General features: G+C 39.7%; 1 protein-coding gene across 1 annotated transcript; it reads right to left on the reverse strand.

The window, feature by feature from the left end:
* Window positions 1-33,220: 33,220 nt before the first annotated feature.
* LOC133779502 (transcription factor bHLH120-like) lies at window positions 33,221-34,617 on the reverse strand. The gene is made up of 3 exons (XM_062219456.1): window positions 34,094-34,617; window positions 33,422-33,826; window positions 33,221-33,319 (listed from the first exon to the last, which is right to left on the reverse strand). Exons 1-3 carry the CDS (start codon window positions 34,442-34,444, stop codon window positions 33,221-33,223), a joined length of 855 nt encoding a protein of 284 aa, XP_062075440.1. The 5' UTR covers window positions 34,445-34,617.
* Window positions 34,618-72,089: the final 37,472 nt, after the last annotated feature.

Here is a 72,089-nt window from a genome sequence, read left to right on the forward strand (position 1 = left end):
TGGCCGATTTTGTAGCAGAGTGCACAGGATTCCAGGAGGATCCTGCAGAAGACTCACCTCAGGTCACCGCGGCCCAGGCATCGTGGAGGATCTTCGTGGATGGTTCGTCCAACGAGAACAGCTCCGGAGCTGGAATCATTTTGATATCCCCTGAGGGACATAGATTCCACTCGGCAGTGAGATTCGGATTCAAAGCCTCCAACAATGAGGCCAAATACGAAGCCTTGATGGCTGGGCTGAGGATATCCCAGGAGCTAAAGGCGAGCTCCGTTCAGTGTTTCAGCAACTCCCAGCTCGTGGTAAACCAGGTTCTGGGCGAGTATCAGGCACGAGGACCCAAGATGGCTGCCTACCTAGCAAAGGTAAAAATGGAACTGTCCGCAGTTGGGCGAGGCTCGATCGAGCAGATACCTCGGAAGCAGAACGCTAACGCAGATGCTCTTGCCAAGCTCGCCACCCCCGGGGAGACGGAGACCTTGGGGTTAGTGCCGATAGAATTCTTGGAGAAACCAAGTATAGAAGAAGCCAGGACGGAGGTCGAGATGATCGATGCTAGGCCGACCTGGATGACCCCCATCCTTGAGTATCTCGTCGAGGGAAAGCTACCTGAAGGGTGTAATGATGCGCGGCGAGTTCTGTATCAAGCTCCTACGTACACGATGGTGGACGGGGTGCTATGCCGACGCTGGCACTCCCTACCTCTCCTGCGATGTGTTCTTCCAAGCGAAGCAAAGGCCATCCTGCAGGAAGTGCATGAGGGTTTTTGTGGGGATCATGCTGGGGGGCAAAGCTTGGCCCTAAAGGTCCTGAGGCAAGGATATTACTGGCCCACTCTGTCCAAGGATTCGATCTCTTATGTCAAAAAATGCGACAAGTGTCAGCGGTTCGCCTCAGTTGCCCGAGCTCCCCCAGTCGATCTGAAGATGATCTCTTCCCCATGGTCGTTTGCAGTTTGGGGAATCGACTTAGTTGGGGCCCTCCCTCCTGGAAAAGACGGGGTCCGCTACGCCGTGGTGGCCATCGACTACTTTACGAAGTGGGCTGAGGTAGAACCTTTGGCAAAGATAACCTCCAAAAAAGTCCTCGACTTCGTGGTTAAGAGCATTATCTACCGATTCGGGCTGTCCAAGAAAATCGTTTCCGACATTGGGACTCAGTTCGACAGCGACCTCTTCGCTGAATTTTGCGAAAGGTACGGAATTGTGAAAAGTTTCTCCTCCGTGGCCTATCCTCAGGCGAATGGTCAGGTCGAAGCTGTCAACAAGACGTTAAAGGTGAGCCTCAAGAAGAGACTAGATGAGGCCAAGGGGGTCTGGCCAGAACAGCTCCCCCAGGTTCTCTAGGCTTACCGGACCTCGCATCGGACTCCTATGGGTCATACTCCTTTCTCACTGACCTTTGGGAGTGAGGCAGTCCTCCCCGTGGAGATTAAGGTACTTTTGCATAGGGTCCAGGCATATGACCAGGACCGCAACCACGAGCTACTTCGCACTTCCCTTGACTTGGTTGATGAAAGACGAGAAGATTCGCAACTCCAGCTCGCCCATTATCAGCAGAAAATCACTCACTATTTCAACTCAAAAGTCAAAAAGCGCGCCTTTAGCATTGGCGACCTGGTCCTCAGGAGGGTTTTCTTAGCTGGTAAGGATCCCAAAGATGGAGTATTGGGACCAAACTGGGAAGGACCATATCAAGTCATCGAGGTCATTAAAGAGGGAACTTATAAATTAGCTCGGCTTGATGGAGGGGCAGTCCCCTGGACATGGAACGCCATCCATTTGAAGAGATATTATCAATAATTCCCTTGTAAGGCCTAAAAGGCCACTTTTTATGTATTACCCAATGAGAATTAACTTTTTCGTTTATGATTGTACATATTTACAAGTGTAATCCTAAGTAACCATGAAAGACCCTTTCCCAGTTACTTGAGGGGCATATGGTACCTGGATATAACCAGGTCGCCTTAAAAGGCTTAGAAGTTAATTCAAATCGATTGATCGTTGTTCTTCTTAAAGAGCACGAGATATTGACAAAAATTAACGCGAACTAAGCTGTACCCTGGAAATAACCAGGTCATAAAACTTAGAAGTTAACTTAAATCGATTGATTGTTGCTTTTCTTAAAGAGCACGAGATATTGATAAAAGTTAACACGAACTAAGTTTTCAAATTAAGTTCCTGGATATAACGAGCTCATAAAACTTAGAAGTTAATTTAAATCGATTGATCGTTGTTCTTCCTAAAGAGCACGAGATATTGATAAAAGTTAACACGAACTAAGTTTTCAAATTAAGTTCCTGGATATAACCAGGTCATAAAACTTACAAGTTAATTTAAATCGATTGATCATTGTTCTTTCTAAGCACGAGATATTGATAAAAGTTAACATGAACTAAGTTTTCAAATTAAGTTCCTGGATATAACCAGGTCATAAAACTTAGAAGTTAACTTAAATCGATTGATTGTTGCTTTTCTTAAAGAGCACGAGATATTGATAAAAGTTAACACGAACTAAGTTTTCAAATTAATTTTTCGGATATAACCAGGTCATAAAACCTGGAAGTTAATTTAAATTGATTGATTGTTGTTCTTCCTAAAGAGCACGAGATATTGACAAAAATTAACGCAAACTAAGTTTTTTTCAAAATAGTAACTAAAGTGCGCAAAGACAAGGAAATAAGTCAATTAAAAATAAAATTGATAATTGAATTGTCTCGAGGTGGAAACACCTCGTGCAAAAGTTACAAAAAAAAAAAAAAAGAATTAAAGAGTGGGAGAAAAAAGGAAGGCCCTAAGCTCCGCCAGGCTGCCCCGTGGAGGTCGCCGTCTCGCCCTCCTGCTCAGCTGCATCGGAGGCTTCCCCGGCCTCGGAAGGTGCTTCTTTCTCGAGGCGAGCTTTAAACCCTTCCAGCAAGGGCTCCCAGACGTCCGCTGCCAAGAAGGAGAAGTCGCCGTCCGGGTTGTAGGCCCAGCATGTCCTCCAGGGTGGTGCCGGAGGCTGCCTACTTGGCTTCCAGGGCAGTCTTGGCCCTAGCCTTCGTAATATCTAGCTCCGCCCGCATAGCGGCGAGGGCGGCCTTGGCCTCCTCAGCCCCAGCCTTCGCAGTGTTTAGCTCCGCCCGTGCGGCGGCGAGGGCGGCTTTGGTTGCCTTGACCTCTTGAAGCTTGGGACAAGCTTCTTCTAGCTCGGCCCGCGTGGCTGCTAGGGCGTCCTTAACCACCTAATGCTCACCCCGCATATCTTCGAGCTGGGCCTTGGTCCTGGCTATGCTCCGATGAAGGGCGGTGGCACTCTGCGAAAACGGAGAGGCAACTGCCTTAGAAAAAAGAGAAGGGAGAAAGGAAAAACAGGGTAAGGCATGAAAATTAAAAAAAAAAAAACCATAAAGGTTGAGGTCAGCTTACCATTAAGGCCATGCCCAGTGAAGATTCCAGCACGCCCACCGGGATCCTTATTTCGATGGCCCTGAGCTCCTTCTTGTTGAATTTGTAGATGTGGCTGACGGCGTAGTTCGCCGTCTCATACACCGTCCCCTGGAAGGCCTCTGGAATCTTCTCCAGGTCCTGGGGGTCAACCGGGATGCGCACCTCGGAAGGTACAACTGCCGAGGTCCCGGTCTCTGTCCCTGTGTCCCGGATGAAGGCCGGAGCTCGCGGAGGGGGTGGGGGCATGCTGCTCCCCCCTGCAGCAGGAGGAACAGTTCCCACGACCTGGGCGGCTGGGGGCTGCTCTTTCTCCTTTGTAGGAGACTTAGTTGGGGTCCCGTCGACTTTCTTCAGCGTTCGAAACTTCTTCATTTTAGGCCCAGAGGCCCCAGCTGGGGAGTTCCCCCAATGAGCGCAGCCCGCAGACTTTTTCCCGAGGACTGAGACATCTCTTCTGTCAAAATAAAGATATGGTTAGCACACAAGTCAGCATTCATGCAAAAACAAAAGCAAAGGAAAGAAAAGAAAAAATGCAAAATTCAAGTACATATATGTACTAAAGGGGAATCCTACCCCCCGAACTAGAGGAAGAGTCTACGGTTACGACCATCGGCCCCAGAGCTTCTTCGGGGGAATCTAAGACAATCACTTCTTGAGCTGGCATGGGTTCTGGATCTGAGGCCGGCTCAGGACTAGACTCTTCTACATATTGCCTAAGTCCTGGAGCTACGGTACCCTCCCGAAGTGATGGCCATGACCAAAGTTTAGTCCCATACTCCTCGAATAGGACCGACCTAAAAGCTAGGGTGTTATCTACAACTATGGTCCCTCTAGGGCGGCTACTTTCGTAATCCAGCACGAGCTGGTCGACGCAGTGGAGCAGGGTTTCATCTAAGTCTGGGTCACTTCGGTGGCGTTTTACGATTTGGTTGGGATTGTACCTAGCTAGCCGGGGGTCGGCAGTGGCCCTATCCAAGCTCCTAAACATGTATGGGTTACCTTGGCCAGAAGGACCCGCGGCTGCTCCGGACCGGATCCTCTCCTCGTCCGTTCTTTGGGCGACCTCCAACGCCCGCTTCTTCATCCTCACGAGAGGCACCTCATCCTCCTCGTCCTCCTCATCGTCATCCCCCGTGACCTCCTCCATGATGATAGGTCTGGTATCATGAGCTGGGGGAAGCGCCCGGAGCCTCCTCAGGTTCAGAGTCTGACCTGGGAAGATCAGCTTACAGGCCACCATCGTCTCGTCTGTCATGAGCTGATGATAGTCCTTTTCACTGGGGGGCAAGCCCGCCAGTGTCTTGTACTGGTTCCTGAGGACCACAGACTTCTCTGTCCTCGCGAAGATAGCTGCAGAATTAATCTAAGTCAGAAAGGGATACAGGAGGAGCTAATTGGTACTTAACTTACGAGCTAAGATTGAAAGGAACTTACGAGGACGGTTGAAGTAGTGCAGCTCGCAGTTTCGGAACCCCATCGACATAAAGAATTGATCTTTAAGTTCATTGGGGTGGCTGGGCAGCTCGATGACCGTGGACGTGTTGGGGAACCGGGTAAAGTAATAAAACCCGTCACCTCGCCCCCGCTGCTCCGGGCTGGCCTTGAGGCAGAAGAAATAAAGAATGTCCGCAGGAGTGGGGACCTCCCACTCCTGTCTCAAGAACAAGTATCTTAACCCCGCCAACAAACAATAAGAGTTGGGGGGGAGCTGGAATGGGGCCAACCTCACGTAATTGAGGAAATCAGCGAAGTACTGATCCAACAGGAGGAAGGCCCCCGCCTTGAAATGTTCGTCGCTCCAGGTCGAGAACGCCTCATCAAGCGGCGCGTAGCTCCACTCTCCTTCTGTAGGAGGTCGGGCAATCACGGATCCTCTCCCCAGCTCGATGTTGTTGGAGAGGAATATTCTGTTTACCCTCGCCTGGTCAGTAATCTTTGAGACGATCCTCTTCGCCTCAAAGAACGCGTCGGGAGCCACCTCGAGCTCCTGTTCCACTGCTGGCCCGAAGTTGGGGATAGGGGATTCGGCCATCACCTCCTTTCCTTTGTCTTGGTGGGAGGACGAGCTTCCTACAAGCTTCTTGGGAGCATTCTTCTTGGGTCCCATTTGGTCGCCTAGCGAACAAAAAGAAGAAATTTTAGAAGAAGGCGACCTAAAAATGGAGAAAAATCTATATTTCCTTGACACGAGCTGAGGTAAGCCCAGCCCGTGGAGAGTGAGACCACGCGGTTCTATGAACACGCGCCTGTGCTCCCAACAGAACCCCGATTACTCGGAATTCGTGTGTCAGGAGGGTTAGGATAGAATTTTTCCTTGGATGGAAAGTTCCAATAGGCAAGAGAGGCAAAACCGCCTGTGAAGCGTGTCCCCTAAGCTACTCGGTTTTGCACCCAAAATACTGTGTATTTTGAACTCACTTCCCAAAAATCCTACCCAGAAATTTTCCCTAGAAAATGCATCCTATAAACCATGCTCCTAAATGGTTTTCTACTACAAACAATACCCTAACCTAAAAGGCTTTCACCCTTCATGCCCACAAAAAAAACCAGCAAACCCTTTCATGTGGCTACAGTATAATATTTACCTAAGCTGCAGTGAAAAATAATTTCAAAACATGCACAATATGTGTTGGTTGTGAAGAGGATGAAGGGGTCACCTGGGTTGGGGCTTCGTCGGGTAGTTGATTCCAAAGCTTCGAAGGAGCCCTTGCACCTGAGTTTCTGGAACACTGAAGATGGTAACCAGAAAGAGAAAAAGGGGGGGATTTTTTAGAGCAAGAAGAATAGGAAAATTTCTGGAAAACTTCAAATGAACGGGTGGCCCATGCGTAAGGTGGCCACCCCTTTTATATAAATGAAGGGCCACGTGGGGAGGACCGTTGGATTTCCCTGATGTGGGATCCAAGGCCCTCCACTCGAAAGACGAAACGACGGCTGGGCATGGGCTAGGCCATTAAATGCGGTTCTCGGAAGACGTACCGTCACCAACCACGATGTTCCACATATTCGGCGCCTGCGTAGAATGTGGAGTATGAAGAGTTCATGGGGAAGCCTAAAAGCCCCTACTGTGGCCCTACACGACGTCGTGTACCATGAGCAGAGGCTTGGGGGGCAGATGTACGCCCTGATTTTCCCACGGGCTGATTAACGAGCTGAGATACGGCCTAATCAGGACTACCACGTGGACATCCCCAAGACCGGGGCTGCCATCATAAGATCCTACCTCTTTAGCTCGAGGTAGCCCAAGGGTTCGCCAAGATTGCTTAAGGACTGAGTCTAGACTCTGAAGGCCGCAAGTCGAGGTAAGCATCCAGCTCGTGGTACGAGCTAGAGTTGGAGCTGTGACCTTTTGTAAAGTCAACCACGCAAGGTAAACGTGCATATATCAGACATCACGTGTCTGATATATCCCTGACTTCTCAGACACGCAGCATGAACGTGCGTATTCAAACACCCACGACTGGGTTGGGCCGTGCGGCCCATTATCCCCTTACCTATTGATTTGACCACACTTATGTGTCAGGTTTAGGAATTAATCATGAATGTCACAGAGTTGACAGGATAGGTAAGAAGGTCACGGGATGACCTTCTTACCAACTCCCAGGTGCCTTCTCCTATAAATATGGAGACCCTGGGAGTTACAAGGGGTTGGATCCTATTATGTAAAAAACACCCTGTAAAAGAATACCCAGTATATAGCAATAATATTGACTGGTGGAGTAGAAGGATTTTAACCTTTGAACCACCTAAAAAACGTATTTTGTGTCACCATTTCATTTCCAAGATCATTCATCTATTTCGGTTCAACATAAGCACTAATCCCTTCCTCTTTCTTTTCTTAATTACCTGTTGGCGAAGAACCGCGTCAACAGTGTGATTATCTTGATCATCATTTGATATTATATACATGTAGTAATGAGTTTTCTTGTTGAGCCTTGGCTCACGAGTGCTATGTGGTGCATGTAAAGGGAAAGAAAAGCTCACCCATCCTTGAGTGGAGAGCTTAGGTGGCGATGTGTACATATGTGGTTGCTTGACCACCACGGCCAAGGTGTTTCTTAGAGGAACTAGGGGTTAACCCTATTTTTGCTGCTTAGGTCGGCAGGTTGTAATTTTTACACTGTAATGACCATTTTGTATTGTAAATAACTTGTAAATGTTTTTATGGGCCCATGTACAGTTTTATGTTTTAAATAAAATATATCATTTCCTTTTGATCGAGTTTTTCACCTTAGCAAATTAATAACACCTAGATGCACGTTTATAACCAAATAACTCGATTAGCTAGTTAAACACAGTTCAAAACTCACAGTAACAGACTTGGATTAACCAGGGCGTTATTGTATTGTTTCGAATTTTTAATATTTTTTGTTTTCTTTTGTGATTATTAGTGTATTGATAAACAATGATAGTTAATTTGTATACATAAATAGTTTTTAAATTAAATTTTTATGTTTGTTAATTTTATAGTTAATTTGATATTAAGTTATGAAAAATTGTTAGGTTAGATTAATTTTTTGTTTTCAATTGTGTATATGTTAGGTTAAATAAAATTTGTGTTTTGAATTATATGTATGTTACGTTAGAAAAATAATATATTGATTTGAGAATATATTTATAATATGTTTTGTTGTTTATTTGTGAATTCAAATGATTGTATTAAATTTTATGTATGTTCTCGGCCTAGTTTATATGTTTTTATGCAGATTTTTAATTTTGAGATAAACTAATTTACAGTCGTTATGCTCCTGAAGTTTTTGTAGATTTAGAAAACTAAACATTACAAAATCGTTTTAAAGTTAGTGTGTTTAAAATTTTTAATTAATAAATTTTAAAGCAATTAATAAAAATTAATTAAAAAAATTATAAATTGGAATAATAATTTTACAAGTATAAAACTTTATTAATATTTTTTATAAAATAAGTAGAAATTAAAATAATAATCTTTAATGATAATTTAATAAATTTATAATTAAATATTTTTTATTTAATTAATTTTATAATATATTCATAAAATTTGATAAAATATGTAATTAAGTTAACTTTAATCTTAAAAGTAAGTTAAAATTAAAATAATAAAACTTTATTGTTGTTTTTTTAAATAAAAAGTGAAAATTATATTAAGAATTTGATAATTATAAAATAACATAATAATAATTATAATTAAATATTTGATTAGATAACAAAACTTTATAATACATTCATAACTAACAATAATATATATTCATTAAATGTAATAATTTATTCATAAGATTTCACAATTTACTTGAAAAAATTAGTGTTTTAGTGATAAAAAAATTATTAGCAAATAAAAGTAATTTTTTATGATTATCACATTGTGATAATTTATTTTCCATTTGAATCAGTTATGACGATTGACAAGAGTTCGATAACTTAGAGACGACGTAACTCTGATGAAATTTGGAATGATCTTCAAGCATTTATACAAATGGCCAACAATCATGTGAATGCAAATGGTTTCGATGAAATTGGTTCAACACCGATTTAAGCATGCGTTGAAATGTGACTGAGAATAACATAACTAGTATCATAATTAATTCTAAATGGTACAAGAACAAGCAGTTTATTCTCGCCACTCAAGCAAAACAAGTTTTCTACTTGGAAGATCCTTCAAGAAAAAAAAATTGGAAGGTAGTAGAAGAAGTCAATTATCGAAAGATCTGGGATCCTCCAAGTATCGATGATGATAATGAGGTTGATGTCGTGCATGATAGCACTTCGTCAAATTTTGTACTCATTGTGGGATTAGGAGAGTTGAAGATTATGCATTTTGGATTGACCTGGTCACACCAGCATAATTGGGGAAACATCTCTATCTGTTCCGAATGTGGATGATGATGATAAAAAAATTAGTGAAGATGATTTAGAAAGTATAAATGATGATTAAGGAATACACATTGATGAGGAATAATATTTTCTTATGCATATTCATATTTGTATGTTTAATGTGTGTGTTTTAATTTCAAGACTTTTCAATCAATATATTACTTTTCTCAACATTGTTTGTTTTTCAATAGTTTCAAATGCATTACCGAAATTATTTAAGTTATGTAATTAAACTCCAACTATAACTGATTTTAAGTTAATAATTATTTAAACTGCGACGATGGAGAGGGTGATCCTCCTTCAAATTCCACGCGAGTTCCTACTTCCTGTGAGACAGGTAATATACTACAATTAATTAGTCTATCTTTTATCAATAAATGGCAAATTCTTATTATTTTATTCAATTTAATTTTATTGTTAAATTAACATATGCAATGGATGCCGCAAAAAAAAGAGGTCGGTCTCGATCTAAAAATTTCCAGTAGCTCGTCAATGACAATAAAGGTCTGTTTGCTCTACAATTTGATCTGAAGGACGAAACCTACAAATCAGTTGGTGATTTTGGAACATTGTTCACGGGACTTATTGGCAACCTTATTGGTCAACATGTCTCATTATATTATGAATCGTGGCAGAGTGTTCCGAATGAGCACAAGATAGGGTTGATGCAAAAGCCTTAGGTAAATTTATTAATTTATTCACATGTAATGTTTTTTTTATAATTTAAAAAATCTAACCATTTTTTTAAGGAATTTTTCATTCTTCCCTAAGCTCTCCCGAGTGGCGACTAATAGAGACTAGGATTGAGCGAGAGTTTAGGGATTGCTACAAGGATAGAAAAGGTAGCAAGAAAAGACACTTCGATGAACATGGAGGATATGGTGATATCGAGACAGCCAGAAAGAATCTACCGGAGGACATCGACAACCAGAGTTGGCAGAAGTTTGTTGACCTTTTCACCACTACACAGTTCATGGCACGCTCAATATTTCACTAAGATTTTGTTAAATTTTGTTTTCTAAAGATGAATCTTCGGACTAAGGAACTTCCCAACATTATCGATACGTTCTATGACATACATAATCATCTGACATGTGGATGGGTGAACACGAATGCTAAGGATGCATATGTAAGTAAATTTCTAAGTTTTGGATTTATGTATATTATTAAATTATTTTATGTATTAATTGTCTTGTTTCTAAACTGCAGGATGCCTTGCAGCAAGAAGTCCAGACACAATGCTAATCCTAATCCCAATCCCGATTTCAATTTGATTCTTCAGCAGGAAGAACCACTGTCAATGAGACACAAGTCGTCTCAAAGGTACTTGGTCAACATCGTGGCCACAACTGAGGTATTGGACGCAAGTTGAAGGGCACTAGTACCTTTGCCTCAAGCACTACTGGACTGGATCCTCTTCACAATCAAAGGAATCACCATTTCTGTCCACCACAGTCGGCCCTCCAATGGTACCACTTGAGGCTTTCCAGCCCATGATTCAACACTTAAGTGAAGCCTTTACGACCCAGAACAACAACTTCCAGCAAATGCAACAATTTTTGAAAGTAACAAATCCGAACATCCAAGCTCCACAATTTCAACCTCTCAACTTGGACAAGAATATGATACAGTCCATGATAGAAAACTTTCAACCACAACAACCACTGCAACTACAATAACCACAGCCACCACATCCAGCATCACAACCACCACAAGAACGCGACGATAATGACTTTTGAATTGATTTTGATGATATTTAGTTTTATTATATTATAATTTTGAATTTATTAATATTTTGTGTTGTTTTTATTTTATTTTGGAGACAATACTACTTATGTTTTATTTTTTATATTTTCGAGACTATGGATATTGTTAAATTGGTTTTATTATTTAATTAAATAAATTGGTTTTATTATTTAATTAATATTTTAGTAAATAAATTTTAATCAATATAATTAATTGATTTTTTAAAAAAAAATATATACCTACAACGACAACACACTACAAGAAAAAATGCTTTTAATAACACCAAAAATGTGTTATCAAAACATACTGTTGACCGCGTTTTTGGCCAACGACGTGAGAACGTAAAAAACGATAAAACCTTCAAGAGAAATTAAACGACACAGACAATCTTATAAAGAAAGTAAATAACACACGTAATTTTTATAGTGGTTCAGCCCTAATATGTTGGTAATAGCCTAATCCACTTAGAGTTGTGATTATAGATCTGTACTCAAGATCAGATGAACTAAGCCAACTGAGTTTCTTCAGTACAGATTACAAGAATACAAGAATTCTTTCAGATACAAGCACTTTCTCTCTCTAGGAAATTCAGACCCAAAATTTCCAAAAGTCTAAAAAGAAGCCCCTTTTCTAATCCCATAAGCCATATATTTATAGGCTTAGGATCATACATCTGCTATCCCCTAGAATCGGGATATTTTATTATATTTATTACATTTAAATTACAAAAATATTCAAAATGTAACAGAACACCAAATCTGTGGGAAGAATAAGAGATTCCCGCATATGCCAAGACCGATTCTTATTGAAGCCGTTTATGGGAATCTTGACGTAGTCATGCTCTATCTAGTTGATCCATATCACCTTCAATCTGGTCGAACACACCTTCACTGGGAAGATTGCCTGTGTTGAAGTGCACGCCAGTATACCTTATGTGCACGCCAGTATACTCTATGTGCACGTCAGTATACTGTTGAAGTGCACGCCAGTATACCTTATGTGCACGCCAATATACTCTATGACTGGGCAGTCACGCATTTAGCTGGTCTAACATGACACATCTCTGGTCTAACATGGCACATCTCTGGTCTAGCATGACATTTTTCTAGTCTAACATGGCACATCTCTGGTCTAACATGGCACCTCTCTGGTCTGGTCTAGCATGACACATCTTAGGTCTGGTCTAGCATGACATTTCTCTAGCTAGTCAAAATTCTTCAATGGCTTATTGAGCTACTCCTAAGCCAGATCACTTTATCACAACTCTGAGGAGCCAATATATTTATTGACTTATTAATGTGTCTTTTACGGACCATGTACTGCCACTTGTCACCTCTATTGCCACGTCATCGATCTCCAATTTTTGGGGATAACATTTCACCAAATACACCACTCTTTCGACAAGCTGAGCGGAGATCTATTTGGCCAGTCATCAAGAGGTCCTTTACCGGAAACGCCCACCTATCAAGAAGGAGATGAGTAAGAGAGATATGAACAAGTTCTGTCGCTTCCATGGAGACTATGGTCACGACACGAACGAGTGTAATCATCTCAAAGATGAGATAGAGTTTCTCCTCCGGTCGGGGAAGCTAAAAAAGTATCGAGCAGAGAAAACCCAAGGAGAGGGGAGTAACAACAATCCTGGATTCAAGCGGCAACGATCCCCACCTTTGCAACCTGAACCTGTGGACATCACACTGGATACCATATGTGGAGGACCATATCTTGCTGGAGATAGCAATAAGGTGGGGGAGAGGTATGCTCGCACCCTTCGTCATGAGTTGGATGCAGCATCCACCTCTGAAATTATGACGGTGGAGGAGCGACCATCAAAGAACCCAAGATAGGAAAGTGAGTCCCTCACTTTCACTGAAGAAGATGCTCGACACATGAGGTATCCTCATAATGACGCTCTTGTTCTGATAGTCCAAATTGCCAATATGAAAGTGAAGAGATGTCTGGTCGATACAGGAAGCTCTGTGAACATTATTTATAAGTCATCCTTCGAGAGGATGATGCTATCTGTCAATGACTTGAAGCCGTGCTCTCAAGTCATTTATGGGTTACTGGAGAAGGATTGTCACCAGCTGGAACAATCAGGTTGCCAATCACGACGGGGAGGCTCCCAAACATGAAACAGTAATGACCGAGTTTTTGATTGTTGACTGCCCGTCCGCCTACAATGTGGTTATTGGTCGACCACTGCTCACAAACTTACATGCGGTAGTTTCAATCTGGCACCTTTCCATGAAATTCCCGACCAGTGCTAGCATAGGCTGTGTCCAAGGAGACCAGAGGGAGGCTAGGGAGTGCTATAATGCCTCGGTAGCTAAGGCAAGGAAGGGGGCCAAGGGGAGCAACATGATTGTATGTGTTGAGAGAGAAGAGGTGGGCGAGATGGATGTCGACTGAAGTTTTGCAGTTGTAACCGATCAGGAAGAAATGTTAGAGGAGTTTGGCCAAGAGAGCACTCTTGGTTTAAAAGAGCAGAAAACCCCATCCGGTGATGAAGTCACCAAATAGGGCATTTCCCAAAGCGAGGGAAGGGACTTTGATCCTCGCTTTGGGGATTATGAAAGTGATGTGGGACCGTCCAAGGAGTTAGAGGAGGTCCTGATAGATGAGAATGACCCGACCAGAGGGGTCAAAATTGGAAAAAAATTGAAAGCAGAGGTGAGAGCACAACTAATAGAATTCTTGCGAAGGAATCAAGATGTCTTCGCCTGGTCTCACAAGGATATGGTGGGTATCTCACCAACTGTGATCAGCCACGTGCTCAATGTGGATGAAAGCTATCCAGCAGTGCAGCAGAAGAGGAGATTGCTTGACAAAGATCGAGCAAAAGCTCTTAAGGAGGAGGTAGAGCGGCTAAAGGAGAATGGGTTTATAAGGGAAGCATATTACCCTGCCTGGGTTTCAAACCCAGTGTTGGTGCCCAAACCTAATGGAAAATGGAGGACTTGTGTAGATTTTACTAATCTAAACAAAGCATGCCCAAAGGATTGCTTTCCTTTACTGAGAATAGACCAGTTGGTAGATGCAACCTCTGGTCATGAAACATTGTCCTTCATGGATGCATATTCGGGGTACAACCAGATCAGCATGCATCCTCCTGATGAAGAGCATACCAGCTTCCGAACAGATATAGGGCTATACTGCTATAGGGTCATGCCCTTCGAACTGAAGAATGCGGGAGCTACCTATCAGCGTTTGGTGAATGGTATATTCCGCGACTTAATCGGCAAGAGCATGGAGGTGTACGTAGACGATATGCTGGTGAAATCAAAGGAAGCTGAAGGGCACGTGCGAGACTTAGAGGAGTGCTTTGCAATACTAAGAAAGTACAGCATGAAGTTAAACCCCCTCAAGTGCTCATTTGGTGTGGGTTCTGGAAAATTTCTTGGGTTTATTGTGAACTCCCGAGGAATAGAGGCAAACCCAGAAAAGATAAAGGCCCTCATAGAAATGAAGTCTCCAGCCAGAATAAAGGATGTACAAAGCTTGACTGGGCGGGTTGCAGCTCTAAGCAGGTTCGTCTCTAAATCAACGGACAAGTGTGTCCCGTTTTTTAACCTGCTTAGAGGGAGCAAGAAGTTTGAGTGGACGGCCGAATGTGAGCAAGCTTTCCAGGCCATAAAGGAGCATTTGGCCCAACCTCCTGTTCTTTCTAAGCCAGTTGACGGAGAAGACCTCTTTTTGTACCTAGCAGTCACGGAGCATGCTGTTAGTGCTGCCTTAGTATGAGAAGAGGATAGAGTGCAGCACCCGGTGTACTATGTTAGCAAGCGATTGATATGAGCAGAGTCCCGGTATCTCGTGATCGAGAAGTTGGCTTATTGCTTGGTACTTGCATCACGAAAATTGCGGCCATACTTCCAGGCACACCCCATTAAAGTCCTTACTGACCAGCCTCTACGCCAAGTCCTACAGAAGCCAGAGTCGTCTGGTCGGCTACTTAAATGGGCAGTTGAGTTGGGCCAATTCGAAATCAAGTACCAGCCGAGGTCTACTATTAAGGGTCAAGCTTTGGCAGATTTCATCGCTGAATGTACCGGGATCGCTGATGTTCCCGACCAGAAAAAGCATGTCACTGGGCAGAAGGATGAACTTCCTACTTGGAAACTTTTCGTTGATGGGTCATCAAATGAGCATCATTCAGGAGCTGGAATTATATTGGTCACACTAGAGAAGCACCGAATTCATTGTGCACTAAGGTTCGGATTCAATGCTTCTAATAATGAGGCGGAGTATGAAGCCCTCCTAGCAGGCTTGAGACTGGCTAGAGATGTGCATGCCCGGTCGGTGGAAGTAAACAGCGATTCCCAATTGGTGGTCTACCAAGTCTTGGGGGAATATCAAGCAAGGGGCCTACGCATGATGGCATACTTAAAGAAGACCAAGGATCTGGTAGCACAATTCGAGGAGTATACCATTAAATTAGTACCACGAGAGCAGAACTCTAATGCAGATGCTCTAGCAAAGCTAGCTAGTGCAAAAGATGCCGAAACTCTAAATATAGTACCGGTGGAATACTTGGCAGAACCAAGCATTGATGAACAAGAAGCCTTGCCTATCACGATAGCTAACACTTGGATGACTCCCATCATTGCTTACCTTGAGCAAGGAACCCTCCCAGACGATTGTAATGAAGCAAGGAGGATTATGAGGCAAGCTCCTAGGTACATCATGATGGATGGAGTGTTATATAGAAGAGGGTACTCCCTACCTTTACTCAGGTGCATAACACTCTACCAGCCAAAAACTTTACTGGCTGAAGTGCACGTAGGGTTCTGTGGAGATCATGCTGGGGGGCAGAGTCTATCTAAAAGGATTCTGCGGCAAGGATTTTTCTGGCCTAAAATGAACGAGGATTCTATGGTGTATGTGAAGAAGTGTGACAAATGCCAGAGATTTTCAAAAGTGCCCAGGGCGCCTCCAAATGTCTTGAAGCAAATGCAGAGTCCATGGCCTTTTGCAGTATGGGGCATTGATCTGATCGGGAAAATGTCCAAAGGGAAAGGAGGAGTGCAGTTTCCAGTGGTCGTAGTAGATTATTTCACTAAGTGGACTGAGGCCGAACCACTAGCCACGATCACATCGAAGAAAGTGTTGGACTTTGTAGTTAAGAACGTAATATGTCGCTATGGTCTGCCTAAGAAGATAGTGTCTGACAACGGCACCCAATTTGACAGCGACATATTTACCGATTTTTGCACTCGGCATGGCATCACAAAAAGTTTCTCCTCGGTAGCCCATCCACAAGCCAATGGGCAGGTTGAAGCCGTAAACAAAACACTGAAGGACACTCTGAAAAAGCGCCTGGAGAGAGCTAAGGGTGCTTGGGCAGAAGAATTACCAGAAGTCCTTTGGTCATATAGGACTACTGCCCGGATAGCAACTGGACATACCCCATTTTCCTTGGCATATGGGTATGAAGCCATGTTACCCGTGGAAATAGACCCACCATCTCATAGAAGGACCGTGTACAACCAGGAGGAGAATCATCAATTGCTAGCAGAATCTTTGGACTTCCTCGAGGAGAGAAGAGAGGAGGCAAACTTGAGAGTTGCTGCTCACCAGCAAAAAGTGGCGCGCTACTTGAATTCCAAAGTCCGAGATCGAAAGTTCCAGGTCAGAGATCTGGTCCTCAGAAAGGTGTTTGTTAGAGACCCAGCAGCTGGCGTACTAAGACCAAACTGGGAAGGACTATATCAAATTGAGCAAGTCTTGCCACCCGGCACCTATAAGCTTGCTCGGTTAAATGGAGAGTTGATCAGGAACTACTAGAATGGCGAGCACTTGAGAAAATATTATCAATGAATACTGCTTACAGAGTAGCAGCTTTGTATCAAGTGCTTAACTTGTTATTTATGTTTTTTGTTTGTGAACTGGCTATTTGCTAACCAGTCATGTTATTTTGTTTGAAACTCATTGTTAGACACGTTTTGTCATTTATTATTATGATTAATAAAAGAGATCACGCGGAGCGTGGTCGAATCTTGCTACAAATTTTGCATATGTGTTGATTATTCTTGCTTGGCAGTGTTCAACTGTCATTACGATTTAAACAAAATAGGTCTTCTAAAAATAAATATACATATATACCGGACAGTGTTCAACTGGTCGGTATCCATGAGATGAATGACCAACGTTTAAATAGTTGCATGTTTTTGTAATGGTTAACTGCTGAAATATGTTTGTATACTCTATGTGTTTCACGAGTAGTCACTGCTCGGACAAATTCGGTCAAGTAGCAAGTGATCAAGGATTTTTCAACCCTCAATCACTTGGGGGGCACATAGAGTATACTGGCGTGCACATAAGGCATACTGGCGTGCACATAAGGCATACTGGCGTGCACTCCAACAGTATACTGGCGTGCACATAGAGTATATTGACGTGCACATAAGGAATACTGGCGTGCACTTCAACATAGGGAATAAGAGCACGAGCAAAGATATCTGTTTTTAGGCTGACTTGTAAATTTGGAAGTCTAAAAATGCCATTAAGCTAACTTGTTTGACAAAGCTTAAGTAACTTGGAATTTAAAAAAAAAAATTCAAGTTAGAAGCTGATATTCGTGTGATAATAAACGTTATGCTCATAAAATGTTAGAGCAATAAGAGCGTGAGGAAGTATATTTAGTATGGACTTATGAAATGTTTAGAATTTATAAGTTAGAAAACTAAATACTCATGTGAAAGTTGAGGGCATATAGAGACTTTACTATTCACAATAAACTTGTAATGTCTTAAGTGTAAAAAGACTTAAATGTTTCAAGCTAGTTAAAAAAGAAAAGTAAAGTGCAAGTGCCAAATAGCTCAATCATACGAGCGAAAGTATAAAAAACAAAACAAACTATGATGAAAGACTAGTAGGACTACAACTGGTCGTGCAGAAGCTTCTCTGGTAGGATGAGGGATCACTGGTCGACTGCTCTAGTAGGCTGATCAACCCCCTCCTCGACATCAACTGCTCCTCTCGCTCAAAATGATAGTGTAGAGGAGGCAGGTGTAGTGCCGGTAGGATTAGCAGCTTCCTCAGCAGCCCTGGCCTCACATCTGGCGAGCTCCTCTACCTTAATCTCATCGGTGAGAAAGTCAAGCTTGAGGGGTTTATTTAGCTTCCACACCTGATAAAAGTAGTTGAAGCAAGTCTCCTCGTAGCGGGTTAAATCAGCTTCTTTCTCCTGCTTCAGCTCTTCATTCTCGCTAATTAGTCCCTCGTTCTCGCGAGCTAATCCCTCATTCTCACGAGTCAGTTTTTCTAGCCGACCAGTCAATGACTTGTTGGCTTGAGTTAGCTGATCATTCCCATCAGCCAACCCCTTGAGAGACTCGTTTTGCTCAGTTACAGTCTTCTCCGCCCGTTCCAGCTTGGATTGAAGAGCGTCCATTTTCATTTGAGCCTCCACGAGTTGATCATTTAGGACCTTGATCAGCTCCTTGTAGTCAACTGATCGCTGCTGGGCATGACAGATGGTCATGAGCGTCTGCATGAAAAACAAAAAGTTACTACAAAGAATGAACGTAAGTAACAATCTATCTTGTGGTAGAGCACTTACATTTGTCAACTGGGCAATCCCTCTCTCTAAGACAACATCAACACTGAGTCGAGGGAAAGATTCAAAGCCTTGAATCGTTGAAGCATCGTGGAGGGTCTGATCAACTGGCCCCCTAAGTTTGGTGCTAGCAGTACGGAGTGCCTCGCTCGGGCCGGACGGACAAGAGGGAGTTAGGCTCGCTGATGGAGGAAGTGAGGAAGTGGTCAACTGCGGGATCGTAACTGACCCCTCGGGTTGTCTCCCTTGGTTCGGTGGCACTGCCCTCGGGACCTTCCTCAGGGGAGTGAGACCACTTCCTCGCCAGACTTCCTCTTTGGAGCAGGAGGAACGATGCAGTGCCTGAACATCTGTGGATCTACAAAAGAGGAAAACATAAGATTCGTTAGAAAAAAAAATATAATAAAATGTAGATAAGTATATTACTACTACAATTTTATTAGTCTCAAATCACCAAGTTATTAAACATATTCCTATGACTACTAGACCTGAGTTGAGAATCTGATCGATGAAGTCATCCTCGTCGTCCGAAGATGAGCTGATGTCTCTCTCAGTCTGGATGGCCTTTCCTTTCCCGGACTGAGCGGGAATAGCAGATTTGTGCTGAGGCTCAGGCTGAGGCTCCCTAATGATAAGATTGCCAAGTCTATGGGAAAGCGGAGATGGCCCAGGAGAAAACTGGTCAGTCACCACCTCGGTGCCCGTACTGGACTGATCAGTCGTGTTGTTCTCCTCAGTGGTACTCTCCACCGTGATATTTTAGTTACACGGTATCAGGCCCACCATCTGAAGATTATCTACAGTGACCAAACTTTTCACGTCTTTCTTCTCGATACTCATGTTAGCCAGCACCTTTGCTCGCTTGAAAATCCCTTTGTAGTATTTCCTGGGGATCGACTTGTGTGCGATACCACTAAGGTATTTAATCCCCTTTTGCCTGTGAAAGAGGTAAAAAAAAGTTGTGTTCTTGTAGCTGGGGTTAGTCCTGAAGTCGAACAAATAATGTACCTCATGAGGAGTGGGATTGTCCCAACCTTGCAGAAAGTAAAGAATATACAGCGCGGACAATGCCTGGACCCCATTCGGTGCAATCTGGAAAGGGGAGACGTTGAAATAATCCACTATAGACCGGAAATAGGGGTGTAGTGGGAGTGTCGCTCCTGCGTGGATATGGTGCCTGGACCAGGCACAGTATGCTCCGCCCGGCTTGTTGGCTCTCTGATGAGGCCCGGACATGTCACGTTCGCCCCACTCAAACCCAAAGCTTGGATGTGTTTGTAGAACATCCCGGGATTGAGTTTTGTAGGCTGGGCAGTGAACCAGGAAGGTGCTTCTTCTCTTCCCTTCTGTGGTTTTTGGATGGCCAAGTGATGGACCTCGGTGGCAAACTCCTGAAGGGGTGATCTCGAAGAAGTCTCAGTGTGGGCCTCACTGCGTTCCACCACCTTTTGCACCGCTCTGCAGGCAACTTGTAGATCTTGGTCCTGGGGAGTCTATTGGATTTCTTCACCCTCATGGGTGATTGTGCAGCTTGTTGAAGAAACTGTTCCTTGTGAAGGAAATACAAGGCTGAACGGGGAAGGATCTGCTTGAAGCGGCGGAGGCGATCCTCAGGAGTACGACTGGTGGAAGATTTTGATGAGGAATCGCTGCTTTGAGGGGTCTCGATTGATTGCGGGATAGATGTATCGAAGTCCGTATGGTTGTCACCTCCCCTATAGTCAAAGAGATTCATCTACAAAAATAAATAAAAAATGGGGAGCTGAGTAACCATATAGATAAAATTCAACAAGAACAAAATTTGTTTTTCTACTTAGAAAAATTTATCTAAGCAGTAAAAATATAGCATGCATGGGAAAAAATAATTTTAGTGCTCGAAAGTGCCTAAAAATGTTTAAAAATACCTAAAAGTGTTCAAAGTGCATATAGCATGGAGTATACCATGTTTGATCTGAAAAGTGTGTCTAGTGCCAAGGAGGGCTTGTGCATCCGATCGGATGCCTAGGCATCCAAGGAGAGCATCTGAGGAGCCAATGTTTAGTCGGTATATGTTCGATCGCACATCTAGTGTCCAAGTACTCCGCATTCGAAGAGGAGCTAATGGGCGTGTCCGGTCGGACACTCTATGCCTGAGGAGATTTGTGGCCAGCCATGCGCATCCAAGCAAGCCCATCCAAGGAGCCAATTCACATGTCCGGTCGGACAATCTACGATCGAGAAGAGGCATCCGAGGAGGTGCGTTCCTTGCGTCCAAGAGGTGCATGGGTTTGGTCCGAGTGAACCATGCTTGGCATGGTGCCAAGCCGAGCATGTCCGTAGTGGCCTGATTCACTTGTCCAGTCGGACACCCTATGTCCGAGGAGGAGGATCGAGAGGGTGCGTGCTTCGTGTCCGAGGAGAGGCGTGCCTTGCGTCCGAGGAGCCCTAAAGCGTGTGTCCGGTCAGACACCCTTGTCCGAGAAGAGGCAGCGTGTCCGAGGAGATTAGCCTAATGCCAAGGGGTTCAAATGATCTAGTCCGAGCCACAGCCCATGGTCCGATCGGACCACATGTATACAAAGAAAAAAAAAATAGTGGCCAATCGGCCATGTCTTTAACCATACCCCATTTTTCATACCCAAATTCCACTATTTTCCTTGAGCCAAAAACAAGACCCAATTTGAAAAAGCAAAGTCCTAAATTCCCTAACACAAACATGTTTCCTTATCCAAAGCACACAATCACAAGATCAAAATAGAGAAATTGAAAAGTTTGTTGTTCTTGAAACCACCTATGCCCTCAAAAACCCAAAAACCCATAATCATGATTTAGGGTAAATTGACCTATTTTTCTTGAAATTCTCATGAAATTGAAGCTAATGTTGGGTTACCCATAGTACAAACATCATCAAAACAGCCACCAAACACATTATATTACCAAGAATCATAGACAAAATTCAAGAAAAAAATGCCCATGGGGTTTCGGCCACAACATGTTTTTTTTTATGAAATTTTTGAAAAAATAACAACAATATGAGAGCATGGAGGAGAAGACTTACCCAACTTTGGAGAACCCTTGATTTGCTTAGAGATTGCTTGAAGGAATGAAGAGCTTCACCTTGGAGTCCCTTGATGTTTTGGCCAAGAGATAGGAAAGGCCAAGAGGTTTCGGCCAAGAGAGAAAAAGAGAAGAGGAAGGGTTTTTGAAATTTGATTTTCTTGTGTAAATGGGAATTTGTAAGTGTAGGGACTATTTAAAGAAAAAAAAAGTGGGAGATACCACTTATTTTTGGACCCTTGGAATTCCTGGGCTATTTTTTCTCCCCACGACCATGAGCAGTTATTTGCAGTGATCGTGGTCTGTGAGCTGTGGTCTGCTGCATGGCGGGAAGATGAACAGTTATTTTTTTTATATAATGCCGTCAACTGTGGAGAAATTTTTTTATTATGTGAGGTATCATATAATAAACTTGGGGGGCAAATGTTATCCCCAAAATTTGAAAATGATGATGTGGCAATAGAAATGACAAGTGGCAAGGAATGGTTGGGTGACCTGGCTTAGGAGTAGCCCAGTGCATCAATGAAGAGTTTTGACTGCTTGAGAGATGTCATGACTGACTGGTTAAGTTGATGCATCCGACCAAGAATGACTTTGCTGCCCAGCAATGACTTTGCTGCCCAGCAATGACTTTGCTGCCCAGTAATGATTTTGCTGCTCAGTAATGACTTTGCTGCCCAGGAATGACTTTGCTGCCCAGCAATGACTTTGCTGCCCAATAATGACTTTGTTGCCCAGTAATGACTTTGCTGCCCAGGAATGACTTTGCTGCCCAGGAATGACTTTGCTACCCAACAATGACTTTGCTGCCTAGTAATGACTTTGCTGCCCAGTAATGACTTTGCTGCCCAGTAATGACTTTGATGCCCAGTAATGACTTTGATGCCCAGTAATGGACTTGGCCGATCGGCCATGCACATGTGCAACCAGATAGATGCATGTCCTACCAGCCAAGTGCATGTCCTACCAGCCAAGTGCATGACTGCCCAGTAGAGGTATGGCCGACCAGAAAGTGATATTCATCAACCAGGTAGATCAGACTACGTCAAGGTTCCCAGAAACGACTTCAACAAGAATCGGTCTTAGCATACGCGGGAATCTCTCATTCTTCCCACAAATTGGGTGTTCTATTACATTTTGAATATTTTTGTAATTCAAATATAATAAATATAATGAAATATCCCGATTCTAGGGGATAGCAGATGTATGATCCTAAGCCTATAAATATATGGCTTATGGGATTAGAAAATGACTTTTGGAAATTTGGAGTTTTGATCTGAATTTTCTAGAGAGAGAGTGCTTTTTCTTGAGAGAACTCTTTTGTATTATGAGAATTTACACTAAAGAAACTCAGTTGACACAAGTTCATCTGATCTTGAGTGTAGATAAATAATCATATCTCTAAGTGGATTAGGCTATTACCAACATATTGGGGCTGAACCACTATAAAAATTGCGTGTGTTATTTACTTTCTGTTCAAAATTGTCTGTGTCGTTTAATTTCTCTTGAAGGCTTTATCGTTTTTGACGTTCTCACGTCGTTGGCCAAAAACGCGGTCAACACATACCATAACACTTTTTGATGTGTTAAGACCGACTATGTTATCGTAGGTCAGAGTACTTTACATAACACTTTGTCATTGTTATACAGATGTGTTATTATACTGTCAACGATAACACACTTTCTGTGTTATTTTAATAAATAGATAAGTGCTTAATTATATTATTTATAGTCGATTATATAACACATTTCAATACTTATAAATTTGTGTTATACTACACTTTAATATAACACATTTTTTGTGTTATATAATGAAGTTTGCATAACAAAATTCTTTACTTATAAAAAGTGTTATTGTAATAGATATTATAACACATTTTTCGTATTATTTTAATATTTAGATAAGTTTAAATTCTCATTATATATTCATTTATATAACACTAATTTATTCTATTATATTTTTATTTTTTATTTATATAATTAAAATTAACTTTCTAATATATACTAGTATCATCAAATGAACTTGATTTTCAAATAACAAAAAGTAAAAACATTCAACATTGTATTAACAATCCACAAATTAGTTTAAAACATTCAACACTGTCATCAACAACAAAATGTTCTTTAAGTATTCAAGTAGTCTTAAATATTCATCATATTGAAAAGTTACTACTTTCAGCACAAAATATTCTACAGCTGCCCAACACAAAGCCTTCAAAATTAAGTATCATTTTCTATTTCACTTGTCACATCTGCAAAATACACAAAGAAATATTTTAGCATCACAAATTACTTCAAGAAAAATGCTATGGAAATTATTTCCAAGAGAGGACACCACATACAAAATAATGAATTCACAACTACACCAAAGCAAACAAAGAAACCAAACACTATACTTTTTTTTTTTGACAAAGGTCACATGGCCTTTTATTATACTGTAAGTATGACAAAAATATGAATTGTCACTACCCCAAACCTATTTTTTTTTGTCAACAATAAAATAAGGGGCCAAAACATGATTATAATGGTAAAATGAGGCACTTGAAAGTTAAAAGGGCCAAAGTTAGAATGGTAGTGCATAAAAAAAAGCAAAAAAGCCACAGCCAACAGCAGATCATAAAAAGATCTGTAATGCACTTTTTTAATGCAAAATGAATGTCTATATTATACACTTTCAAAGTCTAGGTATGCATTATGCACCTTACAAATGAATTATTTGTTAATCCATGAACAATTTTAAAAAGCTTAATGGAAGTTTGCCTAAGAACTAATGAGACAAGATAAGGGGAAAAAAACTAAATAAATAAATTCAATACCTTCCAAAAGCCTCCCCACCAAAACCTATATAAAAAGTTACAAGAGACAGAAAAAGTAAAAGTGAATTAGACGCATGTACAAAAAGTATCATAAGAAACTCAAGTTAACATAGTAACTGATGCAATTCCATTCCAGCCATGTACTTAATAATATTGTCTGTTCCTTATAAAGTCTATAATAGAAATACATATTTATATGTATGCTTACCTTCCTCCAAGGCTATTGTTTAATGCTTTTAACAACCATGGCTTTGGCTTCTGAGATTCTTTAACCCAACATTCTTGGAACCTACAAAAGGTATAAAAATAATGATGTAACCTTTATCAGTTAAATTCTATTGACAAGAAACTATAAGGTACAAATGACTGCATACTTAGCATTCAGTGTTTCTGTTCTATCCCAAGTATCTAACTTCCACACTTCCTTCTTTGTTATTGGTCTTTGATATGCACGCTGCATAAGGGGATTTATCCAACCAAAGAATGTTCCTGGTAAAAGAAAACAAAGCCGATATATGAATTAATAGATACAACATGAAAAAGGAATGATCAGCAGATGCAAACAACTGTAGGACAGATGAAGATAGAATAAGCTCTGCATCACTGTATATTTTACTCCATAGAGAAGTAGAGATTAGTTAAAAATATGTCATTTTATTGAAATGGCATTTAATCACTCTCTTATTATTATTTAACATCAAACCTACATCTCAATGGTTTAAAATAAATTTGAAAGTACATATTTGAAAAATGGTTTATAATAAAATTTTAATATGAAAAGAAAATAAAAGTAGTCATATTTACACAACCTCAATGATAATACATAGTACATACCCCTATAGAAAAAAGAATAACAAAAATAGCAGTGTCAGGGTGAGACTACATTGTTACACATTTTAGTGGGTTAGTATAGCCCAAATACAAGTGCACCATTTTGGCAGTCGAACATAATTGTCCAGCCATCCAGTGGAGCCAAAACAGACAATACCCTTACTCAGCCCAAAAAATAAGAAGCCACGTATATAATACTGTATGTATGAAAAGAACTAAGTTTATAACAATTCAAAGATGATAAAACAGTAGCCCAAAATAGTAAGAAATAAAACAAACAAAAACTCAAGTAACCAAATTTAAAGTAAGTATTGTTAAAAGAAAAAAAAAACTCAAAGCAATCAAATTTATATCAGGTATAATGACAATGAGTGAGTCAAACTCTAAATTTGTGTAGAAATTTGAGTGAAGTATACAGATCATTGAAACTCTTGACAAGGTAAAGCTACAAAGGGTAAAACTTAACAGCAGCATAGAAGGAAGAGCAAATAATAAGCAAAATCAAGACAATACGAGGCTGCGAAATGAAGTAAATTTCAGTGTAAGGAGGCCAGTTTCTCAGAAACCATCAAAGAATTCCGAGTCTCTAGTGGTAACCACAAATTGGGAAACTTTTGATTGAGTTATAGAATCTTTCAGTTCATGCTGAAAATCCCATGGTCCAACTTAATTATTCTTTTGTTTCTTTTTCTCAATTTTCTTTCTGTCTCAAAGATTTTCTCTCATTCTAGCAAACTTTCCAAGGATCTGGCTTTTATGATGCAGTGAAGAAATAATCTCTTTGAATATTTAAATATTCTTTCTTATTGTGGGGGTAAATTGTAACTTTGCAAATCTATACATATATAGTTAGAGATAGTGGAGTTGTGAGTTTGTGTATATTATTAAGCTATTTCATAGGTAAATCATATCAACTTGTAATTCACTTATTGCAGAGACAAATTTATTGGGTTATGTTTTCTTTTGTGTGGTATAATCTAACTAATAACTAGTATTTAAGGCTATTTTTTAGCTTATAACTTCAGTCCATAAAATTTGATAACGCAACTAAATTTTTTGCTTTTAATGATTACAAAAATGAACAAACAAAAATCTCTCAAGGGATTTTATTTAAAGGTGTTGACGCGGTTCTTCACCAACAGGTAATTAAGAAATTAAGAGAATGGGATTAGTGCTATGTAATGAACCGAAATAGATAAATGATCTTACAATGAACTGATGATACCAATACTTTTTTAGGTGGTTCAAAGGTTAAAATCCTTCTACTCCACCAGCCAATATTATTGCTATATTTCTGGTATTCTTTACAGGGTATTTCTTTACACCATGGAATCCAACCCTTTGCAACTCCCAGGGTCTCCATATTTATAGGAGAGGACACCTGGGGGTCTGCAAGGGAGTCATCCCGTGACCTTCTTACCCATCATGTCACTCCTGTGACATTCATGATTAATTCCTAAAACCTGACAAATGAAGTGTGGTCTAATCAATAGGTAAGGGGGATAATGGGCCGCACGGCCCAACCCAGTCGTGGGTGCCTGAACACGCACGTTTACGCTGTGTGTTCGAGAATTCAGGGATATATCAGACACGTGATGTCTGATATATGCACGTTTACATTGCGTGGTTGACTTTATAAAGGGTCACGGCTTCCAACTCAAGCTCGGCCTCGAGCTGGATGCCTTCTTAACTCGCGATCTTCATACCTCTGACTCGGATCCTTAGTGATCTTAATAAACCTTTGGTCACCTCGAACTAAAGAGGTAGGACCTGACAATAGCAGCTCCGGTCATGTGGCTTCCACGTGGCTGATATAATTCTGCCATATCTCAGCTCGCGAATAGCCCGTGGAAAATTAGGGCGTACAAAAGGTATGCTTGACTTTGAAGGGTGCAATAAGTGATGATGAAATCTATTTAATATTATCATGTACAACATGTTATAAAGTGTTATTCCTAATAATATTATTCCTAATAATAATAAATCTATAAAATCATTATTGCTATTCATAAGTCTTAAGGACATGTTACTTGCTGGAACTTGAACTCTGTAGAAGTTTGTAGTGGTGGTTTGGAATGGTCGGCTTTGCACCAGAACACATTTGCACATGCAATGTCTATAAAAGAGCAACATAACTTAAAATATATGAGAATTTTCATAGAACTATATTTATATATATACATATACACGTATAAGTGGAGTTCAATTTTGTCTTGTTCTGGAATGATCCACAATAGTTCAATACATAAATCTTGAATATGTAGTAGAGTACATCATGAGTAAAAGAATGGACTTAGTCAGAGAGCATGAGGGAAATGGTAAAAAAAGAGAATCAGAATTTTCTGGAAAAATCTATATTTCTCTTCTGAACTATAAGTGCTATAATAATGACTCAAAAGCAAGAGGCAGAGCCGCAGAGGAAAAAATGGAGAAAGAAAGGTCCTCTGTTTTCGAAAGCAGTGTCACTCGCTAAAAAACAAAAATACAAAACAAGGAAAAATAAACAAATATTTGAGAGCAAGAACTCAAAGTTTTTAATCGCACAAGTCTCTTCTTCTTTTTCCCGAAGCATACCAACTGAGGTTTCATTAAGTGTTGTTACAGAAATAAGTAATTAATATAAGAGTTCAAGACATACTAGACCTCAGATTTGCAAAATGCATGTGTATCATATTCTCTAATACACACATATGGCTACTAAAACTGTCAGTTACTTTTCACTTAATTTGATCGGGTCTAAAATGGCATCCTTGTTAAATCAAAAACAAAATCAGAGTTTTTACCCACGTTCATCCTAAAGCAAAACATAATTATAATAATAAAGTAATTAGCATCTACATAGTCAGAATCCACAAAACATGGTAGACTATAATGACTCTTGAAGTTGCAACAAAGAATATGCAAGTTACCTAGGTTGTTTTCCATCACTTTCCTCACTAGAATCTGGCTTCTTGTCGATTTCACTCCTAATTTTATTAAGTAAAGCATAATCCAATCTTTCATCAGGTGAGTATGCTCCACATCACCTGAGAAAAAGATAGAAGGGTTTTCAGCTATAAAAGCTAAGCATCTCTAAATAATATACTTCATACACAACACCAAATAAGATACCCAAAATGATGAAGGACATGATCTTTTCAAATTAAGCAAAACCCATTATGAAACTAAACAAACAAGTAACATATTTATCTCGAAGATTTAAGTATCATGTTCCCACTTGTTTTATTGCCTCTACTTGCAAAGAAAACAACATATAGTCAGTTATAGTGCTCTTCCAAACCTCAATACCTAAATCTTACAATTAACAATTGAGAATCTTTTTAGAAACTCTACTGAAACCCCACTATCCAATATCCAAGAGTAGTAAAAAATAAAATTTTCCAAATATCAAATGCCAATATAGAAGCCTTGGAAGGCAATTAGGACTTTGATATCCTCTCTCTAGTTAGCTTGAATAGAAAATTTTGATATAAGATCATGTAAATTAACAACATACCTAAATAAATGTAACAACAAAATATTTGGCCCTCTCATAGCATAAAATTATAGGGTAGGGGATCCAAATGTATTAGCCGCAAAATTATAAGGTAAGAGCTCAAGTTGCATTAGGCTAAAGTCAGTGGACAGTGATCATATTTTCACCCTCCAAAATCTACAACAAGTTTCCAAAACTGTGTTTAAAAGAAAGATTATTATGTCTAAAATATATCATTTATAGCTTGATTTATCAAGCCATAATCCATAAATGAAAGCTGCTAAAATGCATTGTTTTACCATGTCTTAATATAAAATAATGCATTGAAAATGTCTAAAACTAAGCATTGCATATATAGAGTGAAATCAGACCAATTGCAAGAGATACTAGATTAAGACCAAATCTTTCTGCATTAGACACTCCTTTGGAACACAGTTAGAATATAAAGATTAACAATCTAAAACCCAATATATACATTATGAAAATAATCAATTATAATATTATAATTGTAGCCAAGCCTAATTCAAAACATACCCAAATCAATGCAAAATTTCTAGTCGCAAATAGGAGAAAAGAAAAATAAGTCAATTTATTTTTTAAATCTAAATATCAAAAGAACATATATAAACCGAGGAAACTAATTTAATAAGACATTCAATAGACATACAATGAGTAGACTCAATGTAAATTTAAAAATAATACACTCATAGTGACAAGAAAAAAGAATTCTCATAATTGTCGGTTGTTTCCTTTACAACTTCTTAATACATTACCAAAGTTTAGCAAAACAAACATGTTTTTGGGGTATTAAACTAGAAACTATCAACTTAAGCTAAAACAATATGAATCTACTTTATTTAGTTTAAATAAAGCTGTAATATAACAAAGATAACTTTCAAGTATAATTTAAGCCTCAAAAGTTGCAGATAGTGCTAATCATGAGGTATTGATATTAGAGTGTGTACTGCTCAAATGGACAATTCTTTAAAACCAGAAACATTGAAACAAAGTTGTGTCATGCAACTCATATAAAAACAGAATCACTAAAATTGAACATTTATAGCATAAGAAAGAAAATGATTTGATGATATTGTTCATGAATAGTTCAGTTATATAAGACAGGAAGACCAAATTCAAACCATTGGCCAATATGTGACTGCAAATGGCTAGGGCCATGTGGTCTAAAACTTGGAAAACAAGAAGAATATATATAAAGATTATACTTTCTTATACCAACACATGAGGAATGAGGAATAATGTTATGATGTTATCCCTCAAACAGGGAAAAGAAACTTATCATTGTGGCATTCATCTCTATCATTTATTTCTTATTCTAATATATGTTTTTCTAAATTTCCTATGTCATATTTTCGTACAACCGATCTTGAGTTTACTTAGTTTTGATCCAAAAAAACAAAAAACAAAAACAAAAGAGAGAGGTTAATATAGAGTTACATCCTAAATTTATATGTTCGAGCATGTGATTTACACATTCAATCTTTATTTATCTTTCCAACACTCATTTTCTCTCATAAAAAATAGTCTTGAGTTATTAATTTTATTCTCAAGACCTGAAAGAGAATATAAAGATAGGTCCCCTGTTGCACAATATAAAATTAGGTCCCAAAATTAAGATCAAGTGGCAGTTAAAAGAGACTGAGTCGATTGGGCAACTGGGTATTAACAGAGCAGAGCTAAAACATAATTAATTCTAAGAAAACAAACTAGCACAAGGTGCAGACTTACAGTCACGGACTGAACAACCCAACTAGCTATTATCATGTACATGTTATTTTGAAAACTGGGTTGTCAATTTTCATGGCTAGCAAAGCAAGTTCTATTCGCTAAAAATCTCACTATCAAATACAAACCCTATTAAAAATTTTTGTAAAGTAGACAAATCACTTTGCTAATAATTATAGAAAGAAAAACAACCCCAACTTAAGGATACCAAGTCAGTGAAAACAATGAGATTGGGTTTCTCGGCAAGGATCATGCGGTGGATGAAGGCGGATGTGTTGAGATCAGAGCAACCCTTCTCCTGTCTTGGGAGCACATCAAGACAAGGAGTGGGCAAGGTAGTGTGGATCATATTCTTAGTGTAAAGAGTTGTAATTTGCTATATATAGCAACAACAAAAATATCAAAGAAGATAATCCAACACAAATTACTATTTAACTTGAAAGAAGGTTTTTTTAGTCACAAAATGAAGCTTATCATGACTTATTAGTGAAATTTATTTCATATTTTTGTATTCAACAAAATAACAATGATTCGAAAAAAGATAAGATCGAAATGAAAACCTAGACCAATTTGGTAGTGAAAATGACAGCAGAAACTATTTCTTCCTCAATGCAAGAGGAATAGGCAGATGACTTTTCTTGGTTAGAGCATTCGTCCTTGTTCGTTGTCCTCTACTTGGCAATCCTTCCCTATGTCTAATCCCTTTATAGCACTGAATGCCCACCATTCTCTTCATGTCTCTCTCAACACAACCCCTCTGGAATATCCCCAAATAAAGGAATCAAGAAAAGAAGACATGTATCTTAACAAAAGATAATAATTTGTACTAAGTTTAGGGCTTTACCAATTCTTTTCCCACAACGTAGTTGGAGAGTTCTTCACCAAGAAGAAAGATCTCTCTTTTGGTCAAGTCCTTGGAGCTGTTGATGGATGACTGCAACCGAGTGAGAGAGGGAAATTTGCTGAAGATAATTGATTGAGAAAGGGAAAGTTAAGAGAAATGATGGAGGGTTAAGAGAGAGGTGAGGGTTCAGAGAAACATGGATGAAGGTTAATATTATTTTTCTAAGTTTTTTAATTTATTGGGTGAAAAAATGCTTTTACATTAATTGAGCTTTTTTTTTCCCTCCATTTTAATTTTACCCAGCCAATTTTTTTTTGTTTCCCTCCATTTTAACTTTATACCTATTATAATACTTTTCCAATTAGCTTATAATTATGTATTATAAAAAGAGGTATTTGGTGTAGTGACATGTCGTCGCTGTAGGGTGCTCGCTGAGCACGAAAATATGAGATTTCGTGACACTATGGCGACGACATATCGTCGCTGAAGGCATATAAACCCACACACTCTCCAGCGACGACAAATTGTCGCTGTAGATGGGGTGGTCACAGACCTACAACAACCACATGTCTTCGCTGTAGGAGTTTTTAAAATTCAAATTTTCAAATTTTGCAACCACCTATAGTGACGATATGTCGTTGCAATATCTCAATCCATCTGAAAAAAAAATATTTCCTACTGCGACCGACATGTCGTCGCTGTAGTAAAACACTACTGTGATGATTAAGTTTTCTCGTCGCTGTTTGCTACACAAACGGATCTACAGCAACGCCGTTTTGGCGACGACATGTCGTTGCTGTAGACTTACATTGACGACTTCTTGATCTGTAGTGATGACAAAAGTCATCCTTGTAGAGTATTTTTCTTGTAGTGATAAGCTTAATCAACAATGATCACATTAATCTTAATTCATAGTTACAAAGTTAATTAGTATTATTGTTGCTCTTAGATCAATCTAACAACTTTATACCCTTGATTAGATGTTAAATAATTATTAATTAATAAATGATACAATATAAAACTATAATCACTTATAAAATTTTAAAAAATTGTGTATTTAAATTTCTTAATTCTTTTACTGGCGCAATTTTATCTTTTACCGATGCGTTTATGACTTTTACTGGCATGTTTAGAAGACTTTTGCCGACGCAACATCATAATACGTTGGAAAAAATACTACCATCAAAAGTAGGTTTGTATAAAAATCATTTTTTCCGGCGCAATAATACCTAGTGCGCCGGCAAAAAGTTGGTCGTAAAAAGTGTGCAAACTTTTGCCAGCGCAATTGGATATGGCGTCAACAAAAGATATTTTTGCTGGCGCATTTCGTAATTACACCGGGAAAAACCACTTTCGCCGGTGCAAATTGATGCCGGTAATAGTGAAGTTTTTTACTGGCACAATTCGTTAAATGCGCCGGCAAAAGAAACTTTTACCAATGCAATTCCGAAACGCGCCAGCAAAAGTCCTATTTCATGTAGTATTAATATAAATATAATTATATTTAACGGAATATAATACATAATACATAATGTTAATTTTTATTAAAAAAATTATTATTTATATTTTAAAAGGTTAACATATTATATATTATATATGTTTTAAAAAAAATTATAAACAATGTTTTTGTTAAGTTTTCTAGTTTTTAACATCATATGATTCATATTTTCATTTCTCACGAACATTTCTGCTGGAACACAATATCATCTCACTGAGACTTTCGAGGTGTACAAATGACAGCAAGAACTTAATTTTCAGTCATTCTCAGGATCAGTAGCTCTGGAGAGACCAAAATGTTAGATTGTTACTGCACTGCATAATCAGGAAATCAAATCATAGAAACACGCATACAAACAAAGTTACCTATGTGATGGTCAAGATATAGCTATTAATTACTCATGGATCATCATCATCATCAATGATCAACTTCTTTAGTTTTTGTTCAAGCGCTGAAAGATAGTCGCTGCATTCTGATTCTACACAATAATAATTAGCCTGTGAAGGAAGATAGAAACACACAAACAATATGTCTTTAACTAACACAGGTACATTTATATGAGCTGAAATATAAAAATAAGAACCCAAATTAATTAGTACCTCGGACTTGATAGTGTGAAGCAATCTTCCATTAACTTTGGTGGAAATACAGCTAATTAAGCAAAGGCCTTCTTGAAGAATCACTTGCAAAATCTTTGAGAGGGGCAACACACTGGCCCCTCCGAAGTCGCCAGTACTACTGATCACAATTTCCAATCCACCACCACAAGGTTGGACTCTTAACAAGTGATCTTGCGACAGCGGAGTAGAGCTGCTTGAGCTGCCAGCTCCACCGTGACCGTGGTGATCATGATAAGTGCTCGGTCCAATAATGCTTCTCGAATCAGACAAGTAATAGTACTTCTTTAAGTTTTCTCTCTTGGCATCAAGTTCTTTAATCTTCAACTGGAGTTGTTTTATATACCTTGCACCCTCGTGGATGTGATCGGAGATAGAACGCTTTCCCTGAAACCCCACCAAGTTATATTATATATTATAACCCTAAACTATATAAATATATATTTCCACTTAACCTGTCCAACAGTTCACATTACCACATCGGTTCATAGAGATCATCAGACTAACTATCATATTTTATTTTTTAGGACAAAATTTTAGAAACCCATATAATAATTTGAAAAATCTTAAAACAATAATAAGAAGATTATTTTTTCTGTAAGAAAAATCATATTGTATAATATAAAATTAATAATACATGTAATTTTTTTTCACCTTGATTAATTCAAGCGGGAGTAGGGATCTAAGAGAGGCATGACGGGCAGCCATTTCTTGCCTTCTTTGCATTTCAATGTCTCTATGCTTCCTCATCTTCTTGCTCTTGTTGTCACTAGAATTATGAGTAACAGTAGTACTATTGTGATTCACCAAAGTGCAACAGTTAGGCAAAGATTTGGGGCATTGGCTGCTTGTGATGATCTCCTTATAATTATTAAAGTAGAAAGCATTATCTTCCAGTGAAGCATGGTCAAGAATCTGATCTTCTGAGGAGTTTCTATTCTTTTTTTGGGGATTAGGTGAAATCTGGAAGCAGAGCTCTTCGCTTCGATGCAAATTAGGAAACATTTGTAAAAGCAATAATTCTAAGGATAAGTTGTGTGTTTTTTTTTTAGCCCCCTAATGTTTAGCGAAGGGTTGGAGACTTTGGAGTTAGAGGTTAAGCTAAAGATAAAGAGAGAAATGTATTTGCTAGGGTATGGAAGGTTGGAAATGTGTTTGGGCCTTAGTCAAGAAATCAAAGATCCATAAAATCTCTTCATATCCAAGGCTGGAGAATAAGTGATCACAGATCATCATCTGCAATATATTAAAGCTTAAGGTTGCTAATATAATTTATTTTTCTAAAGAATAAGCTTCATTTGGCTTGTTGTCACTATTTCATGATCAAAAGTTAGCACCACATATTATTAGTAATTTCCACATAAATGGTGGGACCATGCATATTTATAATTTAGACATTAAGCTTCTGTCTTTGGTGTAATATTTGTGACTTCTTTCTTTATATATATATTCTCTGTCAACTTATATGATCCATCTTTGCACTTTTGATGAATTACTACTCTACAAATCAATCACTAGCATTCTTTAAATAACAAGCGTCATTATTATAGCAGAATGATGTAAAATTATTTTAATTGTGAATAAAATTATTAATAAAATATAAATTATCTTCTATGAATAAATTATGTTGTGCATGTACATATAATTTTATATAGTAGTATAATTATATATAAATATACTTAACTATATATTGCCCACCTAACAGAATTTTACAATTTTCGCGACTAAAATTATGTACATATTACTTTACATTATTAATGTAGTGCAATGGACCTGTCATTGAGGGGACTACGAACATCCTTTCTTTATATTTAGAGGGAAAATGCAAAAGTTCAATTTTCATAGAGTTATTTCTTCTAGCAATGGCAATAAAATGAAAATTCTATATTGCATTAATTACCAATTTTAGTGTAAATGGAATTATAGAAAACACTTTGACGATATCAGCTAGTTTGCATGTACACATTTCTCTAAAAAAATTCTACTTATTCTAAAATGAAAAAACATGTGTACATCCATCCACCAGCACCTAATATGTTTTCCTCTCATACGTGATTATTATTAATGCTTTCCATAATAATCTTAATTATATATAATCTTAATGATTTCCACTATGTTGTCTCTAAATACTCCATTCTTGTTTAATTAACATTATATATAATGTCATAATTTGGGTAAGGTATGCTTTCCATTTCAGCCAATGTAGCGTTCAAATTATTGAATTTCATCACGTGCTCTTATTTCTATGTACAACATTCCCATTTGGCAATTTCACAATAACACCTTGTAATGGGTATTATTAATGGAACGAAGCATGAAATTCTTAATAGCACTACACTGGTAATTGAGTGAACACGCAATTAAACTTATTATAACTACTATTTTAGCAGATAAATTAAAAATTCTTTAAATATGATTATTAAGTTGTTACACTGTTCATGAACGGGATATTTGGTCGGAATAAAGGTGGAAATCAAGCAGCAAAACTTAACACCAATAGAATAGAATGAAAGAGAATCTCTAGGCCTAAGCTTTACACTTTATGAGTTGGACAACGATTAGTTAAATTTGCTTTTCTCTTTTTAACATTATTTACATGAAGTTCACTTCTTTAATATTCAAATACATTATTGTGGTTATGGAGTTTATTTGAACACGCGTATGCAATGACGATATTAAGCTAGACCAGGTGACACATTAATAGGTTAACAATATAATTAACTACTACACATTACAAGAAAATTGATTTTTAGGGGCGACACGATTAAGGACAACTCAAAACTGCCGCTACTAATGTTGTTATTAGTGGTGACACCATGTTTTCGTCGTTAATATTATCTCGGATAATTTTTTTAAATAAGGATCATTATTAGCGAGGACTTTTGAAATATTAGGGGCGACTTTGAAATTTTTTAGAAAAAAATGTGGGATTTTTCCTACCTATTTTTTTTCTCGATGATTAGCGAAGACACGTGTCGCCGCTAATAGTCGCTATCTCATTAAATTTTATTAATAGGGGTGTCGTCGCTAATAGTCCCCTTATATCAGATCCCTTCCCTAGCTTATTCCTCACTCGACGCCTCCAAGCTCCCAACAACCATTGTCTTCTTCGCATCTAATAATGGCACCATCGACCCATCCAAGCACCAAACACCCTCGAATCCACAACCCACCACCCACCGCTGGCCCCCCAAAATCGATCGGACTGAATTTTTTTTTTGGGCAAAACTATAGAGGTGTGTATTTTTATATGTCTTTTTTTTTTAAGTTGATTTGTATAAAATAAATTCAAAATTGTGATTAAGTTTTGAAAGTAAAATTTGTGACTCTTAATAATAAATAGATAATTAAATTAAATTTTATTTATGTTAGAGAAAATATGTATTTAACTTGATGAATAATATAAATAGAGAACTAATAAAAATCATATTATTTGCGTTTAGATAAAATATTAATAAAAAATAATTGTTTCTTGAAAAAATAATTAAAAGTAATTGATTATGATAACTAGCTAGTTAAATTAAATTTGATAGAAATTAGTGAATAATTTAATTAGTGTTGTTTGAATAATTATAAATATTATTTGTTATATTATTATACAATACAATTGTTAAAGGAGTTTGAATATCCTAAGTATTCATTCATAGTGAAGTAGGTTATAAGAAATTTATTATGTGTTGTGGTGATAATGACATGTTACTTGTGTCTATTAGTGAAGTAGGTTATGGAAAAATTTTGTGTGCTACGGAGATATAAGGAAGAAATTTATTGTGTGATATTTGAATTGTTTTTTTTAATTGTTAGCAAATGGATAGGTCATTAGTATAGGGTAGATCCTGCCTAATTTTTTTGTAAATTTATGTATTAATTTATAATAGTTAAATTGTTGGGGTCGTGGGTCGTCGGTCAGGGGTCGAGGTCGGGATAGTGTCGAGGGTTGAAATATGGTCGGGTTAGGGTCAAGGATAGGGTTGGGTCGGAATAGGGTTGGGTCGGAATAGGGTTGGGATAGGGTTGGACTAGGGTCGAGGGTCAGAATAGGGTTGGGATATGGTCATAATAGATTTAGGATAGAGTCGAGGGTCAGATTAAGGTCGAGGGTCGAAATATGGTCGGGATAGGATCCAGGATAGGTGTAACACACTAGATAACCAAGACCGTTACACTGTGTATTTGAAATAGTGCAGGACTTGCTAATCAAGTCATTTGGACAAAATATGTGATCCTAAAGTCAATAATCAGGTTAGGGTTAAAAGATTTTGATCGTAAACGGTTAATTTTCATTAAAATAGATGTTTGGTACATGGGATCCCAAAAATAGGGTTTAAGAGGCAAATTAATAATTTTTAAAATTTATATACAACTAATAGCCACTCTAATGGAAAAAATACAAGTTTCAGGCTTCTATCCCTGTAATTTTCCTCGGCTGTGGCGGTCGAGCAGCTGACTATGTACACTCTGCCCCCTAAGCTCTCCAACTCATGGTTGGTCCAGTTTCCCTTTGCCTTTACCTGCACTACGTAGCACCCGTGAGACAAGGCCCAACAAGAAAACCAAGAATATCAAACACATGTAACAATTAAAATTTTCAATCAAGCTTATCTCATTTTAACATAGAATAGAGTACGAATATTCAATTAATCAATGATAACACATAATCTCAAGTTGTCAAATAGTCAGGGTTGGCACACTTAGGCCGAGACCCTATTGGTCTAGCTGGCCCCGGCTCGCCTAGGCCGAGTTGCGCTCAGTACGCTTACCGTCAACCCCAGCTCCCTTAGGCCGGTCCTTCATGTATATCACATTAATCTTACCAAAACATAGTGCAAGCAATCAATAATTGGGAATCTCAATCTCGTTCACAACCACACAGGGGTGCAGTTTTCTTACCATGTATACAAAGTGGAGGATACCGAACGGTCCCGAGCACGATCCTCAGTCCTGAGCCTTGGCGATAAACCTAGTCATAGTGGCCAATGGGTAATCATTAACTTCTAATCCAAATAAATACTTAGGAGAGAGAAACTAGCCTCCGGGACCTCAATTTCTACTAAACCGGGGAGTAGAAAATTGTCCCGAGCACCTAGGTTCGAGCCCCCAAGCCTCACAAATTCTAGAAACTAACCTAAGGAAAAATTCCTCAGGTGGGCCGCGAGGGTCACGGTGCGCCCCCAAGTCAGAGGCTAAATCCTCAAGCCTCTGGGGGGAGGCGGGCCGCAACTTGCCCCCTAAGGTCGCATGTGGGCCGCAGCGCGCCCCCTCGCACCAAGAATTTATGGGTTACCTCTTCACTCTTTCCAGCCAGATTCCTATAATTTCAAACTAAACTAACCTCCCAACCCAGACTAAACTCAGCTATGAATTCAGGGCTTTTAATCACCCAATTGAAACATAAAACCACAACAATAATTCTAAAGCTAACACTCATATTCGACAACAACTTATTACTCAGAAACCCAGTCTAATTCCACCCAAATAACCATAATTATGATTGAATCCTCACAGTTTCCATAATTATGATTGAATCCTCACAGTTTCCACCCTTCTGCCTTGAGCTTAAACCGCCAAGTTTTCCACCTGGATCCCCCTGGTTTTCAAGCTTCAACTCAACCTTTTCCCTTCAATTGTTCTTCCAATATTCCCAGCTAAGTATAGAGAGAAAGAGAAATTGTGAGGGGGAGAGAAAGGAAGACTTGAGATCTTCCAACACCTTTTGAGTTATTTTCCTAAACCTTCTGAGTATATCCCTTACTTTAACAAAAGATCTCTTTGCCCGTCTAAGCTTATTGGTTCACTAAGGATACTAAGGGGTAAAATGGTCATTCCGCTCCCAGTTCCCGCTATTTCCTCAAGTTTTGCTAATATTTACCAATTAATCTTGTCATGTCCAATAAATTACCACACATTTATGCAACATCCAATAAATCCCAAAATATTCTCTAAATTCTCAAAAATACCCTCAGACTCCCATCAACCCAAGCATTAAACCCCGCTGTGACTATTTCGCTAATCCGCTCCTTAGGACCGTTTCGAGCCATATACTACAAATATATCCACATAATAATGTGGTCTCCACAATTTATCACATTCAATCATGTTTATGCCCTTAACGGGCCAAAATTACAAATATGCTCTTATAAGCTATAAAGGGCCCACATGCATATCTAATACTCATAAACATGCATATAACATATTCATATAATCATTTTAATCATACATGCCACATAATCATCAATTTAACCATTTAAACATTCATATATCAATTATGCCCTCCCGACATGCTAATCAATGCCCTTAAGCCTCATTAGTGATTTTACGTCGTTATAACAATCCCCTTCTACTGAGAATTTCTTCATCGAAATTTACCTGAATAACTCGGGATATTGATTCTGCATTGACGATTCAAGCTCCCGGGTCACTTCCTCAACCCGACTATTCCTCCACAATACTTTGACTAGAGGAATCATCTTGTTCCGTAGAACCTTATCTTTTCTATCCAAGACCTGAACCGGTCGCTCCTTATAAGATAAATCTGTCTGCAACTCCAAGTCCTCATGCCTCAATGAGTCGTATCAAAGACGTACTTCTGAAGCATAGAAATGTGGAATACGTCATGAACTCCTAACAATGACGGTGGTAGAGCCAATCTGCAAACCACCTGCCCGATCCTCTCCAGGATCTCAAATGGTCCTATGAATCTAGGGCTCAACTTGCCTTTTTTCCAAAACCTTCTCACCCCTTGCAGTGGTGAGATTTGCAAAAACACGTGGTCCCCTACCTGGAACTCCATGTCCCTATGCTTAGGATCAGTGTAATTTTTCTCTCTGCGAAGCGAAGCGAGCATTTGAGCTCAGATCTTCTTGATAGCCTCATTAGTCTTCTGAACCATCTCTGACCCCAAATACTTCCTTTCACCCATCTCATCCCAATGAATGAGCGATCTACACCTCCTCCCATATAACATATCGTACGGAGAAACTCCAATCGTTGATTGATAAATGTTATTGTACGAAAACTCAATCAACGGGAGATACTTACTCCAAGACCCCTCAAAGTCTATCACACACGCCCTGAGCATGTCTTCCAACACTTGAATCATTCTCTTAGACTGTCCATCGGTCTGAGGATGAATGGTCGTACTAAACTTCAGCTGAGTCCCCATAACCTTCTGTAAACCACACCAAAACTTGGAGGTAAATATAGGATCCCGTTCTGACACTATAAACTTAGGAACCCCATGGAGATGTACAATCTCCCTCACGTACAGCTCCGTGTACTGATCCACAGTATAGGTCGTCCTCACCGGCAGAAAGTGAGTTGACTTGGTGTATCTATCCAGTATCGCCCACACCGAGTCATGCGACCTCACTGTCCTGGGTAAACCTCCCACAAAATCCATGGTAATATCCTTCCATTTCCAGTCAGGAATACCTAAAGGCTATAGCAACCCTGCTGGTCACTAATGCTCAACCTTCACCTGCTGACAGGTGATACACTTGGCCACATACTCCACCACATCCTTCTTCATCCCAGGCCACCAATATAACGTCCGTAAATCCTGATACATCTTTGTGGTGCTCGGATGGAGTGAGTACGGTGTAGTATGGGATTCATCCAATTTCTCTTGCCTAATACCCATGTCTGTCGGGATACAAATCCGTCCCTTACACCGTAACAAACCAGTCTTGGAAATGGAATCGTCCTTAGCAACTCCAGCTAAGACATTCCCTCTAACCTCTTGCAATGATGAATCAACCATCTGACCCTCTCTTACCTTCTCCAGAAGGGTCGAATATAAAGTGATATTGGCCAATGGGCCCTCAACTAGCTCTATTCCAGCTCTAGACATCTCCTCTGCCAACTTTCTCGATATCTGTGCATAGCTAAATAACTTTCCCGGGCCCCTCCGGCTCAACGCATCTACCACTACGTTGGCTTTCCCTAGGTGGTAAAGGATATCAAAATCACAGTCCTTTACCAACTCTAGCCAACATCTGTACCTCATATTCAGGTCCTTCTGGGTGAAGAAGTACTTAAAACTCTTATGCTTGGTGTATATCTCGCACTTCTCCCCATATAGATAGTGTCGCCAAACTTTCAGTGTGAATACCATCGCTGCCAATTCCAGATCATGGGTTAAATACTGCTGCTCATACTCCTTCAACTACCGTGACGCATAAGTAACAACCTTCTCATTCAGCATCAACATGCATCCCAAGCCCAACCTCGATGCATCACAGTATACCACAAACTTCCCTCCCTCCAAAGGAAGACTCAACACCGGAGCAGTAATCAGACATCGCTTCAATTCTTGAAAGCTATTCTTACACTTGTCTGACCAAACGAACTTCAAATTCTTCCGTGTCAATTCTGTCATCGGTGCAGTAATCTTCGAGAACCCTTCCACAAACCATCTGTAATAACCTGCTAATCCAAAGAATCTTCTAACCTCTAAGGCGTTCCTTGGCCTTGGCCAATCTCTCACTGCCTCTACCTTAGCTGGATCCACCTTAATCCCATCTATACCAACAATATGTTCGAGGAATATCATTTCTGGTAGCCAGAACTCACACTTCTTAAACTTAGCATACAACGATGCTCTCTTAATCTCTGCAAGACCTATAGGAGATGCTGCTCATGCTCTACCTCTGAACTGGAATAAACCAAGATGTCGTAGATGAAGACAATCACAAATTGATCTGGGAAGTCCTTAAACACCCTATTCATTAAGCCCATGAATACTGTTGGGGCATTGGTCAAACCAAACGACATGACTAGGAACTCATAATTCCCATACCTTATTCGGAAGGCCTTCTTCGGTATATCCTCATCCTTGATCCTCAGCTGGTGATAACTAGATCGAAGATCAATCTTCGAGAATACCGTCTTTCCCTACAGCTGATCGAGAAAGTCATCAATCTTTGGTAAGGGGTACTTATTCTTGATGGTCAATTTGTTCAGTTCCCTGTAGTCTATACATATTCTCAGAGTTTCATCCTTCTTCTTCACAAAAAAAACCGGAGCATCCCATGGCAAGAAGATGGCCTTGATAAACCCCAAATCAAGAAGTTCTTGTAACTGTATCTTCAATTATTTCAATTCCGTCGGAGCCATCCTATATGGTGCCCTCGACACTGGCTTTGTCTCCGACGCTAACTCGATGACGAACTGAATCTCCCTCTGTGGTGGCAGTACCGACAATTCCTCAGGGAACACATCTAAGAACTAGCATACCAATCTGGTCTCTCCCGGCCCTGCTGGCATAACCTTGGTGGTATCCACCACACTAGCTAGAAAACCTATACAACCTCCTTGCAATAGGTCCCTATCCCTTAATGCTGATATCATGGGTATGTGAGGTCCATGCACAACACCATCTTCTTCCTACAATCAATGGTAGCCCCATATCTGACCAGCCAATCCATCCCTAGAATTGTATCAAAATCATCCATAATCAACTCGATCAAGTCTACTGATAGTTACCTACTATCTACCATCACTAGCAGTGCTCTAATCCACCTCCTAGAAACTACCAGTTCCCCTGTATGCAGTATATTCCCAAACCTCGTAGTATAATACTCGCTAGGTCTACACAATCTATCAATCACCTTACTAGGATCAAACAAATGTGTAGCACCAGAGTCAATCAATACAGTATAAGAGGAGTCAGCACTAGAAAGCTGACCTATCACTACCGAGGAACTAGCCTCGGCCTCAACCTCGGCCTACGTAAAGGTGAACACTCAAGTTGGAGTCAAGCTATCCACCTTCCTCAATTCCTCATTCTTTGTTGTTGGGTAGTCTTTCTTGAGGTGTCCCACCATTCCGCACAGATAGAAAGCCTGTGTCCGACATTCGTCCAGATGGCGCTTCCTAAACCTCGTGCATTTAGGGTAACTCCTCCATGTCTCACCACCTCCATGGCGGCTACCCTGAGCACTCCGGTCCCTCATATCAGGACCAGCAGTGGTCGAAGTGTCAGGGGTCTTCTTCTTAAGATCAGTGGGGCCTCCGCCCCTACCGAACCATGTGCATGGAGGCACTGCCCTACAAACCTCCCGTCCTTCTAGATATTTTTTTCTGCCTCTTCAGCAGTAAGAGCCTTCTCAATAGCCTGGGCATAAGTCGTTTGCCCAGGCACCGAGGTAATCCTCACATCTCGTCTATCATAGCATTAAGCCCTCGAATAAACCTGTCCTGTGTGGCCGCATCTGTTGGCACCAAGTCTGATGAAAACTTCACCAGCCTATCAAACTTCAAGGCATACTCTGTAACTGACATGTTGCCCTGCACCAATCCTATGAATTCCTTTACCTTCATAACCCTGATGGAAACATTGTAATACTTCTGGTTGAACAGATCTTTGAATCCATCCCAACCCAAAGTGGAAACATCCCTGGTCTGTGATGCCACTTCCCACCAAAAAATGGGCATCCTCTCTTAGCATATAGGTGGCACAGGCCACCCCGTCATTACCTTCCACCCTCATGAAATCCAGGTTGGAAGTGATCATACTCATCCACTATTCAGCCTTCAGTGGATCTAGTCCTCCCTCAAAATTTGGAGGATACTGTCTCCTGAACCGCTCGTACATTGGCTCCCACCTGTTCCCAACCTCAGGTAGCTGTACAACTGGTACGACAGGAGGTGGCACAATAGATGCAGCACTCCTTGATGGAGCCTGCTGTCTCAAGAGGCGAATCTGGTCTTCTTGACTCTGTAACCGGGGTTTCATATCTGCAAGTATCTTCTGCCAATTCTTAGGGACTGTGGAGGGTTCTGGCCCTACTCATCATCTCTAGCCCTATACCCCGTGCCGGCTAGTCGTATAGATCACCTTGGACGCATAGCTATCCAAGTTTATATGCAATCAACGACTCGGCAATCAGGCAATGATGACAGGTTAACAATCTTTCCATGGTCCATCCTCAAAACTCAACCAACCAAAAGCAATCAAGATGCAAAAAATCATTCAAATATTACATTCACATACAACAGCAATGCTAAGAAGCAAGCTTCATAATCATCATACAGCATTCAAGGGCCAGGCCCTACCAGTATCTCATGCTCCCTATTAATCACACAAATTAAAATATTTATATGCCATTCAAACATTTAGGCATATGATCACATATATAATGACCAAACCCAGAGTTGACCTTGTCTTTAACGGTGAGTGTACACGTCTAGCCAATCTTCAAGAACCCTTACCTAGACGGCTCTGATACCAATCAAATCATTTGGACCAAAAATGTGATCCTAAAGTCAATAATCAGTTTAGGGTTAAAATATTTTGATTGTAAAAGGTTTATTTTCATTAAAATAGATGTTTGGTACATGGGATCCCAAAATCAGGGTTTAAGAGGCAAATTTACAAATTTTAAAAGTTATATACAACGAGTAGTCACTCTAATGGCAAAATACAAGTTTCAGGCTTCTGTCCCTGTACTTTTCCTCAGTCGTGGCAGTCGAGCAACTGACTATGTACACTCCTTTCCCAGAGCTCTCCAACTCATGGTTGGTCCAATTTCCCTTTGACTTTACCTACACCACATAGCACCTGTGAGCTAAGGCCCAGCAAGAAAATAAAGAATATCAAATTGTTGGATTTTATAGATCAAATCAGAGATTACACGCAGCGGAACAACAATCAAAATTGTTAATTTAATCCCACAAGATTTCTAGATCTACTTCTTCACATACATATACATATTGAATCAAAGACATGAATAGAAAATTACCTCAGGTCCTTCCTTGCTGCTATCTTTTTGTATGGCATAAATCCTTGGGATCTCACACCAAGATCTTCCAAAATGTTCTCAGCACACAAAGAACGAGTGTGGGCTCGCTATACAAAATAATAGGCAAAATCTATTTATCAGATGTTCTCAACACGTGAGATCTGATAAAGTTTGGACCTAAGTTTGTGAAGAACAATGACATATGCTTGTATCACTATTCTCTTTCTCTCAGAGAGATTTCATGATATTTTTCTATCCCTCAAAAAGTATCATTCTGAAAAATTGATAACTTATATTTAATATATTAAAAATAAAATATTGGTTATTTTAAACAATTTGAAAATAACTAATCAGTTATCAGAATTTGATTAAATAATAATATTTTAATCATATTACAATATCTCATTATTTATTTAATATTTAAATAACTAAAATTGTTGAACCAACAAACTACCAATTAGCTTCTCATGCGTGTAGCACAGTGACTGTGCACTGTGCTACACGTGTAACACATGCCAGGGAAGGCATGTGATTTTTCCCAATTTTTTTCTTATTATTAAAATACCAAAAATCCCAATAATAAATTAATTCAAAATTAAATATATTTTTGTTAAATCGAATAATTAATTAATTACACATAATTATACAATAAATATGTTTGATGCATAGAAAAACATTTTACTTATCAAATAAGTCATTTTGCCCATTTTTGTATTTACCCTTATCAGTGTTTGTTTGAGCCATTTCAGGGACCATGAACCTATAACATTAAGCTCCAATAAATTGAAACTAAATAATTAAACTCTTTAATTATAATAGTTAATTTATTAATTCTGATATTTCTCCACTATAAATTCAGAATTGCACTCTTTATGTTATAAATATACTTTTACAGAAATCTTGTCTTAACTCGTCCATTGATATAACCATCTTTCAATAGTTCAACACTCTAATTAATTAGTTCATAAATTAGAATGGATGAATTACCATTTTACTTTTCTAATTTACTTTTTATTCCTTAAGTACCATTAATTCACTAATGAATAATTAATCTATAATCTAATTATAGATTTGAGCTCAAAATCATTCAGTTCCAGAATTAACCCATAAGGGAACTAATATACGATCTGTTAGGAAAGATTAGATTCTGTATTGTTGATACATGTTCCCAGCCATCCATGATATTAAATCTCCAAAACAAAAGTTATTAGCCTCATTCTATGAAGAGACCATAACGAATGAATCAAAAGATTTAATAAACATGAACAGGAGTTCATGAACACTCAGGATTTAGGTTGATCTATAAATGATCATCAATTATGATATGAATTACAAGTCTTTATAGTTAAATGGTTTTTGGATAAAGACTTTTATTCATATCGGTCCATGTCATATATAATCACATTATATAAAGCACCTTTACCGAGATGTCTTACCACATCAATAATCCGAATCTAGATTATTTGTATCATCATGATACTCAGCAAACCGTATTTACAACTCAATTTAAAGAATTCCATAACTTTAATTTGTTGTTGTTGACTAGTTTTTTATTCATTCATGTGATCTTAATTCTCTAGTACTAATACAAGATCACATCCTCAATAATGAATATGGAAATTTTCTGATATTTACAAAATTATTCAGACAATAATTTAATAATCCAAATACAACAATAATAGACCATTGTATTTATTTATTCATAGATAAAACAAATGTCTTTTACATGCTTTTAGGACACACTCCTAACACAAACACATGTAACAATTAGAATGTTCAATCAAGCTTATCTAATTTAAACATGTAATAGAGTTTGAATACTCAATTAATCAATGATAACACATAATCTCAAGTTCTCAAATAATCAAGGTTGGTACACTTAGGCCGAGCCCTTATTGATCTAGCTGGCCCCGGCTCGCCTAGGCCGGGTTGCACTCAGTACGCTTACTGTCATCCATGACTCCCTTAGGCCGGTCCTTCATGGATATCACAATAATCTTACCAACATATAGTACATACAATCAATAATTGAGAATCTCAGTCCTGTTCACAAAAACACAGGGGTGCATATTTCTTACCTTGAATTCCAAGAGGAGGATACTGAATGGTCCCGAGCACGATCCTCAGTCTTAAGCCTTGGCGATAAACCTAGTCACAGTGGCTGATGGGTAATCATCAACTTCTTATCCAAATAAATACTTAGGAGACAAAACTAGCCTCTGGGACCTCAATTTCTACTAAACCAGGTAGTAGAAAATTGTCCCAAGTACCTAGGTTCGAGCCCTCGAGCCTCACAAATTCTAGAAACTAACCTAAGGCAGAAACCCTCAGGTGGGCTGCAACTTGACCCTAAGGGTCGCGGTGTGCCACCAAGTTAGGGGCTAAATCCTCAATCCTCTTGGGGAGGCAGGTCGCGACTTGCCCCCGAAGGTCGCGGTGCGCCCTCAAGAAAGAGAGCCACCCAGGGCGTCCTGGGCACGTAGGTCACGGTGCCCCTTAGTTGGGTCGTGGCACGCCCCCTCACATCCAGAATTTCTGGGTTTCCTCTTCACTCTTCCTAGCCAGATTCCCAGAAATTTCAAACTAAACTAACCTCACAACCCAGACTAAAGTTAGCTACGAATTCAAGGCTTTAATCACCCAATTGAAACACAAAACTTACAACAATAATACTAAAGCTAACACTCCAATCCAACAACTTATTACCCACAAACCCAGTCTAATTCCACTCAAATAACCAAAATTTCTTAACATAATCAGTGATATTAAAGAACTTACCTCAATTATGATTAAATCGTCAAAGTTTCCAGCCTTCTGCCCTGAGCTTAAACCCCCAAGTTTCCCAGCTGGATCCCCCTGGTTTTCAAGCTTCAGCTTAGCCTTTTCCCTTCAATTATTCTTCCAAAATTCCCAGCTTAGAGCCTAAGTTCTTCTGGCCTTTTTCCTTAGCTTCCAAGTATATAGAGAAAGAGAAATGGTGAGGGAGAGAGAAAGGAAGAGTTGAGAGCTTCCAACACCTTCTAAGTTATTTTCCTAAACCTTCTGAGTATGTCCCTTACTTTAACAAAAGACCTCTTTTCCCCTCTAAGCTTATTAGTTCACTAAGGGTATTAAAGGGTAAAATGGTCATTCCGCTCCTAGTTCCCGCTAATTCCTCAAGTATTCCTAGTATTTACCAATTAATCCTGTCATGTCCAATTAATTACAACAAACTTATTCAACATCTAATAAATCCCAAAATATTCTCTAAATTTCCAAATATACCCCAGACTCCCACTGAGCCAAGCATTAAACCCCGTTGTGACTATTTTGCTAATCCGCTCACTTGGACCGTTTCGAGGCATATACGGCAAATATATCCACATAATAATGTGGTCTCAACAATTTATCACATTTAATCACGTTTATGCCCTTGACAGGGCAAAATTACAAATATGCCCTTATAAGTTATAAAAGGGCCCACATGTATATCTAATACTCATAAACATGCATATAACATATTCATATAATCATATTAATCATGCATGCTACACAATCAAGCATTTAACCATTTAAACATTCATATACCTATTATATCCTCCTGGCATGCTAATCAAGTCCCTTAAGCCTCATTAGTGATTTTGGATCGTTACAATAGGGTCGGGGGTCAGAATAGAGTTACCATAGGATCGGGATAGGGTCGGGGGTCGGAATAGGGTTGGGATAGGGTCAGGAAATAATTTACTTTGATAATAATTGTATTGTAATTTCCATTTTATTAACATTTTTTCTTTTGATTGTAGTAATACTAACAAATAGATGGGCAGGATGATTATGACACGCTCATGGTAGGTTTCCATGTTGAGATGGCTGAGAGATACCGAGAAAGGAATACAAAGCGGCAGGCCCCTTGAAAGAGTTTTACAAAAGGACCAAATGATTGGGACTAGGTCAAACATAATCCACCCAAAGATGTCAACGACGATCACTGGAATAAAGTTTTTGAGTTTTTAGCGAATCCAGAGTTTATTGCGCGCTTACGGAAGAACAAAGTCAACTGAGACCAAATGAAGTGCTTTACAACACAAGGCACGAAATCATTAGTGGTCACTCGTCAAGAAAAAGTAAGCGAAAATATCAACTTTATTAAATTGTATTAAATTATAAGTTTTCTAATATTCCTATTTTCTTTATTAGTTGATCCTGAACCTCACTAAGGAATGGAAGGAATATCACTGGACAAAAAAGAACAAGAAGTTGTTAACAAGGATGTTGAACAAGATTATGTAAGTTTAACTTTATTATATGTCAATTCAAATAATTATGTTTTTGTTTTGTAACTAATGCTTTTTAAAAAAGAAAAAGTGGAAATCAACTTTTGAACCTGAGACTCAACAAACAGTTGAATCTGTTGCCGATGATTCTTCCTCGGTCGATCAAATGAAGATACTACATCAAGTTCTTGCTGAAAGGCGTGGCCACAAGCGAGGAGTTTGCCACAAATTAAAGGTAATGCGTCAACCCGTCCCTCCCAATTCACTCAGTCTCAGGCGCCACCTCACTAGTCGGCTGATGATATACGTGAATTGGTTAATAAGGTGAAGACCATGAATGAACAGATTCAGTACATGTATACACAGCTTCCACCTGGAAAACGTCCAACAACAAATGTGGAGATGCATATGCATGTCAGCAGTTTTACCAAAAGTATGTAGATTCGACTTCTGAACCTCAGACACCTCACATGTCTCAAGGTTTAGCTTCTCAACCTTCACTAGGCCATCCTGACATGCCTGCACCATCATGGCTGTCGCAATGTCTGACTCACCCATTCATGTATCAATGGTCAATGCATTTGTACCCTCATGCTTATCTCATCATATGAGTGGACCTTCATCGCAACCCCCGCCTCCTCATATGAGTGGATCGTCGTCTCAACCTCTGCCTCCTCATATGTGTGGACCGCCATCTCAACCTCTACTTTATTATTATCCATACATGTATGGAGCTGGAACATCATCATTACCTCCATAGTATCCGTGGCCAATACCTCCGCAAACACCACAATCATTACAGACTTGGTGGGTACTATAGCCACAGAAATGGGACAATACAGACCACACTGCAGAGTTGAGAGATTAGATCTTAATATTAAACAACTACTTTTAATTAATATATTGATATTTGTTTTGTAATATGAACGAATTATTATTTTTATGCATATTTAATTTGGATATTATTGTTTTTATGAATTAAAAAATATGATTTGTATTATTTGTATAAAAATTATAGGGGTGAATTTCTTTGCCGCTAATAATACAAAATTTGCCCCTAATATTGTATTATTAGGGGCGACTTTTAATGTATTAGGCGCGAAAATGTCGCCCCTAACATTGTATTATTAAAGGAGAAAATTTATTCTGGGAACACTATTATTAGGGGTGACTGTCAAAGTATTAGGGGCGAAAGTGTCGCCCCTAATGTTTGATTATTAGAGACGATTTAATTTGTCGCAACTAATAATGAATATTAGGGTCAACTTATTAGGGGCGACATGTCGCCTCTGATGTCATTAGGGGCGAATTTTGGCATTATATGATAGATGATGAATGCATTTAATAACTTCTTGTAACATGAATATGATAGATGATGAGTACATTTATTATCCTACCCATATACATTTATTTCATTCTCTTTCACATAAAACCCATATGGCACCCAACCTCATCTTTAATTATAATGGGTTTCTTACGGTGGTTCAAATACACATAATGCTCTACAATTAATGAACTATGAATCAGCATTTAGAACATCTTCAATGGAGTGTCGAAAAGCAGGTGCAATGCTATATTTAGCATACCTTACAAAAAATATAACTCCAACGGTGTTCCAAAAAGTGTGCCAAATTTGGCCAAATTTGGCACAAAATATACATAGGCCAAATTTGGCACATCACTAAATGCTACTTTTTTATTTACCATATTACCATTAATTATTATAATTTAGTATTTGATGATTAATGAACAACCATACATCATTTTTTTTATTTCTTTTTTAATGACAAATTTCCTAGAGTACATAATTTGGATTAATAAAAAATAATAGCTTTTTTTTGTATATTCTTAATAGATATTAAAAGAATTATTGACTTTTTGTGTTAATTTTAATCTTGTGCATTGGAGCACAATTACAAATATTGGGCCAAATATAGCATTAACTCATTATTTGCGCTAAATTTGACACAAAATTTACAGCTTGCATTGGAGATGGTCTTAGGTGTAATTGTCGATCTTATCCCAAAGGATTGGCTAATGATCAAGATAGGTGTATTATTGATTAGGCTAGGTTATTTAATTAGTTATAAGAGGGGATATTATTCTTGTTTTGTTTGTTGTATCTATGTACCTAACCGACATTTTCGCCCCTTTTTTATGTCTATGTATAGAGCCTTATTTTCTTTTTCTTTTTTGTTTACAATTATCTTTCAATAAATAACTTTTTTACTTTCATTTTGTGTTCACTAATATGATATTTCTAATGCCCCAAAATCCCTAATGCGGTTTAATGGCTGGATTAGTAGGCGGGGAGGGCCATAATTATTTTATCATGCCAATAAATGACTATATGCATGTTTATGTGAATTATATTATAATGTGATGTTAAATGCATGCATGTGGGTCCACATTTGATTACAGGGGTACTTTAGTAATTTGGCCCGTTGAGGGCATATTTGTATATTTTGGTGCGTGCTTGTGATTAATTGTTGAGGCCACATTATAATGTGGATTTCTTCGAGTTATTCGGCATGAGACGATCTTTAAATATAAACTATCGGTTTGGTCATAATAGGTTTAAGCTCGGGGCTCGGGATGAGTCTTGGGAAGTTTTGATTATTAGAGCGTTACTGGGAATTAAAGGGTAATAGGGTATGGTATGAATTATTGGTATTTGAGGATATCGGGAATTGGAGAGCGTTAATTATGAGTAACAAGATAGGTGGAAAAGGAAGGTTTTGCCCTTGGGAGTCTTTAGAAACTTTTATTTGACCTAGGGGCATATTAGTCTTTTTACCCCTAGGATTGATATAAGGGCTGAAGGCTGTAGAAAATAGAACCAAAACAAAGTTAGGTTACCTCCCTCACGTTCATCATCTTCCTCTTGCTTCCTTTGGAGTTTTGATCCCAATTTGAAGAATTAAGCTAAGGAATCAAAGTTTGGGACTTAGGACTTTAGTTCAACCATTGAAGAGGACTTAAATCCAACTTGAGGTAAGATTTTATCCATGAAACCTTAGTGATGATCTGTTTTTCTTATGGTTTTCAGTTGTGAAATTTAAGGTATTAAGTTGAGAATTAATGGAAGTTTTTGGAGGAAGTTCACTTGGGTTTTGATGCTTGTATGGTGGGTAAGTTGTGGTAGCAATTGGGGGCTTTGCTTGGTGATGTTGGAGGAGTTTTCATGAGGTTTTAGATTGAGATCGAAGGGAGGAAAACATGGTTTTTGACTAAGTTTCAGGTGGGGTCGCAGCTCTGTTCTGGAGCGCCACGACCCAAGCTTGAGAAAAGGAGAGGAAGAGGCTGAAGGGTCACGACATGGCTAGGGAGGGCCATAGCCCATGCTAGGAGCTAAAGGGAGGCCTGCCTTTGTTTGAGGGGTGGGCCACGGCATGGTCAGGGAGGGTCGCAGCCCTTAGTGGCATTTTGGCCACAAATGGGTTTTTGGCTTGAGGATTCAAGCCTTAGGCCTCGGGATCGATCCTACTACCCGGTTTAGTTGGATTCAATGTCTCAAAGGCTAGGTTTTGGTTTGGGATCCTTTGTTACTCATTTTATTGAAGGAATTCCATTTTTGGTTATGACCAAGTGACCATTAAGGAATCAAAAGGTCGATCATTATCAGGGGTCATTCTAGTTCTGTTTCTCGCTCGAACCAGAGCTAAGAAAACTGCACCCTATATGTGACATGCGAGGTTATTATAGAGGCATGTTGGTTGTTAAATGTGGACATTGATTGCATATTAAATGCTTAGCAAATCTTTCTTATTTGTGTATGGTACTGATTAGTCAGGGATGACACTGGTCGCATATTATTGACCTGAGAGTCAGAAACGACATAAGCGTCCTGATCGCAGGGCCGATAAAAGATTAGATCTAATCGATATCAGCGTTGAATGAATCTAGGAGCATTAATGCTTGACCGACCCTAAGGTTGATGAAAATTATAAGCGCTTGACTAGTCTAGGGCTAGTTACTCAGAGTCAGGGCCTAAGGCCTAGGTGACTGCTTGTCACGTGGCTAGGGAGTAGAATCCCATGGTTATGATTCTATGGTTATGCGGTAGGTTATATCGGTGACTATTTCATCGAACACCATCTTCATAAGCTAGTGAAAGGATCACTTATTTGTAAAGCCCAGCTAACCCTATCGTCACATGGCTAAAGGGAATGGAACCCACCTTAGTGACTTTTCAACTGTCACTCCTTTATTTTGGATTGAGAGTCCAGAATGATTATTATGATCATTGTTGATATTATATTCATGAAATATTGTGTTTTCTTGCTGGGCTTTGGCTCATGGGTGCTATGTGGTGCAGGTAAAGGGAAAGAAAAGCTCACCCATCCTTGAGTGGAGAGCTTAGGTGGTGATGTGTACATATGCGGCTACTTGACCACCACGACCAGTGAGTTCTTAGGGAGGAACTGGGGGATTTACCCTATTTTTGCTGCTTAGGTCGACGGGTTCGTAAATTTGAAACTGTAATGACCATTTTGAGTTGTAAATAATTTGTAAACGTTTTATGGGCCCATGAACAGTTTTATATTTTAAATAAAATATATCCTTTCCTTTTGATTGATTTTCCACCTTAGCCTGTTAATAATAAATAGAAGCATGTTTTTAACCAAAGAACTCGGGTAGAGAATTAAATTTATGGTTCATCGTAACTGTCCTGGGGTAACCGGGGCGTTACAATGTTAGAAGCAACACTTTGATTTTTTTTTTCATATGGCTCACGAAAGAACAATTGTTCTCATATATGAGATCGATATGATTCTTTCTTGAATCAATTGTTTTCCTTTTCCATTTCGACTCCAAGTCCATCCTTTGTAACTTAAAATATTCTTATCATAGGTTTCATAAATGGTTGCATAAGTATCATACAATTATCTTTGCCCATTTCTTAAAGTTATATTAACTTTACTCAAGGTTGCAATGATCTCAAGAGCAAATGCAGTGACCTTGGTGACTTTACTTAGGTATGCAATGATCTCATCATCAAATGCATTAACCTTAGTTTCTTCACTTACATGTGTAATTATATCACCATCAATTGCATTTACAAGGTTATAATAGTGTTTTCACTCGTTGTATAAGTCATGTATATTTCAGTTAACGCTACCATACATTCCTTATTGAATGTATTAATCTCAAGTAGGGTTAGAATGAATTCCTCATTGATTGCATTAAATTTAATTAGGATCACATAGATCTCATCATCAATTACAATAACCCCATTAAATTCATTTAAGGATGCAATGACTTCTTCATCAATTATCGCCTTAACCCTAATCTCATTATGGTTGATTTTGAAAATTACTACATTTCATATGACGATCAATAATTGCATAAATAAAACAATTACAAAAAATGTTCTTGAATTGTTCATTAAAATTGACTTTTGTACTCATGCATTTGAAAATAAACTCTAGCTCAAATAAAAATAGAATTAAGCATTTCTTATTCTTAATGATGCATTTCACCATTAGATCATGACCCCATAGAGAAGTCTCATCCTTTGTTGATGAAGATCTTGAATCTACATTCACATTCATTTTGTGCATAGCCAAGTAAATTTTCTTATGAATCAATGTGAACAAATTCTTGAATAAAAATCTTGAGAGTTGTACAGAAGATGAAGATTTCTCCTCCACTGTAGATTATGCAAAACGTAAAGAAAAGAGGAATATAGAATAGAGATATTGATTGTTGGGAATGTTATGCACAATAAATAATGGAGAATACAAAACACAATTAAATAGAGTCACATATAATCATAGATTTATTACATAACTATAACATGAAATTAATTGGAGAGTGACATTGCACTACCTACATAATAAGAATCTCAAAAAAATATACAATAGAACTATCATAAAAGAAATGTCATAAAGTGATGGAAAACTAAAAAATGAAAACCAAATGCGCCGATGTCACAAAACCTAAATTATTACACCAAAAGTTTCCATGATAAGAAATCATTGTCCAAAATGGTTATTCCAATAGCCTTCGTTGAGTTGTTTGAAGCGTCTACTATAATGGAATGTGAAATGGGATATAGCAACTCTTGAAATTCATACAAGTCAAGCAAGTTTTGATGAGTTTCTAAGTGAAATTAAGTGTCATTTGAGAGATAGAGAGAGAGAGAGTTTAAAAAGAGAATTCAGAATCAAGCCTTCATAACTCTAAAAGACGTCTTTTATAGTGTAGGCATTGTTACTAGGCTTAACTAATAAAATAGGAGTCTTCAAACACGTCATTAGGAGCTAAAAATGCACTTACTAGTGTAGTGGGTGTAGACATGTTGATACCTACACGTCATTAGGAGCTAAATATGCACTTACTAGTGCAGTGGGTGTAGACATGTTGATACCTAAGTGCTGACACATTTGTGTCTAGGTGACATGTCGCCTTTCAGCAAGTGATACATAGGGTGGGAAATTTTTCCCACGTGGATGGGGCCCCGTGGGGACTCACCCATAATGGGGCAGTGATTCCCCGCCGAAATAGGGAATGGTGGCCACTTTGAAACCTCGAATGTTAAACGAAGTGGGGCGGGGATAGCACTCCCCACCCGCAAGGCCTCGTTTAATTTTTTTATTTTATAATATTCTTTTATTAATTTTACATATTTTTTATGCGATTTCGTAGTGTATTAGTAACTTTTTAATGATTTAAAATTTAATTTTGGAAAAATTTAATACTGATAGTGTAATATATATTAATTTTAGGTAATTTACCTTTGTTTATTCTATTTTTAAATGAATGGTGTTGACCACAGATTTAGCCAACGACGTCGATTCGAATAAATGATATGAAAATGAGAATTGAACTAAAATAGTAAAAATGACACAAAAGATTTATAGTGGTTTGGCCCCAAGTATTGGTAATGACCAACATCACTTATTTTTTTATTATTGTAGAAAATCTCAAACTCACGATCAGATGAGCTAGAGTCAACTGAGCTTTGTAAGCTTGAGAAAGTACAAGAATCAGTGTATAAAAGTATTTAAATGATCGCTTAGAAAATAATGATTCGCTAAGCCATCTATTTATAAGCTTAGGAATTTACATGATTGGTCCGTAGGCCTTCCTTGAGTTGCGTAACAATTAAGGGTGCACACGGGTTGGATTTTCGGGTTTCGGGTTCATCGGACTCGGGTTTTGCGGGTTTCGAGTTGAGAAAAATGGTATAGAAACCGATCCAAAATTTTCGAGTTTCGAGTTTTTTCGGGTTGAATTCTTGTTGGGTTGGGCCTTTTGGGTTTTGGGCCGAAAAGCCCAATTTTGCAAAAATACTATTTTTTTTTCAAAAATTTCATTTTTTCAAAAATACTACTTTTTTCAAAAATACCATTTTTTTTTTCAAAACTATCATTTTTAAATAAAAATGAATTTTTTTTATGTGAGATCATATAAGTGTTATTTTTTTCACTAAATATACTATTTTATGTAAACTTTCCTTTATACAACTCTAACTACCAAGAAATTAATTGAAAAAGTAACTCAAAAATCTAAATTAACTAACATATCAAGTTTTCTTTAAAAATGAATAATACCCATATAATGTAATTTTTCTTTTCCAAATGTTTTTTCATTTAAACTATGTTATTATACATCCTTTCATTTTAAAAAAAAAGTAAGAAAAGAAAAGAAAAGAAAGAAGAAGGAAGTTAAAATATAATGTCAATCAAAAGTCCAAAAACACTTAAAATACAAAGTTCAAATTACCAATTAAAAACATAAAATATCTCAAAGTCCCAAAATACAACCATAAACAAAGATAAAGCCCATAAACTAAAGTACATAACTAGTTAACTACAAAACCATAATAAAGTCCATAAGTCTACAACCATAAACATAATGTCCATGAAAATTCAAAATACAAAGAAAGTCCATGCCCTTTCCTTCCTTCCTTTCCTTCATTCCTTTCAAAATTCAAATAAAAAAAATTATTAAAGAAAAGAAATCAAGAATAATAAATAATAACATACTAAGTAAAGGAAGGCAGGCACGAATAAATTCTTACAAGCAATTCTTTTAATTCGTAGATTGTTGTGCAGATAAGGCAGAAGACTGAAAATTGACAGATGATGAAGTTGGTCCAGCACTTGTAGGATCATTGGTCATCTCTACAAATATTATTAATATAAAAGATAAATATTAGATTATAAAATATTCACACACTTAAAATAAATATTTATAAGTTATTAGTTTAGTTGCAAGTTAGACCACGAAAATCCAAATAAAATGTAATAAACTACCTGACTCAAGATACTCTGATGTTTGAAGTGCTTCTTCTTCATCCATATAATCTCGAACAATGATGGGTTGATATGATTCGCTCCACCAATTATTGATACAAATTAATGCTTCTACCATCCTTGGGCTTAGTGAGCTTCTAAAAGGATCTAAAATTCGATCTCCTATAGAAAATGCCGCCTCAGAAGCAACGGTATAGCTAACACTTCATGAGCTATGAGTGATAAGATCTCGTACCTGCACCCACTACTAGCCCACCATCCCAAAACATTAAAACTCTCACTTGGTCGCTCAGGTTCCTCTTACAAATATTTATCGACCTCATTTTTTGTCATTCCATCATCCTTCTCCAATCTCCGTGTGACAAACTCATCATGCTAATTTCGTGACTTCTTGTTGGCGCTAGATCGACCACTAACAGGCATGATGAATGTGGATGAAGCACTAACAATAGAGGTTGACTGAAGTTGACTCATAGATGTCGATGGATGAAGACTTGATGTTGTCTCATTATATTGATCAAACATTGCCCGCATTGTCTTCTCTACCCTTCTCACCATCTCTTTGCACGTCATCTCATCATAAGTAGCACTAAAGCAATGACTGAGATAGCCAAGCTTGTATCTTGGGTCAAGGACCAAGGCAATTAGAAGTGCCTCATTGCAATTATCAAGTTTTCCCCAATACTTGTCATACTTTAGTTTCATGCTCATTGCCATTGTTCTCAATATCTCATTCTCATCATCGTCAGCTGATAATTCATACAGCTCCTGTTGCATATTGCAGATCTTAATGAAGTACTTATTAGCAGTAACATAAGTAGACCCACTAAACTTTAATGTTATTTCATAAAAAGTCTCCAAAAACCTCAAAAACACTAAATTATTATCCCAATCATCAACAGTGGGGGCCACTCCTTTGGTTTTCCATCTTTGTCAACCTCATCAAAATATTTCATATGATTAGCATCTCTTTTCATCTTGCCAAATGCCTTCTGAAATTTTATTGCACAATTGAGCATTAGATATGTGGAGTTCCACCTTGTTGGGACATCTAAACACAAAAGCCCTTTACATACAATCCTTTCCTGCATGACACACTCCTTAAAACAATTTAGCCTAGTAGGAGAATACCTAACGAACCTCACAACATTTCTAATTGCTGCAATTGACCCATGTTTTTCCTTCAACCCTTCAGTGACAATTAGGTTCACTATATGAGCGCAACACCTCATATGTAAAAACTTTCCATCCAAAATTAGGCCCTTCTCTTTCTCCTTGAATTGTTGCCTCAAGTATCTAATGGAAACATCATTAGAAGAAGCATTGTCTACCGTAATGATAAACAACTTAGAGATGCCCCAATCTAAAAGACATAGCTCGATCTCATGGCCAATGGTTTCCCCTTTATGATCTACCACTTGGAAAAATTTGATAATTCATTTATGATACTCCCAAGAATTATCAGTCCAATGAGCAGTGATGACCATGTAATTCAAATTTTGAATGGAAGTCCAAGTATCGGTAGTAATCGATATCCTCTCACAGCTCAAAATATTTTTCAATGTCACCTTCTCCTCCTTATATAACTTCAATACATCTCTAGAAATTTCATTCGAGAAGGGATCTCAAACCTAGGTTGGAGTGTTTTGACGAATCTTTTGAACCCTTCACCCTTGACTTGTCTAAATGGCAACTCATCCAACACAGTATATTGTGGGAGGGCTACCCTACAAGCTTCTTTGTTATACGCTACTGCTACTAAGCTTGTTTCCCCCTCTTTCCCTCCATTTACATGCTGAAAGCTTAAAGTCTTTTGTCTCTGCTCATCAATCTTACATGGACTTAGCTCGTATACTTTCTTAAAATGGTTCCACAGATGACTAGTCCCATGTTTTCTAGTGTCACACAAGAAGTCAGACTCACAATAATTACATATACACTTGGGGGGGAGGAGACTCTTCGTTAGGATCTGTCGAGGGTGGAGGAGGATCTTCCTTAGTAAAATGATCCCAAACAGATGACCCTTTTCCCTTTGTTTTCCCGTTACTACTAGTACTGGGGATGGGGGGTCTAACCCTCTTTCTAACCCTAGTTTTTCAACCCTTTTCAGTAGGAGGAGTAGGGTTTTCAATCCGAGTGAGAGGTGGTTGATCATGATCATCTGTCGGGGGAAGATTTTCATCTACCTCATCAATATCGATTACCTAATATGACATATTTAAGAAAAAACTAATCAACAGAGCAGCACACAAGCCTATAATCCACTAAGTAAAGGCATGCACGAATAAATTGTATCATTAGTGATTTATTCCCTTGGAAATTTTTTATAAATTACGTTTAGTGTACTTTGATTGCCCTTGTTGAATTGATAACTCTAGTATAAATTGACGTTGTTTTTCTCTTACATTAGTGTCGTTTGATTGATTTAGCTAGTCTCTTGTTCAATTTTACCCTCTTATAAATTTTAGTGTGCTTTGAATATGGCGTTTCTATTCATTATTATTGACTCTAAAGAAAAGACCCTCCTGGTTTATTTGAAAAACAAAGAACTCACGTCTTTGGTCTGTCCTAGAAAGAGACATATTTATCATGACAATCTATAGAACCAAAGGAATGCACAGGACCGAAAAAGAGTTCCCAAAGCTAGGCCACTTTGCTGGTTTCCCTCATTTACTAGCAAACTATATTGATCATTTCTATACAGTCTCAGAGTTACAGAAGTAGTAATGCTCATTTCTTACTTGTTTTGCAATCTATTTTGATGATTCAGAGGGAATAAGATGTAACTTTCTCTGAGAATATGAGAAGTTTATTTAGGAAAAAGAAAGGGACTATGAAAACTTGTTTTGCATTTAATAATCGGACTTTTCATAGAAAATAGTCATAAATTACATCCAATAAAACACACCTAAAGTAGGTACATGTATGACTATGGAATAGCCTCCAAGCTGAGGAAAATGTACCAATGATAGGCAACATGCAAGTTACAATAGAGTAAAGAAAGTAACTAAGTACTAACAAGACTTGGTTTCAATCATATAACCTATAATTCTTTGTAATCATTCCAGGAGCAATGCTACCCAAAATCTTATGCACATTAATTTGTCTCACTAATCAAATTGAAAAGACAAAAAATTGTAAAATATATAAATAATATTCCGATATGAAGGGTCATGAAACAATCAACACAACACAAACAAGTTTTAGTTTATATAATGAAGAACAATAAGAAAATTCAAAATAAAGAACTCACCAGGCCGGCGTTGAGGAAGAAAGGGGACAAGCAACTGGTCGACAACGGTGTGGGCAGTGGTGAGGTTTCCGCTTCGTGGGTCTTTCCTCTCTTCACTGTGTGTGAGAGAGAAGAAGGGGGGCTGGACTAGAGCTGATGTGAGTGAGGGAGCTGGGTGGGTGGCTCTGCTGAGTGAGGGAGGCCAGGGCGTGCGTGAGTGAGGGTGAAAGAGAAGAAGAAAAAGTTTTTACTTTTAGGGTTATCATATTTCTTTTTCAGTTTTTTTTTTAAATTTCGGTCGGGTTCGGGTTACACCCAAACCCAACCTAACATATTTCGGGTTCGGGTCAGATTAAGCCCGAAATGAAAGAGTTTTCCAAAAATTTGGGTTCTTGGGGTTCGGGTCGGGCGGGTTCTGCGGGTCAAATGTTCACCCCTAGTAACAATTTATAATAAAATAATGTATAAATAATAAATTTGAAATTTGAAATAAGAAATATCTCACAAATATATGTATTAACTAACTCTGAGCCTTCTTTTCGTAGTATCTGACAAGCCCTAGTCGAGTATGCATCGACCATCATGGTACTGCCTTGTTAAGTGGATCTTTGATTAACTCGTGACCATTTGTATGATGAACCTTCTTGCAATCCTCTGTCAACTGGTCGAGTGTTGGCTAGACTCTTTGTATGTTACATTGTCGTTCAGCTGCCAAGTGTCCATAATCCTTGCCATGTCATCACTCCAGGTTTTAGGGAAAAAAATTTCCCCCCATGTGTATCATGATGTGAACAACATCAAATAAACTTATTTGAGCAACAATTTTATATGACCAGTTTCTCCTTACCTCTTTGAAAGATAAATGCCATGATGACCCCTTTTTCTTAGAAGAAAAATGACAGCTACACGAATCCCCATACGTAAAAGGTACTTTGTGACATCACATTTTCAGCTACCTACTCGAGTATATAAACCTCTCCATATCTTCATTTTCACATTTACCTTCATCTTCTAACTCTTCAAGAACACTAAAGTTTACAGAAAAATCCTCATAAGGCGTGATCTGTCCAAAGTTATTTCAAGCAACTCTCAATCGATTTCTTCATCAATCTTCGTTCCTAGTAAGTTTGCATACCTTAATATTCCATATTTTCCCCTCAAGAATTATGTATTATCTGTTGTGATTTTTGAAATAGAAACTTTCAAAAACCAAATGAAGTTTTTGGTTTTTACTTGAATCTTTAATGAATCTGCTGGAAATTTTATTGTCTAGAGACTAGTAAAGTAATTTAGAAGGTTGTAGAGACATTATGTAGACTTTAATGCTAAAAAACCTTAATTTTGGACCCAAAATCGAAGTAAAAATTTGTTTTTTACTTTCTCAGAAAAACTGGGTTTTCCTGCTTCTTGGGCAAAAAATTTCATTTTTGCTTTTTGATCTGAATCTTCGCTAGTCAGATAAACTATCAGGTTTATCCTCGAGAAGGCTTCAATTTTTTTCTTATATATTTTTAAACTGTATTGGTCATTAGATTCTCACTTCACCTTCTTCTTCTTAGATATTCCTGGAAGACTAGTGGGGTGGTGAGAGACCAATAGATGAAGAATTGGTCATGCCACTATATGAAGACACTGAGCAGCATAATCCTCAACCTTCTCTTCAAAATCCCATTCAATAATCTTCTTCTAATCCTCCACAAAAACCCTTAACTCCAATGGCCAGAGTCAAGCAAATGGGTCGTAGATTGAAGAAAGACCCTCAGGTTGGTCGTAGGGTGACCAATGCAGAGGCATCCACGACTGAGGAAGATGTTTTGGAGCTAATTCATGCTCATTCCACTGTAAAATTGGGTACCAAAAAGGAGAAAATTCATTGGTACATTGCCCCACCCAGTGAGCTATCGAGCAAGGTGAAGGAAAATCTCCCAGAGAAGTACGGGCTTCACGGGGTTACATTATATAAGCCAACACCAGACCAGAGAGCTAACATCCCTGGGAGTGCTTTTAGTGCTTGGTCGAGATAAAACATTGAGGTTGGTGCTACCCTACCTCTCCACAATTACTTTAGAGGGGTGGGCAATTACTTTGAGATCTCCCCATTCCAAATTATACCAAATGGGTATAAAATGTTGACAGCATTGTGTATCATGTACCATCCAAGGAGATGGCCTGCTCCAACTCCTCATGAGATCAACTACCTGTTCGATCACAAATATAACCTGAAGTACAACAATATGGGCTCCTTACATTTCTACCATAAATACAGCTCGCTTACTTTCTTGACGGATACAACTTACAAGTCCAACGGTGGGGACGTATCAGGTAAATATTTGCTATCCTGATCCTCGTGTATGGTCGATCTTTTTCTAGTTATTTATTCTTAGTGCTTTATCTTATTCTTTGTAACTCAGGTCCACACCACCGTGAAATTTCCACCCATGGAATGCATGATCGAGCTGACATTCTTACCAACTTGACATATGCGGAGCAAAGCTGCATGTACTTGGTTACTATAACAAATTTCCAACTGCTTTGTCTTTTGCAAACTCATTGGGTTGCAAGAGAATCACTCACTAGGGAAGGCACAAATGAACAAATCCCCTCCGAGCAACCCCAGGATGTCTCTCAACCACCCAAGCCATAGCTGACGGGTGTAAATATCAGGGAGCCTGGTGAGAACAAGTGACCAGCCCATGCTCCCCCATCTCACAGCAAGGGTAAATAAAAAAGCCTAAGAGACCTATTTGCGTGGAGTATTCTTCCTTGGAATATGAGAAAGGTACTAATTTTTTTAGTACCTTTTTTGAATTATCCGCCATCCCTACCGACCTATTTGATAGGGATGGAAATTTTATTCCATCGACCAGTAGCTGCGACTTAGAGTTTCTTGAGGCAGATGACTTTTATTTTAGCAGTAGAAGTAGCTTAGATAATGCAGCAACCATCATATGTAGTTTGGGTATTACTGCTAGCTAACTTACACTTCTTATTCTTTGATCTATTATTTGTCATTTACTAACTCATTGTTTCTATTTAGACATGTTTGAGGCTTTCAACATTTACGAAGCTAGAGGTGTTGTTGCTGGTCAAAACATCCAACAAAAAAGGATATGGGAGGCTCTAGTAGGACCTCACTAGCTCAGTGGAAAAAAAAACTCAGGGGACTACTCCTTTGGCAAAGGAAACAACTCAACCACCGACCTAGGAATCTCCAACCTCTTCGTCTCCTCCTCAAGGCTTGACTTTTGAGCAAATGGACAATGCTGCAACCTCAACAACTGACAAGGTGACTAAGGTGGCCAAGCATATGCTGAGCAAACAAGCATTTTCCAGCTTGCCAAATCTTGGTACCGACCAGGTTATTGGTTGGAGCTTCAACAAGTTTCTAAGTGTAGTATCATTTCTTAATCTCTGATGTATATTTTTCAAATATTCTTGAAACGGTTATACTAATATCTTCTTTGTGTTTTCTGATCATAGGCCCTTCTGAATTTAAACAACGGTTGGAGGTGAGTTAAAGGCCTGGTCGAAGAGAACAAGAAGATAGCTGAGGAGAAGAAGAATATAATAAAGGAAAATCAAGTGATGGTCGTAGATAAAAAGAAGGTATCTGAGGAGCTTGAGAAAACTAAAGGATTAGTGGAGAGATACAAAGGTATCACCAAAACAAACAAGGACGAAGCCTTGAACCTGGAGAAGAAGCTCACAAAGAACCGAGAGGAGACAAACAATCTGGAGAAGAAGGTCTTCGAGTTGGAACAAAAGATATCGACCCTCGAGCAAGACAATCAAAGCAACTTGGAGCGATTCAAGGGGACTGTTTTCAATTGGTTTTACATGTTTTTGAAGAGTAATCAAAATGATAACTTTGATTACCTTCTAGAATATGTGAAGCAGGCAGAATTGGACAAATGTGTTACTTGTTTTGCCAAGGAGAATGACCCTCCTTATCCTAATGAAGAAATTTCTCTAGCTACCAATCTTCCTGTTTATGATGAAGCTGATACGACTCCCGACAAGCGTTCCATTAGCTCCTGATTTCCTTATTTTCTTGTAATATATTTTTCTTTTACAACATCCAAACAACTTGTTCGTGAAGTTGAGACAATAGACTGCTAAAATTAATTTTGTTTTTATATTTTAGTACATCCGAGCAGTTTTGCTCGTGGTGTAAAGACAATCCTTTTAGCATTTTGTTGACGCGGTTCTTCGGCAACAGATAATTAAGAGAAGAAGATAAATAGATTAGTACTTAAAAGTAGAACCGTCACAGATATGAAATCTTTGTGGAAAGAACTAGGTGACCCTAAACACGTTTTTAAGTGGTTCGAAGGTTAAAATCCTTCTACTCCACTAGTCAATATTATTGATATTCTCTGGGTAATTGGTTTACAGAGTATATAGTTCTTACAAGACTATTTTTCCAACCCCTATCAACTCCCAGGGTCTCCATATTTATAGGAGAAGGCACCTGGAAGTTGGTAGGGAGGTCATCCCGTGACCTTACCATTTGTCATATCAAGTCTGTGATATTCATGATTAATTCCTAAACCTGACACACAAGTGTGGTCTAATCAGTATGGAAGGAGATAATGGGCCGCACGGCCCAACCCGTCCGTGGGTGTCTGAATACGCACGTTCCTGCTGCGTGTCCGAGAAGTCAGGGGGATATCGGACACGTGATGGCAGGATTATGCACGTTTATCTTGCGTGTTGACTTCCCATAGGGTCAGAGCTTCCTGAGAAGCTCGTTACTGGAGCAATTCATAACCCGAGCTTACCCGTCAGTGGTCGCCGGATGCTATTCCCAGCTCTTGGTGCAACAAGAGCGAACTGGAAACAGGACCCCCTCGAGCTAGAAAGGGCCCGTCCTGAAAATAAAGCCTCTGGCCTGTGGGAGCCTCGGACTAAATCATGTTTAGTCCGAGGCTCGTCCTGCTAAACAGCCCGTGGTAAAACCAGGGCGTACATCTGCCCCCCAAGCTCCTGCTCGTGGTCCATGACGTCAGATATGGGAGACCACAGTAGGGGCTTTTAGACTTCTCCCACAACCCTTCCCATTCCATGCTTTTCGCATGCGTCTGATACGTGGAACGCTGTGGGTGGCGACGGTACACTCTACGAGAACCACATTAAATGGCCTAGCCTACTGTCCAGCCGTCGTTTCACATTTCGAGTGGAGGGTCTCCCAAGGGCCTTTTACACGTGATCCTTCCCGTGTATAAAAAGGTGTGGTCATCCCACGCACGGGCCACCTTACCATTCAAAACCTCTCAACTTTCCTTGTTTTCTCTGACCTTCCGAAGAACAAAACCCTCATTTCCATTGCTCTCATCTTCTTCGTTCACGAAGCTTAAGCGCACGAGTTCCTTCAAAACTTCGGAGACCACTGTGCCAACGAAGCTCCTACCAGCGCAGAAACCTCACTCACCATCTAACCATATACTGTAAGTCTCCTATCCTTGTTTATTTTTGAAAGCATGCCACTGTAGCTTAGGCAAAATTTTTTTACTGTAGTCACATGCAGAGGTTTTCTGGGTCGCGCGGATATGGAGGGTGACAGCCCTTCTTAGATTAGGGCACACTTGCCATGGGACATCGTCTTAGAATATGGGTTCCATGGTTCTCTCTTAGGAACAATTTCTGGGTAGGATCCTTAGAAATTTTGGGTGTAAAAACCGGGTAGCTTAGGGAATACGCCTTAAAAGCGGTTTTGCCATGCCTTGCGTGTTGAAACTTTACCCCCAAGGCAATTTTTTACTCTGAGTCCTCTGACACACGAATTCCGAGTAATCTGGGATCTGTTGAGGGCATAGGCGCGTGTTCCTTGGAACGCGTGGCACCACTCTCCACGGGCTAGGCTTACCCCAGCTCGTGTACAGAATACTTGCTTCACTCTCCTGCTTGGGTCGCCTTTTCTAAAGTGTTTTCTTTTGTTCGATAGGCGACCAGATGGCTCCAAAGAGAAATCTGCCACAGAAGAATGTGGGAAGTTCGTCCTCCTAGCAGGATAAAGGAAAGGCGGTGGTGACCAGCTCGCCAATTCCTCACTTTGGGCCGGCGGTGGAGAAGCAAGCCGAGGTGGCCCCTGACGCGTTTTTCGAGGCGGAGAGAATCGTCTCGAAGATAACCAGCCAGGCAAAGATCACCAAAATCTTCCTCAACCACAACATTCCTCTGGGGAAGACCTCCGTGATCGCCCGACCTGCTGCGGATGGGGAGCGGAGCTGCACGCCGCTCGACGAGTCGTTTGCGGCCTGGAGCGGGGAACACTTCAAGGCAGGGGCCTTCCTCCCCCTGGATCAGTATTTTGCTGATTTTCTGAACTATGTGGGGTTGGCCCCATTTCAGCTCCCCCCCAACTCATACCGTCTGTTGGCGGGATTGAGGTATTTGTTCCAAAAGCATGAGTGGGAGGTCCCCACTCCTGCTGATATTCTATATTTCTTTTGCCTCAAAGCCAGCCCGGACCAGCAGGGGCGAGGCGACGGGTTCTATTACTTTACCCGCTTCCCTAACACAGCAGCAGTGATCGAGCTGCCGAGCCATCCAAACGACTTCAAAGACCAGTTTTTTATGTCAACTGGGTTCCGAAACTGCGATCATCACTATTTCAACCGCCCTCGTAAGTGATCCTTGATTTAGCTCGCCTTTTAACGGTTATCTTATTTTAGCTCGTCCCTTATTCCACTTCTGATTTCAACCAACCTTGCAGCCATTTACGCGAGGACCGAAAAGTCTGTGACCCTTGGGGGTCAATACGATACACTGGCGAACTTTCCCCCCAGTGAGAAAGACTACCGCGCGCTCGTGACGGACGAGACGATGGTATTCTGCAAGCTGATTTTCCCAAATCAGACTTTGAATTTGAAAAGGCCCCGGGGGCCTCCCCCAGATCGCGACAACAGACCGATCGTCGCGGAGGAGGTCGCAGACGACGAAGGAGAGGAAGAAGGTGAGGAAGTTCCTCTGGTGAGGAACAGGAAGAGGACCTTGGAGGTCGCCTAGGGGATGAGCGAGGAGAGGGCCCAATCCGGAGCAGCCACGGGTCCTTCCGGTCAAGGTAACTCTTACTTATTTAAGAACGTAGATAGGGCCACTGCAGACCCCCGGCTGGTTAGGTTCAACCCTAGGCAGCTCGTCCATCGTCACTCAAGGAATCCGGACCTGGACACGCTCTTGCTCCATTGCGTTGACCAGCTCGTGCTGGACAACCAAGAGAGTCGGCCTAAGGGTACCGTAGTAGTAGATAATACCCTAGCCTTTAGGTCGGTCATTTTTGAGGAGTACGGGACCAACTTACGCACGTGGCCTGCGCTCTAGAGGGGCATCTATGCTCCGGGGATTAGGCAGTACGTAGAAGAGTCCAGCCCCGATTCAGAACCGGACCTAGAACCTTCGCCAGTTTGCGAGATAATCGTCCTAGGCTCTTCTAGCTCGGGGGGTAGGGCTCCCTTAGTATTTGCTTTCTTATTGCCTTTGGACCTTTTGTCTTTATTTCTGCATGATTGCTAATAACCGTGTTTTTTGTTCTTGGCAGAAGAGATGTCTCAGCCCGGGAATAGTCTGCGGGGCGTTGTGTTCGGTGGGAATCCCCCAGCGGGGCCGAGGTTAAAGAGGCTTCGCGAGTCCAATAGCTCGGCTGGGGCCTCCACCAAATCCCCAGCTAAGGAGAAGGAGAAAGCTCCGCCATCCCAGGTCGCGGGGGCGAACCTCCTTGTCGCCAGGACAGGGCTCATGCACCCGCCACCCCAACGATCTCCACTAGCCGCACAGGACGGGGTAATAGAGGTCGGGAATCTGGCCGCGGCAGTCCCGGACGTGCGTATCCCGGTCGACCCCCGGGCTCTGGAGAAGATGCCTGAAGCATTCCGGGGTACGGTGTATGAGTCGGCTAGCTACGCCGTCAACCACTTCTACAATATCAGGGAGAAGGAGCTCCGGGCCATCGAAACAACGAGCCCGGTCCGAGTCATAGAGTCTGCGATGGACATGACCTTAACAGTAAAGTGCCCCCTTCTTTTAAGGCTTTAACACTCACACGCCGCCTTTTTCCTTCTAGTTCGCTAATTTATCATTTTTCTCTTGCAGGGCATGGCTGCCGCCTACAGAGGCATTGTTAGGACCAAGGCCCAGCTCGAGGGTTTGGAAGCTGATCGCCAGACCGCCCTCTAGGAGTCTCAGGAGGCGAGAGACGCTCTGGCGGCCTCTAAAGCCGAGCTAGAGAAAATTCGCTCCGAGAACCAAGAGCTTAAACACTCCCTAGCCGCATCCGAGCTAGAGAAGATCCGCTCCGAGAACCAGGAGCTTAAAAACTCCCTGGCCGCATCGCGGACAGATCTTGAGGCGGCGAAGGCCGAAGCCCAGGCCTCCCAGGCCGCCCTGAAAGACGAGCGGGTCGTGTCGGAGCAGTCCTTACAAGACCTGTTCGATCACTGCTGGTCCCACAATCCGGACGCGGACTTTTCTTTCATGCCGCCGGACCTCTGGGCATTCTTGTTACCGCAGCTTCAAGCCCGCCTGAATAAGGAGGTTCCTCCATCGGAGACTGGAGAGGCCTCTGCCGCGGCGGAGCAGGATGAGACCGCGACCTCCAAAGGGCCAGCTGATGGGGCTTAGGACACTTCTTGTTTAAGTATTTTGAACTCTTTCTATTGTAATTTTCTTTTTATGTGAGGCGTTTCCGCCTCGAGACAATTTGCTCAGCCAGTTTTACATATATATTTTTATGCATTTGGTCAGAATTCATCTCTTTATTTTTATGAACTTAGTTCGAGTTGACTTTATCCGTATCCCGGGCTCTTTAAAGAATAACCACGGTCAGCAAATTTTTGTTAACTTCTAAGTTTTATGACCTGGTTAAGACCAGGAACTTATTTTGAAAAAAACTTAGTTCGGGTCAACTTTTATCCGTATCCCGGGCTCTTTAAAGAATAACCACGGTCAACAAATTTTTGTTAACTTCTAAGTTTTCCGACCTGGTTAAGACCAGGAACTTATTTTGAAAAAAAACTTAGTTCGCGTCAACTTTTATCCGTATCCCGGGCTCTTTTAAGAATAACCACGGTCAACAAATTTTTGTTAACTTCTAAGTTTTATAGCCTGGTTAAGACCAGGAACTTATTTTGAAAAAAATACTTAGTTCGCGTCAACTTTTATCCGTATCCCGGGCTCTTTTAAGAAGAACCACGGTCAACAAATTTTAGTTAACTACTTCTAAGTTTTCTAACCTGGTTAGGACCAGGATAGGACTTAGTTTGTGATAACTCTTATCCGTAGATAAAAATTAACACCTAAGTCGTTAAGGAGACCTGGATATATCCAGGTACCATATGCCCCCCAAGTAACTGGGAAAGGGTCTTTCGTTGTTACTTTAAAATTACACTTGCAAATAACGAGAAACATTTGATTTTTATTTGTACATGGAAGGTGACCTTCTAGGCCTTACAAATGGCTCATTGATAATATTTCTTTAGGTGGACAGCATTCCAAGTCCGCGGGACCGCCCCTCCACCAGGTCGAGCTAACTTATAAGTTCCCTCTTTGATGACTTCGATGACCTGGTACGGTCCTTCCCATCTTGGTCCCAAAACCCCATCTTTGGGATCTTTCCCGGCCAGGAAAACTCTCCTCAAGACCAAATCACCGATGCTGAAGGCACGTCTTTTGACCTTAGTGTTGAAGTAGCGAGTGATTTTCTGTTGATAATGGGCGAGCTGGAGTTGTGAATCCTCTCGCCTTTCATCCATTAAGTCTAAGGAGTGGCATAGGAGCTCGTGGTTCTTGTCTTGGTCGTAGGACCGGACCCTGTGCGACAGGACCTTCACCTCCACGGGGAGGACTGCTTCACTTCCAAAGGTTAGGGAGAAAGGAGTGTGGCCCGTGGGAGTCCGATGTGAGGTCCTATAGGCCCACAGAACTTGGGGGAGCTGTTCTGGCCAGATCCCCTTTGCCTCATCTAGCCTCTTCTTGAGGCTTGCCTTCAGAGTTTTATTGACAGCCTCGACCTGGCCGTTCGCCTGGGGATAGGCCACAGACGAGAAGCTTTTCACAATTTCGTGCCTTTCGCAAAATTCGGTGAACAGGTCGCTGTCAAATTGAGTGCCATTGTCGGAGACGATCTTTTTGGGTAGGCCAAATCGACATATGATGCTCTTAACCACGAAGTCTAGCACCTTTTTCGATGTTATTGTCGCCAACGGCTCTGCTTCGGCCCACTTGGTGAAGTAGTCAATGGCTACCACGGCGTAACGGACCCCGCCCTTTCCGGTGGGCAGGGCGCCTATTAGATCTATCCCCCAAATGGCGAAGGGCCAGGGGGACAAAATCATTTTTAGCTCGGTCGGAGGAGCTCGCGCAACCGCGGCGAACCGCTGACACTTGCCGCACTTTTTTACATATGAGATCGAGTCTTTGGATAGAGTTGGCCAGTAATAACCCTGCCGAAGGATCTTCAAGGCCAGGCTTTGCCCCCCAGTGTGATCTTCGCAGAATCCATCATGAACTTCTTGCAGGATGGCCTTCGCTTCACTTGGAAGAACGCACCGGAGGAGAGGTAAGGAATGCCCACGTTGGTACAGCACCCCCTCGACTAGCGTATATCTCGGAGCTTGATAAAGGACTCGCCGTGCGCCGTTGCGCCCTTCGGGTAACTTGCCCTCGACGAGGTACTCAACAATGGGAGTCATCCAGGTCGGCTTGATGTCAATCATTCCAATATCTGCTCGATCTCCGTCTATGCTGGGTTTCTCCAAGAACTTAACTGGCACCAACCCCAGGGTTTCTGTCTCTCCCGAGGTGGCGAGCTTTGCGAGAGCATCTGCATTGGCGTTCTGCTCCCGAGGTATCTGTTCGATCGACCCTTGCCCAAACGTAGACAGTCCGGATTTTACCTTAGCCAAATAGGAGGCCATCTTGGGACCCCGCGCCTGATACTCGCCTAGAACCTGATTCACCACGAGCTGGGAGTCGCTGAAGCATTGGACAGAGGTTGCCTTTAGCTCGCTAGCTATCCTAAGTCCAGCTAACAAGGCCTCGTACTCTGCCTCGTTGTTAGATGCCTTGAACCCGAACCTCAGCGCCGAGTGGAATCTATGCCCCTCTGGGGATATCAGAATGATTCCGGCCTCGGAGCCATTCTCGTTAGATGAGCCATCAACG

Source organism: Humulus lupulus, chromosome 5, assembly GCF_963169125.1.
Source record: "Humulus lupulus chromosome 5, drHumLupu1.1, whole genome shotgun sequence".
NCBI lineage: Eukaryota > Viridiplantae > Streptophyta > Magnoliopsida > Rosales > Cannabaceae > Humulus > Humulus lupulus.

Coding starts and splice junctions, on each gene's coding strand:
- LOC133779502 (XM_062219456.1), bottom strand. CDS start 34,444: ATGTTTCCTAATTTGCATCGAAGCGAAGAGCTCTGCTTCCAGATTTCA. Junction 33,827..34,093: donor TCCCGCTTGAATTAATCAAG/GTGAAAAAAAAT, acceptor GTGGGGTTTCAG/GGAAAGCGTTCTATCTCCGA. Junction 33,320..33,421: donor TTCACACTATCAAGTCCGAG/GTACTAATTAAT, acceptor CTTCCTTCACAG/GCTAATTATTATTGTGTAGA.